At 37.7% G+C, this 72,089-nt stretch overlaps 1 long non-coding RNA gene across 1 annotated transcript; it reads left to right on the forward strand.

Annotated features, from left to right (window-relative positions):
• The first annotated feature begins 551 nt into the window (after positions 1-551).
• On the forward strand, positions 552-29,336 carry LOC140001597 (uncharacterized). The gene is made up of 3 exons (XR_011806977.1): positions 552-771; positions 4,870-5,006; positions 26,959-29,336. It is a non-coding gene; the product is annotated as an uncharacterized lncRNA (long non-coding RNA).
• The last annotated feature ends 42,753 nt before the right edge of the window (positions 29,337-72,089 follow it).

Raw genomic sequence — 72,089 nt, forward strand, 5'->3', positions numbered from 1 at the left:
TCTTGGAACTTCCAGGGTTGTTTTTTTGTTGTTGCTGTTGGTTTTGTTTTGTTTTGTTTTTGCCTTCAGTATGAAAAGCAGATCTTTGAACACATAGGAACAATGAGAAAATATGACTTCAGAAGAAAACACAGCATTTAGTTGATTACTTCTTCAGTAGATCTGTCACCGTGGCTACTTGAAGGTCATGAAGGGGTGACTTTCTGCTTTGGAAGGTGAACTTAAAGGCATTTAGGTGCCCATTTTAGCCACCAGTAAGTTTTCATAATCTTTAAATGTCAAAGCCCTGAATTCAGCTCCCTAATCTGAACAAATATACCTTTCACTCTGTGCTTCCTATTAACCTATTTTGGATTTTGGAGTCTTCATTTTCTAGAAGTATTAAAATTTTTTCCTCACATGTTTGTTGGATTATATAGCCTGAATTTATTCAGGCAACACCCTCCTAAGAAGGAAATTTGAGAGGCTCGCTGTTGCAATAAACTTTTTTTTTTTTTTTTTCCCCCCTTGCCTGGTGATCATCACATCCTAGTAACTGCCAGAGCAAGAACTTTCAAAACCTTTCAGCTGAGTCACCAGGACAATATATTTTGTTTAATATTGAATTTCTGTAGTATTTTTCATATGGAATGAGAACTGGATCCTGCATCACGAAGATCAGCTCTCAGTTTGACCTTCCAAAGGGCTTGTTGGACCTTCATCTCATGAAGCTGTATCTAGTCACCTTCCTGGAAATACTCTAAATTCAGTTTCAGTATTGGTGTTATTCGGGTAAGCAGATGACTCTTTTTTCTCAAAGTTCTCTAAATAGTAATGATTTGAAATGTTTTATCAATCTCAAAAAGACACAAAAAAAAAAAAAAAAAAAAAACACAACAAAAAAGCACTTTAAATACATAAGAGATCCAGGTGTTTTCTGTTATGCAGAGGAGCAGCAAAAAGGATCAGAGGAATATTAAATATCTTTCCTTTTCCTCCTTGCTTATGAAAAGAAACCTTCAATAAAAATTAGCTGGACTACATTATTTGGAAAACATGTCAGAGTACTAGTGCCAATAAAAGCAGTCCTTAGTAGGACGGGATTAGGTACTATGATCAGAAAATAAGCACTTTCTCAATAATATAAAACAGATTAAAAAAAAAAAATTAAAGCAAACAATAACTGTAAAGTTGTTAGAACAGAAATGGTGGAAAGAATGCTAAACATGTAGGATTGGTATGAAAAGAATAAACAGAGTTAGGGGAAAACCACAGAATCGATTAACCCTGCAAAAATTTCCTACTAAAGTAGTGTTTACCATAGTGGGATAGTCACATGTTAATACAACATTTAATTATAATACTTATAACCTCAGTGTCAGCACAAAAAGCACATTCTTAAAAAATTATATAGAAGGAACATGAATACAACATTGTCATATGCTTTCGCTTCATTTCTGATGTGTTTAGTTTTTCTTCACCAGTGGAACAATACTCATTTATCTTCCAGATAGGTACAGTTATTTATTATGATTTACTTCACAGTCAAAAAAACCTTTCAGAGATACTTGTGTTAAAAAAAAAAAAAAAAAGATGGTACCAAAAAAATAGTTCTAGTCCAGAGACTAGAACTTAAACTCCTCTAGAGCATGAACCATGATAGCATCACGATAGCAAGATACAGTCTAAACATGAGATGTGGAACAGAAGAAAAAAAGGAGTAGTTAAAAGGCAAACAATATTAATCACATCTGATTTACAGTTGTTTTGCATTCACTTTATTCCAGTAACATCAGTGTTGCTTTCCTGATTTATTGCTATGCTGAATATAAAGTCAAAATATATATCTACACCCCACACTTCATTCAAATCTGAACTCAGCCCACATCTCACCCTGCTGCTGTTGTGTCCCAGTACTGTGTCATACAGTCAGGGACATTTGCCAACAACAGGAGCTAAGCTACTGCAGCCATGATGGTATAAGGATGTAGGCAGAGAAAAATTTGAGCTGTAGTCAAGCCTGTGAGCACTTCTCATGTGTTTCAGTAATGATTGAAGTCTCCTTTCTTGTCTTTGTGCTGAACCACATTAGGGTGCTCTTGTGGTCAGTTACAGCTAAGAAACGGTTTAAAAATTCTCCCCCCACACAGCTTCTCCTCACTGAGATTCTACCCTGAAAAGAAACTTTGAACCTGGGTCTAGATAGGAAGAGTAGAGCATTAGATTTGATTTTCCCAGGTGGCTTCCAGGAATGCTCTAGATAGCTGCCAGTCAAAGTTTTGGGAGATGAGAGTGTTTGAATGGTCTGTATATGAACATAGCGGTGGTTTAAAACCTAAACAGAAAAGTGGGTCTTGAGAAAAGGAAAGCAGAAAGAAAACCTCCTGAGAAGATTTAAATTTTTTTTTCAGCACTTGAGAAGTTTTTAAAATCACAAAGAATTAGTATCAATATGACTATGCCAATTGCCAATGACACACAGGATGTAATTGGATACAAATAAGCCAAAAGGTTGGACTCGATGATCTTGAGGTCTCTTCCAACCTAGAAATTCTGTGATTCTGTGATTCAAAATAGATTTAAATCAGACAATGAAATAACAAAACATAGACCAAAAATATTTTTTTCATACCTTGATCCATATTCAAAATTCAAATAGATTGGTCTCTAAGTCAAAAGTAAAATACTATTGAAAAGGAATATCTTTGAAGAAACAAAGTTAGTAACTGAACATACGCTACAGTCTAAAGCTCATGGATTTCTTATAGCAATCATAAAGCTTTTTCCGTTCCTCTTGGCTTAACCACATGATATATGAGTTCAGTATAGTGACATATATCAGCAACATCTCTATTGTTCTTGCTTGATTTAGCATCTGATCTCCTCATATGTGTTAGGTGAAGCAGGTCTCCAAACTCAGATATTGGCATATCAAAAAAAATTTCTTGATGAGTCTTCTTCATCTTTTAATGCTAAGATTTCTGCTTTGCATGTGTAAGCATGTGTATTTCCTGTTAGGCTATGAATTTAGGCTCCCATAAGAACCCCCATGAAGCTTAATGTTTTTGATATTTTAGCTGTATGACTTTCATGAGCCTAAGAATATAGCCTCAGAATACCACCAAGGAGTGATGGAGCCTTTGTGGTGTTTTTAGCTTTAAACAAACAAACAAATAAATAAATAAACAAATAAAGGATGGTTAGAACTTTGTGAACAGTTTCTTCCAGAATTATAAGGTCTGTAGGTAAAACATCGATCTGAGAACAATGGTGGTTTTCCTGATCAGGGAAAGAAAAAATCAGTTCTAGGCATGAGGATACTGCCTAGACTTGACTAGGTTTTCCTGAGTGTGTACCCTCAGCTGCTGTGCGATGTCAGGTGACTCATTAACTACTTTAAGGTCCCATATGTAACACGAAAGTCCTAAACTTTAACATGATTCCTAAACTTTCCCATAATCTCTAGAAAAACTAAACTCCTTCCTCAAGAAGCAGTGGAAGATTATTAAAAGAGCTGTTTTATATCTCTTTCATTAGGTAAGACTACCTAATGCTGTAATTGCACTTAATGCAATTGCATGCTGCAACACTGCTGTAACTCCTGTTTTCACAGGTTCTGCCATTATAAACTCATCCATACAGCACCATTGGAGGAAGCTTGAATGAGTCCTACTGACTGTGACTATTTTTTTTTCTAGCAAAAAATGACACTTCTTTGCATGGATGCTGTGAGCAACATTTCACAGCAGTGCTGTCAGTCAATATTGATTATGAGCCTACAGTAAGTGTCCATAGAAGTCCCATGCAAATGGTAATGGAAGATTACTGTTGCACACTTCTACCACACCCTCTTTTCTATCTGTGTCTGCCTTAATTTGTGCTCACAAATTCATTCTCCAAAGCTGAAGGAAAACAAACAAACAAACAAGCAACACTAAGATGCCACATATCCACATGAGAAAAGACCCTTTACATGTAAGGCTACTGTTTAAGCTTCAGCTCCCTAGAAACACCAACACTCAAATGAAATCCTGATATTTCAAATACTGCCCATGATATATGAAGTTCTCAGAACTGAGGTCTTGAGCTGGAGATTTTTCCCAGTTGTACAGTAGGTTGGAAGGTTTTACACTGACATTTATTTTTAGCAGAGATTTGTGACGTGCATGTTTGGAGATGTCCTCAGACAGTAAGCTTTTGCTTGCCTTGGGGTGCAATCTCTACATAGCAAATTCCTTTGGAGTGAAACTAAATCAGAGGTGGCATTAGCTGAGCAGCTACTGCTCTAACTGCTAGTGGACATCTAGACCACAAGATTAGAGGAGAAAACAACAACAACAAAAATAAATAAATAAATAGATAGATTGTTTTCTGTTTGAATATTTCTTCCATCCCCTCCTCTAGCAGCTGCATAGCATCACAACAGGAGCTGAGTTAAAATACTTGGTAGTCCTACTCTTCCCACCACATCAGCTGTATCATCAATGAGTGAAAAAGGATATCACTAGCACAGTGTATCAGATGTCTTTTTTTATTATTATTTTCCTGAGAACTTTTTATTTTCCAATGTTTTGTATGCATTTAATCCTTATGCTTTTAAAAGATGAAGAGGAAAATGTGCAATTTTCCTGCAATTTAATGCAAAGAAAAAATGGGAAAGGGAAATGGACTGTAAAAAAGTACAAAGGAATATAATGCATTTTTGACCTGAAGTTTTGAAAACATTCATGTTGGTTTTTTTTGAGCTTGGGCTCAACCAATGCTCATGCGCACTAGGAAATATATGTTTGTAGGAAGAATGTCATACAAGATTACATGTAAGGACCATTCGTAACTATGGATCTGCTTTTTTATTACATGGTTAGATAAGAAATGTTTTATATTTTTCAGGAGCCATGCAGCAAAGAATTTCATATTCATTTGCACCACTTAGTAGAGATAACATGTGAAGTATCAAACAGATCATTTCAACCTTGAACTCCAAGCAGCTCACTTGTAAGAATTCCTGCAACAAAGCATGAAGACAGGTGAAACACATCTTATGCTTTTTTTTTTTTTTTTTGGTGTGTGTGTGTGTGAACTTAGAAGTCTGCCCTACACATGCGTGACTTCATCACCTTGTGTTGTGTTCCCTATTTTCCTTCTATAAATATCTCAAACTTTTATGAGTTCAGTCCTTCTGTGCATCCCCGGGAAGGGCAAGCAAGTGCTTGGTAGTTCCTTGTTGCTATTTCCTCTACCATAAATAGTTCTTCAAGACTGACAAAATAAACAAGGTTTTAAAAATGTCTTTAGATATGTAAAGAAGGTCGTAGGTACTCTCTGGAATTCATAGACGTGCCTTAATGCCACCAAAATATAGAGGAATTATATGCATAATCTACTATTTTTTTTTTTTTTTTAATCACATGTAATTTATATCTGTTTAACCATCGAAACAGCCATATATATGAACTACAGGTTGTTCTCAAGCATATGTTCTATAGCACTAGCTATGCTTACTGCACACTGCCTTTTCAAGATCATCTTGAAGAATACAGAACTAAAAACTAAGCAGCCTTTCCATTAGTAATCTTCAAGTTCATGAGACTCACTACACTCCATCATTTCAAAATCTGAGTATATATTGAGATATGCTTTCCTATCCTGTTTTTTCAAAAAGATGAGACATATCTTACATTACTTCTAATAAAATTGACTATGTCATTTTTAGACATGAAAGAATGGCTTGAAATTCCCATTGATAAGAAAATAGTTTTATAAAAAATATACTTAAGTGCAATGTAGTAATAACATATGCAGTAGTCAAGATTTCCATTACATTGTATGCTGCTTCAGAAAAACAAGCATTTAAATCATCTACCCAGAGCCAGGAAATAGGTTTATTCTTCTCAAAATTTAAGGGAAAAATAAATAAGTTTGATGGAAGAATTCATAGAAGCTGATAAGTTGTTGGTCCAGAAAAACAACAACAAAACATAAAGGACTACAACCCTGTTACCTCTGTTACCCTGTAACAACTGTTACCTCCTTTAAAAGGGAAGTAATGATGGAGTGAGTCCACAGGAAGTCCTTCCTAGCATGTGGTGAAGCCACAGCTGGAGAAAGAGCTGCAGTATTTGGCCTACACAGTTGTAGGCACCGAGGCCAGGGTCTGTGCCAGAACTGGGGACTGATGGCCAGTTCCATGTTGGTTTACACAATACCTGAATCTGCTGCCTCTGGACTTCAGTCTGCAGCTCTCTGACTGACCACAGCACACAGAGCTGGTGAGGTGGTGTGTCAGGTGGGCAGCTGAAGCTGAAAGTGCCATTTGTGAATCCTTGTGCCTGGGAAGAGCAGTCTGAAATTCCCAGGGGCCTTCAGCTTCCCAGGAGCAGCCAGCACACAACAGCAGTGAACTTCTGCCTCAAAAGTTAGCAGCACTTTCCTGTGACAAAGCTGGGGAGCAGAGTGCAGGGCAATGGCCCTCAAACCTATTTCAGACTCAGACTAAGGGTCAGCTCCTCCTCCCACATCAATCAACACCCTATATTATTCCCCATCCTCTCACCACTAAAGGGGAGCCCTACAGCTGGGATCAGAGCTTTCTTATTTAAACCACGTGAGGAGAAACAGTTTACTAAAAAGGTCATTCATTTCAAACTTTCCTGAACTAACAGCAGTGACTGAGTTATGTCACATTTGCAAGAGAGAATCCCAAGAGAAGCTGGCTTTCAATGATCACCATGAATTTTAGTCCTATCTTTGTGCTTAACCATATTGTGCCTAATTTTATACATGACTGTGTGTCAAGAGTGACTCATAGCCACATTATTTCAGCTGGGATGCCAAAGGGGAATCACATTCCAGGCAGCGATAAGATTTTCTGTAAGTTCCCTTCCTGAGCTCCTGCAAGGTGGGAGTTTCTCCTGTACCAGCCTCAGGGATGCTGCTCTTGGGTCTCAACACCTGCAGACAGGTAGCAGGGGAGAGCTGGGACCAGGAGCTGCTTTTTCTGTCTCTCATTGGTAGCAAGATAGCACTAAGCACTAATTATAGCTCCTGATTTTACCCATCTGTGCCACACAGAGATACTTACCAAACATGTAATATCAGTATTTGGAATGCTTTACATGTGTTAATGTCGCCTACTACTTTTCTGTTGCATTTATTCCTGGAGGGTCTACCTCAGTGAATCTACTCTGCATACTGTTTCTCATTTACTTGAGGTATGGTTGAATATGCTCAGTAAACTTCTGAAATGTCCCTTTACAAGGTAAGGTAAAAGAATCTTTGTAGCCATCATTAGATGTCTTCACCACAATATTTACTACTGCAATCAGGACAAAGCAAATGGATGTTTTTGGCAGCAAAAAGCAGCCTTAAAAAAGACAGTGAGTATTGTTGTTTTCCTTGCAAAGTATAAAATTCCTCAAAAATTACATGGTGTCACACAGCCTGCCATAGCTTATAAAAAAATGATGCACTGCCTTTAGTTTTATTAGGAAAATTACACTGTGTTAACTCTTTGTGTCTTTGAGGGCACATCTCTGCATTGCTCAGTAAAGCTCGTTCCAGACAGATCCATACAATGTACATGGCACAGTGTAATGCTGTATGGAGAAGCTTGCTGTGGAAAGACTGGATCAGAGCACCTCATCGGCACTGGCAAAGGCTGCAGCCCACGGTCTGGGAGCCAGAGTGCTCCTGGCTTGGGAAGAAGAAAGCTCAGGAGCACAAAGGACCTGCAGGAGAGCCTTGCTCTTGCTACTGCAAGAATGGAGGCATGGCAGCAAGGATGAAGTGTTTTAATGTTTTCCTCAGTAGCAGCAGCCACTTTGGGTTTTTGGTCCCTGGAATAAGCAAAATAGGTGGCAGAGTAGCTCAGTACCAAAAGAAACTAGAACTGTAGTTAAGCACCCAATTTTCTAAAACCTGTCATGAAGCAGACCCACTAACTCCAAACAGAGCTCCATTGATGTGGCTGTCCTGCTCCTAGTGACAGGGAAGCCTGGCAGGTGCTTACATGTTCTTGTGTAGTGCAGACCTTCCCCAACACTCTGGAGCAATGGATTTTCACCCACATGTGCAAAGGATCCACTTTGTGAGGCTGTTGTTCAAAGTAGAAAGCTACAGGCTAGTCTAAGAAATGTTTGAAAAATTGACCTTATGAAAAGTACACTACCCAAACATTGATACAGCTCCCATAAAGCAAAGTTGAGTGAGACAACAAAGCAAAACCACAAGGACTGTATGTATCAAATATGTTTCTGCCTCTCACTCTACTACAGAGGAGGTGCTCCTGCTTAGAGCAAGAAATGTAGTTGCAGAAACAGACAGCCACTTCCTGCACACAAAGGAAAGATTTTCTGCATAAAATGCTATGTAGCATAAAATATTGTTTCAAGGATGCAAATTCTTGGTGTTAGCCCTTACGGCAACCAGGAAAACATGTAGAAGATGAGTCCAGATACACTTAAAAAAGAAAAAAAACAAAACAGAACTAACAAAATTTCTTAAAAAAAAAAAAAAAAAAAAAAAAGGAGAAGCCTTTGGCCAATACCTAAACTAAACTCTAATTGTATTTAAGGGTGCTGCAGATTTAGACAGACTGTTCATTGCCAGGATGAAGACTTGGTAGGGTGAATGCATTCACCCTACCAAGTCACACACAGTTGTACACACATATAGCTTTTCAAATTGGGAGAAATCTCTTCAGAAATTCAATGCCTATGTGTTCTGGACCCTCTCCTGCTTAAAAGTCTTGCAGCCTCACAGTGTTAGTTACCTGTTCCTTTATCAAAACAAGTGCTGTAATTTCTTCTTTGTATTAAAAAAAGAGTGAAGACACATCTACACAATTCATCTGAAAGTAGAATTGACAATATTCCTTGTTGGCACAACTTCTGACATCAATGGGGCCATAATAACAGAAAAGAGAGGAAAGAAGATCTTTTTCTTTAAAAGAGCAGCATACAAGAAGATAGTGGGGAGATTCAAATGAGGGGAATCATTTTCTAACCAAGAAGAGCTGCTATGCTATCAGCACAGATTTGTGCTGTGGTTTTTGAAATGCAGCCCATTAATTATTTGCCATGCCAGTTTCGAGAGAATAGGAGGGTCTCTATAGGAGAATAGGATGTGCATATGAGCATACTTGATGGGAGTTAGGAGCATTCATCAAGACAGACTTATACTAAATTACAGAAAAGAGCTAAATTCACACAATATCGATGGGTTAGAAAATACCATGGAGTAACAAGGAAGCAGAATATTTCTAACCTTTTTGTAAGAGTCACCTTAGAGGAGACCCAGCCTGCAGTCCTTGTTCTTCTGGAGCTTTCTCCCCCAGAATCTGAAGAAGTGGAGGCATACACAGAGAGAAAGGAGCCAAGAGAGACACTATTTTGGAACAGCCATAACTTCCAAACCAGTGTTTTAGTGGGGATGGCACTCTTCCTCTAGTCTTTTACTGAACACTGTAATTGAATGGGGTATTTTGGATTTACTTCTGTTACTTTCTTTTATGAAAATCAACACTTCATAATGGAGTTTTTTGGGGTATTTTATTTATTCATTTTTAATGAAAAGACATGCTTAATATTAATGATAAGCATTAATAAATTCAGTCCACTCCTGTACAACGGACATAATGCTCTTGGCATCACTGCAAGAAACAAAGCAGAACAATTATGAGTCATCAAATGTATTTGTCAGAGGATTTTGTATTGCAAAAAAAGCCTGTTCATGTTAGCATAGAGCTGAAAGACAAGGAGTGAATTATAGCTTGGAAAGTGATGGGATAGATATAAAATCCAAGGGTCCAGAGGCCAACTGACTATATAGGCTCAGCTGGAGACAGAAAATACATGTTATGTATTTTTTCAATGGGTTCTTCCATTTATCCTGTTAAGAAGTAGTGACTCCCCAAATCAAATGTGAGTTAGGCTAGAATTTTAATCACACTGGAAACATTGCCACTGCAATTGGTATTTGAAGCTTTCCTAACTGATTGTTATGTTATTTGTTCTACTGTGAATGCAGAGAACCAGCAACACAGACACAGTGGCTGTGGAGAGCAGGACAGGCACAGCGATGTACATGAAGCGACATGAAAAGTGTATAGCTCCTGATGAAGTGGCACATATGCATCCTTCCTTCCTAGATGCTGGTATCAAAGGCAGTCCTGGCTCTGTTCTGATAACCCAGACAGTTTGCAGCAGGGGGTCACAAAAACTTTAAATCTCCTTTGTACTGTTATCATTGCTCAAAGAGAGCTCTTAAGAGGTACCTTCAGGGTATATGTAGATAAGAATCTGTCTCTTGGCATTCTAATTTGAATTACTGGGACTAATTTAGAAAAATGACATTTTCTTTTCTTTTTCTTTCTTTCTTTCTTCCTTTCTTTTTTTTTTTTTTTTTTTTTTTTTTTTTCCGACTATAGCAGAAGAGCTTTAATTACTTTTTGCACATTTTTTGAGGAAAATAAACTTCTGCTATTGGAGATTTTTATTTTTGTAAAATGAAAACATGAGATTGGTGAATAGCCTAGCATTATACTCACATTCAGGGTGTTGTTTTAGGATAGTAAATGAAGACTTCAAAAATTCATGAGAATTGAGGTGGAACTTCAGATGGAAAGGAGCTGATGCTCTCATCTTTATTTGTAGGCTTGCTGAATATCAGGAGGTTTAAATCAGTGTAGTACAGGAAGTTTCAGTGGATACAAGTTTATGTTCTGTCCTATAGGGAAAGTAATTTTAATATGAAAGCAATTCTGACTCCACAAGAATTCTTTATAGATATGTTGTAAGATAATAAGAAGCAACTTTTTTTTTTTTTTTAAAAAAAGGACTGACTGTGTGCCCCTGAAGGCAGTAACTGAGCTTTCTGCAAGGGCTTTCACTAGGTCTTGCTTGCAGGTCCCTGACATAAAGCTTTGGTAGGATCTTGTGCAATGAAACAGAGTCAGCCTGACAGAATTCTAAGAAAATGAATGAAACAACCAGTTTGGTGCAGGAATCCGTTCTTGCAATCCTTTGTGGAACTCTTTGTCTGCTTTTTGTTTTGTTTTGTTTTGTATAAAAAGCCATTTACAGTAAAGAAAATTCAAATAATTATGTTAATTGAGCTTAGTTTGAAATCAAAACTAAGTGATAGAATTTTATGTGCACTGAATTTGGAAGAAAAGTGACAATGGGAAGAACTGTGACAATTCAAGATACTTCTATCTCAGCAGTCATCTGCCCTGGGTCAGCTGCAAAACTGGGATATTGTTCAGACACTATTTTTTTGCTCTCCACATTGAAGTTCCACAGAATAGAATTTTTTATTTCAAGCACCATTTCTCTTCCTGAGAAACAAGTAATACTCCTCTGTTGATCTCTGTGAGATCTTACAGTAGTTAGACATAGAACTGTAATATTCTGGGGATTTCTTGCAGTGAGTTCTTTCTTTCCAACAGAATTATTTCTTTATTATAACATAAGTTTATTGTCATGAATGCTTTCTACCTTATCTTTTCTCCCATGAAAAAATAGGAGCAGAATCAAAAGAATATGAAAGGTTTATCTAAACTCTTTCATGTTATGAGTTTAGTAGTGTCATTCTCAAAGATGTAACACTTATTTGACATACATGAAAGAAATGTATAAATGAAGATAAATAAATGGCTACATTTTTTTTTTTGTAATGCTCCTAACCAAATGGCTTCCTGTTCAGCTGAAGAGAAGGTTTTATTTCTCTAAAATAGCTTAGTAATACAGTTTTTCAATTTCTCTCATGAGAATGGTTTAAATTTACTCTTCGGAAACAAGAGTATACTCTCAGCTCTGGTGAGGCTGCACCTTGAGTACTGTGTTCAGCTTTGGGCCCCTCACTACAAGAAGGACATTGAGGCACTGGAACATGCCCAGAGAAGGGCTACAAAGCTGGTGAAAGTCCTGGAACACAAGTCTTGTGGGGAACAGCTGAGGAAACTGGGGTTGTTCAGTCTGGAGAAGAGGAGAATCAGGGGAGATCTTATTGCTCTCTATAACTACCTGAAAGGGTCAGCCTCTTCTCACAGGTAACTAGTGATAGGACTAGAGGGAATGGCCTCAAGTTGCACCAGGGAAGGTTTTGGTTGGAAATGAGGAGACATTTCTTCTCAGAAAGAGTAGTCAGATATTGGAACAGGTTGCCCAGGGAGGTAGTGGCATCGTGGTCCCTGGGGATGTTTAAGAAAAGGTTGGACATGGTGCTTAGGGACATGGTTTAGTGGGTGATATTGTTTGTAGGGTGATGGTTGGACCAGATGATCTTGGAAGTCTTTTCCAACCTTAATGATTCTATGATTCTATAATTGCAGACGTTGGTGGAGCTTTTCTTGATTTCAGCAGGCATGCTGTTAGGAATCTCATCCCACAGATATTCACCCACTGACACTGGGATTCATCTTACCTAATTTGGTTGTCTAAAAATTGGGTTATGGCTCTGGCCTCTTATTTATGCTCTTTCTACAGACAAGGGAAAGATACAAGTACCTCCAGAGGGCATTTAATTTTACCAGTCTTTGATATATGCTACAGCATGGGATAAATCTTCTCTCTAAGTGCCTGTCTCTCTGTTCAGAGGGAACCTAAGAAGTTAGGTGCAAATGGGGCACTTAACTTTGGGATGGCTTAATACCCTGAATATATGAAATGACTTCCATGTGGTGACTCTGTTAGATAAGCTGGCAGGCACATTGGCAGCACTTGGAAAAGTTATGTGTCAACCCTCTACCGAACATGCAGGTTAGAGGTAGATACTGTTGCAGCATGGATGTTAGAAAGCCACATGTACCTGAAACTCAGTCATCAGAGTTTGGTGCAGTGTGTTACCTCAAACCCATGATGCAATGGAGTTTGTGTTAATATGTGAGGCTGTGAACTGTGACAGTGAGGGTCAGGCTGTTTGCTGCTTGTGCTTCTAGAGAGAAACCTCTAGCGGAAGTGTGGGGTAGAGGACAATTCACACAGATAACATCCTGAACTGGTTAATTTGTAAAAGATTCTGCCAATCCTATTAGAAGATTAATTTAAGCATCCTGGTGATTCTTAAAGGCATAAAGTTTGAGCCTAATTTTCACTCATTGCCCAACCTTCCCTTTTGTGTACTGAAAAATCAACCACAACTAAAACTTGAAATAAATCATGACATCTTCTATTATTCGATCTTCCTCAGATCACGGGTAATGTTTTAATTGTGAAAACTGTAGCTGTACTGCAAGGATGATAATTGTAAGGATTTTTAAAACAGTACCATATATTACATGTTAACAGACAAAGGTATTTTTGATCAGAAAGGAAAGAGGTGAACCCCCCTCACTACTTTTAACACTATTGAAGAAAGACAAGCAAAAGCAGGAGACCAGGAAGAGCCCTGTGAGTCTGTGAGCCCAGTTCTCTGGGGGCAGGCAGTTATGTGGACATCAGGAACTGGGGCTCTCATTTCAGCTCTAAAGTCATGGCACACAGTCAAAGTTATTCCACAGTCTGAAACAGCCGTGATAATCCTGGCCAAGATTTATGTTGCCCATGGAGACTAGCTATGGGAAAATGCAATTAGTATGAACACAATGTAGTGAGTAGTGCAACTGTACTGTTCTCTATTACAGATATGCCATTTACACATATTAAACCAAAGATACATAAAGGTATGTTATTAGCTAGGCATTCACACCAACTATGTTCTCAATGCATGATACATACATTAATAAAAATTATCCATAGCTAGTTCCACTGTTCAGTAGTAAGATTCCCTGCAGACTTGAATACAAAATTGTTTTTTATGTTGTATAAAAGGGATTCCTATGGCATTTCTTAGTTTGATCCTTTCTCCAACAGTTTCACTTTAAGATGACTGAGAATGTGCAAATATATGAAAAAGGTAATTTTAGGCTTATAGTTAAGTAATTAAAGAAGCCTAATAACACATTGGCTTATAATATGATTTCCTTCATTATACAAATTTCTCTGTTTTGAATTCCCTGGTTTGATATACCACTGTGTTTAGTCACCAAGTTACAAGAGAAATACATGTTTCTACTAGGCCTTTAAATCACACTACAGTGATTTAAAGTCATTTAATAAGAAAACCTACACATAGATGTGATGCTTTACAAAAACTCTTTAAAGAGGCAGTCATCTGAAAGTCTCTGTGTTAGTTATTTCAAATGTTAAAATATTATACTTTTCTCTACATCTACTCTGGCCATTTTCACCTATGCAAATAGACAACAAATTGAAAAATAATGGCCTGGGGCCACCCAGCTGGAAAGCAGCTCAGCAGAAAAGGACATAGGAGACCTGGCTGACAACAAGTTGAACATGAGCGAGCAACATGCCCTTGCCATTAAGAAGGTTAACAGTATTCTTGGCTGTGTGAGGCAAAGTATTACCAGCAGGTCAAGCGAGGTGATCCTTCTGCTCTACCCAGTGTTGGTGATGTTTCACCTGGAGTAACACATTCAGTTCTGGAGCTGCCAGTACAGAAGAGATATAGACATACTGGAAAGAGTCCAGTGGTAGGCACAATTATGATCAAAAGACTGGAGCAACTCTCCTATGAGGAGAAGTGAAGAAAATTGGGACTGTTCAGCCTGAAGAAGATGAGGCTCTGGGGGCATCTATACGTACCTGAAGGGAAGTTGTAAAGAACATGGAGACAGGTTCTTTTCAGCTATGCCCAGTGCCAGGACAAGAGGCAATGGGCACAAATCAGAACACAGGAGGTTCTGTCTAAAAGTGAGGAAGGACTTTACTGTGATGGTGACAGAGCACTGGTACAAGTTGCCCAGAGAGGCTGTGGAGTCTCCCACCTTGGAGAATTTCAAAATCCACCTGGACATGGTCTTTGGCACGTTGTTCTGGGTGGCCCTTCTTGAGCAGTAAGGTTGGACAAGATGATATCCAGAGGACCCTTCCAACCTCAACAATTCTGTGATTCTATGCCAATCTTGTTATGATTTAACTGTGATAATGCCCATTAGTTACTGTTCTGTAAAATGCATAGTTGTCATTATTCTTCATTTCCAACCACTTCTGCTTCCAAATGTGTAAGCTATGTGAAAGTGCTGACAAACTTGAATTCTCCCACTGGGATGCAGGCTGCATATAACTGGACAATGCTGATGAATGGCTGAACTGACCATCAGCTAGTGACTGCTGCATCCAACTGAGGGAAGCTGGTGAGGCCTCACCTCGAGTACTGTGTGCAGTTCTGGGCACCACAGTATAAAAAGGACATGAAACTGTTGGAGAGTGTCCAGAGGAGGGCTACGAAGATGGTGAAAGGCCTGGAGGGGAAGACGTACGAGGAACGGCTGAGGGCACTGGGCCTGTTCAACCTGGAGAAGAGGAGGCTGAGGGGAGACCTCATCGCAGTCTACAACTTCCTCGTAAGGGGGTGTTGAGAGGCAGGAGACCTTTTCTCCATTAACACCAGTGACAGGACCCGCGGGAACGGGGTTAAGCTGAGGCAGGGGAAATTTAGGCTTGACATCAGGAGGGGGTTCTTCACAGAGAGGGTGGTTGCACACTGGAACAGGCTCCCCAGGGAAGTGGTCACTGCACCGAGCCTGTCTGAGTTTAAGAAGAGATTGGACTGTGCACTTAGTCACATGGTCTGAACTTTTGGGTAGACCTGTGCGGTGTCAAGAGTTGGACTTGATGATCCTTAAGGGTCCCTTCCAACTCAGGATATTCTATGATTCTATGATTCTAAGCTGGAGTACTTTCACAATAGGGTTTATGGAAGAGCTCATGAAACAAGTGTAAATCATTGCTATTTTCAGACCTATGTATGTATGAAAATAAACTGACCTGAATTTCATCTTTCCTTTTGTAAATCTGTATGAATTCTGGACCTTTTTCATACCCTTTCACTTGAGTTGTAGGACAGATGAGTGGTATGGTAGTTGCATCAGCCAAAATTCACAAGTGTTGTGCTAATACTACACTTTCATTTGCAGATTTAAATGCCTTCACAGGAAAAGACAGGATATGCCACAAAGTCTCATTCTGATTTTGCTTCTGTTTATAGCAGTGTAAATTTACAGACCTAGTGGAAATCCTTGTTTAAAATAGTATGAGAAGAATCTGCCTTTGATTCTGCAGGCATAAAACAAAATAAATGAAGCCCTAAACTTTTTAATAACATAATCTAAAAGTTAAAGCAAACCCCACTAATAGTCTAAATGTAAGCAGGGTAGCAAATTTAAATCCCTGTAAATAATAAAGCGTTTCAATAACACCTTTAAAGTTAAAAATATAAATGTTTATTACACTAGCTAAGATACTTTACAGTACTTAAATTTCAAAATTTTTGGCTCAAATAAGTAAATATGGACAAATAAGATACGTCAACACTGATAATGTTAGGCAGAATACTGAAATTTTCAGTGCAAACGTTTTACCTTAATGTAATACAAAGGGAAACGAGGTCAATAATACCTAACTATTTTTTCAAAGCCATAATACATAAAAATATATTGGACAATTCTACAGTAGTAGCAGATGTGGTGTTATCAGAGTTTGACAGTATTTTCACGTAAATTATTGTGTAAGCACAGTTAATCATTATGTACAGGTGGTTTGCCACCTGTTTAATTCAGTTTCAAGCTGATTTACACAGCTTTTAAGGCAAACGCCTTCCCCCCCCCCCCCCCCCCCCCACACACACACACAATTACAGTTTTGCTCGTGTATCAACTAATGTGGATGATTATATTTCCCTTCACTTCCCACCACCCCCCAAAGACATGAAGTGGAAGCAACAGCTTCCTTCCCCCTTTAGATCCTCATTTCAGTTAGTAAGGAATATTTGCCATCTATATGAACACTTCTGTTATCATTGCTCGTGTTTCACCATTGTGTCTCTAACTCTTTATTTCTGTTTGTATACTGTTGTCCATGGGAAAGACCAACCCCTCTTTTGCAGGCTGAACAACCTCCTCTGTAGAAGTTATATAGACCAATTGGTTATGACATAGAAATCCTTGGTTTTGGCTGTGTATGCAGGACCCAGAGAATGGAGCATCACCATCTTTCCATGATGAACCAGTTTCTTCATTCCTTCATTCTTCATCCGAACAGCATTACTGATCCACTAGTGAAAGCAGGAGAGAACATCAGCAGAGAAGGTCATGGCTATGCACCTTATCTTTGGTCTGCAAAAAGAATTTGCCAAAGAGCAGACACAGCAGATCCCTTTTACTGGGTCTGGCTGGGATATTAACTTTCCCTGCAGCAGCCCATACAGTCCTGTGCTTTGCACTTGTAGCTAGAACAGCAGTGGTATCACACCAGTGTCGTGTCTGCTGCTGAGCAGTGCTGGCACAGCAACAGGACTCTCTCTAACCCTTCTAGGTGGTGGGCAAAAAAGTGAGAAAACAAACATCACAAGGGCAGCTGACCTAAACCAACCAAAGGGTTGCCATATGATGCCACACTCAGAAATAAAACGTGGAAAAAGGAAGAAGAGGGGAGGGTGCAGGTTCCAGCTACAGATCCTGCAGCGTCTTGACAAGGTGCAGGGAGTGCAGTCCCTCCATGCCTTGACAGCAACAGCTTGTCCAGAGCTTTTCTTGGCACTGGGAGCAGGATGCGCACAGATGGCCCAGATCCCCACTGGACACCAGCCCTGGGGACACATCATAGCTACACAGGGCCCAGGAGGAGCCGGGGGCTGGTGACCACACAAGCCACCAGGCCGGGCACCGCATCTGAGAAGGTGGGGCCAGGCTGATGGTGGCAGTCACAATTACCATGTCATTAATTTATTATATAATTTTTCAAAGCCTCTGCCTGCACTCATTGGTTTGGCGCCACATGGAGGGGACTGAACACAGCCCAATCCCGCTGCCTGTGCCCATCTCACAAATTGGTTTGGGGATGTTGACTGCAGATGGGAGAGGACGGAGAGATGGGGAATGGCTGCGGGGAGTGGGTGCCCAAAGGAGACTCGGGAATAGGAAGTCATTGTGGGGGTGGAAAATCATCATGGGAATGGCAAACTTTGTTAGGGGGAGCAGCCATGAAGTTGACCATGCTGTAGTGGGAAAAAGGCTGACAGAAGGTCTCCTGAACATGTGGCTGAAGAAAATGCCTGCCGGCCTGAGAACACTCTTTCCATTCGGAAGAGTGTTGCCAGCAGGTCAAGGGAGATGATCCTCCCCATCTAGTCAGACTTGGTGAGGCAAAACCTGGAGTATTGTCTTCACTGCTGCTCCTCACAGCCCACTTACTGGTGAGGACTCCAAAGGGCCAGAGTATTCCTTTCTTTCCATCCCAGGTCTGAGATCTTCTCAGATGCTTTTATTTCTAAATATGATATATCCAAGATGATGCGAAATTATCAAGTTAGGTTTGATCTTTATTTCATTCTGCACTCTGTGTCTACTCAAAAGCAGAAGCTCTACCTATTGAGGGAGACAGTTTTGTCTCAGTTTACATTGGAATCATGGTCTTGTAGGAGTTACAGTAACACCTGAGTACAGACGTACCTTTGCACACATAACTGTTAACCATGTTAAAAGAATATTTTCTGTCTGCTGAGATCAAGCTTTATCAAGCTGGTAATGCCAAGGTTTTACAAAACTTCTTAATCCTGTCTCCCTCGGTGTCCATCCAGTGCAATGAATGGCACCCCAAAGTTGAATATCTTTTTCCAATCATTTAATTAATGAGGGTGCCATAGCATACAGACAGAAGATCACATTCAAGTTTATGTGTAATTTAATGTTTCAAGAGCTGATTTTTCTTTCTAAATACATGCATATTTTGCATCAAACATCTCAGCAAGGCATAAACTAGGCAGCTCTGCAGGAGGCTGCTGCTACCTCCCATAAGTCAACTACATATGCAGGAGATGGGAGGAGGAAAGAATGCCTGTATACACCAAAGAAATGCTTTGCTAAGTGCACCACTACTCCCAGCCCAGGAAGAAAATGTAGCATTTGGTAGGTGCAGTGTCTCAGGATGACATGTTCAGATCTGCTTATCTTCATAGCTCTTAGGTATCATATATGCCTATCAAAATAGCTGCCAATAATAATGACTATCATTTGAATAGATTCAATCTATAAATTTTTAAGTGATCAGGGTTTTTACAAATATTTTTGGCATTCTGCCAAAGGTTTTCTGAAGAATGTAAATGCTTGAAGAGAAGCAGTTGATTTTCAGCACTTTATCTTACCAAATGCTGAGATAAATGTCATGAAATTAAAAGCATAAAAACAAATGAAGGAGGGTCAAGGTGTATTTTCCATGGTCCCTTGTCAAATTTCAAAAACCTGCTGAGGTAGGCAAGGCATAAGTGAAACATCTTAATGGTTGCAAAAGCAACTTCTAATACAGAAGTTTGCATTTCCAGCTGGTCTCTAACAAGGTAAAATAGAAGCTGTGTCCTTCCTTTTTTGCACTGCTGACCTAGACTTAGAGAGGGAAAAAAGAGCCCATTTGTTGATTTAATTCACCTGGGGAAAAAAAAAAAAGTTTTTTTTCTGTTCAGTTCTATAGGACTGACCCACATGTACAAGGTGTTGGGATGGATCTTTGGGGAATGGAACTTCTCAGGACAAAGCTGTGGCTGTTTGTAATTTAATTTTACTGGGACAAAAGCTTTATTTATTTGCCCACCATTCAAACTACCTATATGGCTAGGAGCTGACAGAGAAGGCAGGTATGTTGCACAGCAGGGGAAAATCATGGGAGAGGCATTTGATAGGGTATTGGACAGAATCACATGAATTACAGAATTACAGAATTTTTATTATTCCTACTTCAGGTAATAGAGTAAGAATGACCTAACTATAGGGACAACATGTGATTATGGAAGTCCAATATCTGGAAAGCAGATGGGCTGATCTGAATGGCCTTTGCTGCTGAGAAGTGGGAAATGAGTGGCAGTAGGAGTACTTGTCTTCAGTTTGCTTGTCTAATTTACTGAAGGGTCCCTAAGGTTTAAGTCTGCCTGAGAGTTTCAGAGTTCATCCAGAACATTTTCATCTTGGTGCATCTGAAAGCAGACACTGGGTATCACCTACATTTCTATAGCTAGTATCCAGGGAAATGGTGCTAGAATTAATTCTCTTGCATGAGATTGAAAACAGGTAGAATTTTACTTGTGCATTTACTTGTGCTTTTTTTTTTTTTTTTTTTTTTTTTAAGTAAAGAGTCTGAAATTGATTTTCCCAGTTAGAACTGTGTGTAAGCATTGTAGTTTAGTGTATAGGTAACATAGGTGGCCTATTTTATTGCAAGCTGTTACCCTGTTGCGAGGGTGCAAGATTCATTTGATTGTACCTGACTATCATCTTAATGTGTCATTTACCTGACTGCTTTTCTGTCACTGCTTCCCGTCCAAATATTAGCATGTGTGTTTACATGACTATAAATAAAGGACCGGAAAAAGCATTCATGGCAGCGGTCACTTAATGAGGGGACGTATTTAATTGAAATCATGAATCTGACTAAGTTCCTACTCTGATGTGATCTGACAAAAATGATCATAGGATAAAATTGCTGCTTGCTGATCCCCACCTATCTTACATCTCAACTTGCTGCAAGATTGAGGCAAACTGCACCAATTTACTGCTCCCAACTGCCTGATAATGGACACTTTGCTGTGCACTCTCCCTTCATTACAGCACAGGTCAGGGCTGTTAACAGGGGCTCTTGCCACTTTTGACAGATAGTCACTACCAAGATGAATGGCACTAGCCACATGACCACTTAGTACTATGCTTTTCCTTTCTAGCACCTTTAAAGCACTTATATTTTTTAAAAACTTACTTCATCCTTTAACTCTTTATTAACTAGGAGAATCAATAGGAATCTGCTAGAACTGACCTCATGCAATTCTTCTAAACTTAATTGGACACATCACTGTGAATATATCTTGGCATTTGTTGCACGCCAGTAATGAGAGATTTATTTAAGCATTTATTTTAAATCCCTTAAGGGCTTTCAGACAATTTACTCTGATTTTCTGTATGTACCTAATGCTAGGTTTCAGAATAATTAAAGTCATAAAGGCTGCAAGGACTGAGTCAAATCACTAATTATTACATTTTTTGCCTTTCTAATGAAATTTTTTGAGCTTGAATTTATGGCTTGTTGAAATATAAACTCTTTATCTTTTCCAAATTTCCTATCTCTGCTTTTGACAATGTTGGGCTAACGATTGCCAATTTTCTCTTCAACAATTTTTTGTTTTACTAACAGACTTGGGAAAACATATCTTAAGCATGCAAATGCAAAACATTTCATAACTAAGTTGCTTAGGTGTATTCAGTTAGCTAAGATAAATTGTTCCTGAGACAGTGCTAGGCATAGTTTGAATGGTTTTTAGTTACCTCACTGCTTTACATGACAGACCAGCAAATAGTAGTTTCAAAAACAGTAGAGATGATTAGACAGACATTCTTTGTGTGTGCTTGTTTGTTTAACAATGTATATTCCTTTATTTTTCTTATATTTTTTAAAGTTTATTTATTTATTTATTTTTATTTAAGTGTGTCTGAATTCCTATGTATGGAAATAGAAAATTAGCTTTTTGCATAAGATAAAATACTCTGTTCTTGGTATGCAGCAGACCAGTTTTAGAAGCTGATCAAAACATGATTAGCCAAAACAGGACCTTGGCGCCAGAGGTTTTCATGTTCTGAAAGTCTTCCTGGCTGTTGTCACTTAGTGAAGGGACTTTCATGAACTAAAAGCATCAGTTGGATGATAAGCATAAGTTGGGCAATGAGAGTGCCAGGAACAACAAGCTGATTTTTGGGACCCACATATGAAATTTATGGTGCAACTGATGTTTCATTAGGAAACCACCACAGAAATCCTTCTGGCCAGCTTTGAGTTACTTCACTGATGTGTACTGTTTTAAACGGTAGCATGCAAGAAACTGCACCAAGTCTGCAGCACACATGTTGATGAGCTTTTGAGCGTCATTCAGAAGCTCTCATTTCTCCTATGCTTTTGGCAGATAGAAAACAAGACAGGTCTGCTCAAGAACACCAGTGCACTCTCCAGTCTGCTGAAGATCTGCTTTCCACTTGTGATGTCCATTTACATCTTCATTGTTACTCAGACTATGCGTGTATTGCTTTCCTATTCCATCTTTGGGCTGTGCTTCCTCCTGTATGACTGAAATAGGGTTGACACCCCCAAAGGGCATACTGTGGGCCACGTGCAAGCCAGGAAGTTCCCGTTTTGTTTCTTCTCTAAAACCATGGGAACCAGCAGAAGACCTGGGAACTTAAAGTTTTTTTTCTTCTCTTAATTTAATGAGCAGAAGGAAGGTTTTGTGGCAGTGCATGACTCCCAGGAGGCAATTACTATGCAAATGTCTCTCCAGCACAGGCAGTAGACAGTGCTGCAGGGACACGAAGAGTGAGTATAGACCAGGAGCAGGGGAATCACAACAGGTGATATCTTGTCCTGTAAGGGAACCATGATGAAGCCCTTTCATCCCTGGATGTGAACATTATTCTCTCCCGTCTGGATTTGCAATTTCAGGGTAGTGTCCAGACCATGCTTCTTCCATTTTTCTGCCCAATGTACGAAAACTACAATGTCAAGGTGAGGTTTTTCACCGTTCTGGGTAGATTATGGAGAGAATCAACACCTTCCAGACCTCTGGCATAGGTGGTTGCTTGATTTCCACATCCTGGCCTGCTGCTGCATTATCTCTTGTGTTGGCCTGTGTGCTTCAAATTCCAGCTGCTGCTAAAAGTAAGAGGGATTAGGGAAGGCATGTTATGTATGTCATGCTACGTCTTCTGGCTGTAATTGCACTAACAAGACATTTTCTAGAGACTTTAAAGAATAATTACCTTCAAAATTAAGATTCCTCTCTGCTGTAGAAAGAGAAGCACTTTGGGTCTTTCCAACATCATTTATTTTTTATTTTTCTATATTAACAAACAGAAACATGATGCTCCTTGATTCTATAGGTTACTACGGTGCCATTAGAAGGTAGGCAGAGACCAGTGCTCTAAAGAGAGACCTGTATCCATGGCAACGTGTATTTCATCATGTATATTTTCAAACATATACAAGGGCAAACCCTTTATCTAATGTTTGAGCTTTAACATGGTCACGTGGTCCAGAATGGCCACAAACCTGCTGCCTGTGCTCAACAGAACATTTGTAGGAGACCACTGCCTGCAGCTGCCATTTTGCTGGACAAGGCTGATGCCATGAAAGATGCCCTTTGCCCAGCCCCATGTGACTTTACTTTTGTTCTTTCCCGTTTTGTTGCTTTCCTTAATCTGAAATAAATGCCGTTCAGATGGAGAGCACATGCCCGCTCTCTGAGCATGGAAAAACATAACAATTATCATGGCTTCGATTAGCAGCAACAGTGACCTGGGGTCGGGCATTTCCCCAGCGTTAATGACCACCCGGGTGAAGGGCCCCCTGCTCTACGTCAGGTCCTCGACTCTTCCAGCTGGTCATTAACAGGCAGAAAATGCTTGCTTTCGGGGTCATTATTGTTTAATTAATGCAGACTATAAAACAATTTTCACATAGTTTTACTCTGTAAAATCTCCAGCAATTGAGTAGTATCTCTACATTGAAAGCACAGGAAAGTTATTTTGTATTATTTATTAATTTGTCTGCTTGATTCGAATACATAATTAATGATACAGGACCATTTTAGGGAAAGATCTAATAGAAATAATTACACTGAACGCACAGGCTTTTAGGGTTACAAGAAACTGTCACTCAGTTTACACACAATTAATGTTTTTCTCTCTGTGTAATTCTTGATCATTTCACTATGCTTTGCTCTTGACAAACAGTCAAATTATGTGGTTACAACTGCTATTAGATTTACATTGCATTGTCTAATTCACTTTGCCTCATGAAATTAGATGAATTATTAAACACATAATCTGTTATTCCCTATTAAAATTAATTGATTTTCATGTCAGTTTAAAACTAATGAATCGTCTAGGGATACTCTCATAAACCTCATCACATAGTAGAAAAAATTATTTTATTTCTCATAATTTCTGGTAATGATCTTTAGATTATGATACCTCCATGCCTTCACACAGTAGCAAAAATGTAATTATTCCAGCACAAGCTTTTCAAGTGGTTTACACAAAATACTTTCAACTGTTTTGTGTCAGAAAAAAATGTAAAAGTTATAAATGACCTGAACAACAGAACAACTGTTGTAAGTGAAGTTCCTTTAGACAGACATGCACACAACAAAGATCACAGGCTGATTCAAGATTATAAATTTTCTGAAGATACTTTGCATAACAAGTTGATATTTTGAAGACACTTGACATAAAAGAGAGAAGAGAAGAGAAGGAAGGAAGGAAGGAAGGAAGGAAGGAAGGAAGGAAGGAAGGAAGGAAGGAAGGAAGGAAGGAAGGAAGGAAGGAAGGAAGGAAGGAAGGAAGGAAGGAAGGAAGGAAGGAAGGAAGGAAGGAAAGAAGAAAGGAAGGAAGGAAGGAAGGAAGGAAGGAAGGAAGGAAGGAAGGAAGGAAGGAAGGAAGGAAGGAAGGAAGGAAGGAAGGAAGGAAGGAAGGAAGGAAGGAAGGAAGGAAGGAAGGAAAATGAGGAAAGGGAGAGAGAGAGAAAGAGAGAGAGGTGACCACACTGTGTAAATTGCCACTTATCTTCCTGCTGGTTAAAACAACAAGTGGTGAGATAATCTCCTCCCCAGTTTCAAACAATATTTGACAGATTAAAAACCAAACAGTGTATCATGTTAAAGTTGAGAAAACTATGAGTATTAACTCTGAGCATTTGAGAGACTTCTTTAATATGTTGTACTTCAGAATATTAATATTTCAGGGGGCCATCCAACATTGTCTGGATTTTACCATTTTATTAACCATTTTATTATTTAATATTTGATTCAGATGCTCTCTCCCCACTCTCCCCAACCTGGTTACTTTAATTTTCCTGAATTCAGCTGCATCATTTAGTATATTTGACATTGTTATATTCCTATAGACATTATAAAACCCCATTCAGTTCTTTTGTCTGTAAGCAGCTCAATTGCTTCAAACAACACAATTCATGAACTGACTTTTAATACTCTTGATTGCAGTGCTCATCTAAACCAGTGGCACTGGAATCAAACAGTGGTCTGCAGCGTGTGGCATTGACACAATAGCTTCCCAGGGCTTTCAGAAAGCTGCTAATTTCACCTTTCAGCCGAGATAAAGCATTTGCAAAACTGAAGCAGTCCAACAGTGTTCCACAACATTAAAGTTCCCAGGATTTCAGCTGAATAGACTTTCTCTTTATTTATTTATTTTACAGCTCATTCCCATTTTATCCATATGATTGCTATTTACCAGGAAACAAATAATATTTATACATCAAATTTTAAAATCATGAAAGTATGTGTGTTTGCTGATTTCCTTGTAACTCTGACTTCAAGTGTGTTCTTTGACTTTTCTTGCTTTCAGAGAACTAATTTCAAACAAGCCAAATAATGCTTCCTTTAAACATGTCTCTTTGTTTCAGTTCAGTGCAAAAATGGCAGAATGAAAATTAAAAATGGTTAAAGGAACAAAATAGTATTTTATAATTGTTTTCATGCATTTATCCTAGAAATATTTATAGTATAATTTTAAGCACTATATAATGCTTATGAAATTTGACTTATTATTAGCTTTCTGAATGTTCAGGAATTTTAATTAAAACAAGGAGGAGTCACAACCTTTTTGGAAATGATTGGCTGAATCATAGTGAACAAAGACATGCAAAGACAGCATGAAAAACCTGTAGTTAATCTGTATGCTGATATCCAAACTAAGATTTTTTTTTTGTAGTTTTCTTTTAGACTGATGAACAGGTATGATGGGTTAAGGGGTTGGCTGTTCCTCCCAAAGCCAATTTGTCTGTTCTGATGACTGGTTTGTGTTTTATGGTTATTCTTTACAACTACCGTCACCATAGGATCCATAAACTTTCCACATAAACTCCATCATCAAATAAGTGACAGTAGAGGACTTCATGGAGCCCCTGTAAATTTTTCCCAAAGGTCATTACCACCCAGTTCTGCTGATGGGAAAATCTGAATAAGGCAATTTTTATTTTTATTTTTTTTATTATTTGTATTAATTTTCCTATCCTATGGTGACAAGTCTCCCTAGACTCATCTTCCCCAAAAGTTATACTGTATCATCAATGTTTTTTCTTCTAGTCTTGAAAACATGGTTCATGACTTGTGCTCTGAACTGTGTTGTCCCAAATAAGCACAGCTGGAGACTGACCCAATAAAGGTCTTAAACATTAGGGCCAAGAACCTGACATAACATGGTAGTTGTCCAGAGAAGAAACAGCTTGCCACATTCTCTGCCTTCTATTTTTTCATTGTCAGCTACAACCTGCTGACGTGTTTCCTACTACACACAGGTGCTGACTCCTCATAAGCAATGTGTCACGTAACCACACTCCTGTAAGATGTAATTGGCAGATTGCTTTCAGCAGGGTCTATCATCTCTCAATACAATGGTGTGAGGTCTCCCGTGTTCACTGGAGCAAAGCAGGGTCAAGATACATCCCTATGGGAGGGATCTGTGAGGGCTTTTCATGGTTTTTTTTTTTTTTTCTTCTTTCTTTTTTTTTTTTCCGCACATCACAGCTTTTCTCTACAGTTGAATATGGTGACACTGATACAGTGTGTCAACTACTCCAATGGTCTACAAGACAGAAAACAGTATTATCTTGCAAACAAAATCTGAGATGAGGAAAGATAAGGCTGTGGCTTCTGTTCATTGCTGCAATAACGTGATTTGCATCACCAAAGCTACTTCCACTGTGTCCTTTCTGGCAGGTGGAGGCTGTCTGGAGTTTGGTTGACCCCTAAATATTGTCCCAAAAATGGGATAAGAATCTCTCCACAGAAGAGGTGAACTTCTGGAGGGTGGTGTATGTCAGTGAAGGTACTTGGTGCTTGCTGAATCCATTTTCTGTGGATTTCTTCTTCCTGCAGGTGCTGGGACAGGCTCCAATGCTGGGAGGAGAACACAATTGTAGTCAGTCCCTGTTAGGCATTTAGCGCTGCTTGGAGTCCCTTCCCCTTGTATTTGCGTTGCCACTGCCATGGTGGGAGAACAGAAAATGGGGATCATGGGAGATCTTTCTCCAGTTCCATAACAGGAAGCAGTCGCTGGACGTGACCACATGGCCAGGGTGGAGTAGGACTCTCTCCAGGCAAGTAAGATATGAGGAGTGTTACTTAAAAGGCTGTTGTCCCTTCCCAGGGAATAATGTGACGGAGGGAAGGAGCCCAAGAAGTGTCCTGTAGCCTTCCTCTGTGTGAGAAGAGGACTGTCTCTACCATGCCAGTGGAGCATTCCTTAATCCAAATCTAGCGATAGTAATGCAATCACTATTCCCCTATTAAAAAAACTGTCTCCTGTGGGATGAGATATTTTTATAACCCCACAACAGGGAGGATATACCCACCTAATAAAACCATTAAAAGAATTTACCACAGGACAACACAGTAAAATGTTGCTTATGTGTTATCAAGACCCAAATAATTTTTTTGGTATTGTCAGTAAAAATTAAGATTCCACCTACCTAATGGTATTGCAGCAGCAGCAGCAAAGCTCCAGGGAAATGCTTCTCTATGAAAGACACCATGGCAAAATGAATTTATTATTATACTCCTGTATTTATTTAAAACACTACAAAAAGCTAACTTCATATTAACAATTCACACCTTTATTTGTCGTTAATAAAGCATAGCTTTCTAATCTTTATGATTAAAAGTAAAGGGATAATTTCAATTACTTATTATTTATTCAGTAAATATGTTTATAATAAATTCAGGAAGGTGTTTACTATGATGATTACTGTTATTATTTATTATTTGCATTGCCTTAACTCTTAGTACAAAATTATTTTCTGAACTGTAAATGAGAAATGAATTCCCCTTTCAGTTTCAACAATTCCATCACCACTGTAAGTACAATCTCTTCTTTCATTATACTGGAAAATATTAGGAAAAGCTGTAGCCATAACCTGAGTTCCTCCATTTAATCAAATATTCAGTATAAGTTCTGTAAACGTGGTCTAAACAACAACAGGTTGTTGTTTATGAAGAACAGAATACAAAATTCAATGTACAATTTCAAAAGCCAGAATAGAGATATTCAAAAGCAGAGCCCTGTTTGGAGCCATTTTCTTCTATGTAAGTTGTATCAAAGGTTTTAGGATCATTTTGCGTCCAAAATGTAATGTAAAAATAAGTCATCATTATGGTTTCTGTGGCTGTTGAGCTGATTCCTGCAAGAATTCCAATATACTGTTTTAATGTGAGATTTTTCTACCAAAGTCTTGAAGTGGAAATTTAAGCCATTCCTTTAGAAACTAAGCAAATTATTTGCTTTGTTAGCATGGAGCCAAATATCAAGACATCTCAGTGTGCAAAGTGTAACCAGTTTATCAGGAAGAAGTAGCATGGTGGCAAATCAAGCTCTGTGTCAGGCAACTTAGAACAAAAATTCTCCAGCAGTGAATATTCAAGTGCTAAACAATGTCAAGCAGGATGAATGTTGGCTTCAGTGCCAATAATAATACAGAGAGGAAAACAAATATAAAACTTTTAAGTCTTACAGATGTAAAAATATGTGTACTTCACTATAATACCCAATTGCAAAAAAAAAAAATAAAAAAATAAAAAAAAAGAAAAATCTCCATACACACCCAGATGCATAAGCTTGCAAAGAGAACAAAGACTGCTATAAATATTCCAAGAAGCCAATAAAAAAACTAGGAGTGGTTAGTTCTCGGGTGTAATGGTCTACCATAAAAGCTTTTATTGTTAAGGGAGTTACTTTACTAAGAGCTGTATGAAGAAAAACTGAATGAATGTGAAAAATTGCATGCAATAACCTGAACTGAAAGATGATTATCAACCTCTGAGTTCTGTGCTTTTGAGTGGGTGCTGCTGTTAGAAGATTGCCGTTGTGGTTAAAGAAAAGCTTGTTTTGTACTACTATTCCTCCTCCAGGTGTACAGAGAGTCAGTGTGTTCTTCTCTCATGCCTTTGTCTGTCCATATTAAATGTCATTTTTAAAATTGAAGGGCCTGATCCTGCAGTTTTGCTTTCAGGAGTCATTTCTCCTGTGCACTGGAACATTTCCATCGAAGGCTTCAAGGGATGGATGCCCTCATCCTGGAAGGAGAAGCACTTGTGGCTCACTATGACAGCTATGTTACACAGCACCAAGGAGAGTGGTAGCCTGCAGGCCAGAGTTTGTAAGCAGAGCGTGCTCTGCTTTGACCTAAAACCACAGAACTCACTCCCTTGAGTGACTCAAATGACTGCTGAATTCACCACTTCCCAGGAATAAAAGCTAAATTTCTTACTGCAACTGTTTTTTGCCTAGAAGTTATTTACAAATACACCAAACACACACTGACAAAAAATACAAAACTGTTTCTCATACAGCTGTGAGGGAAGGAAGTAGAAGACATGATTATTTCTATACCTCACCGTAAGGGAGGTGCTCTGAGTGCTGTGCTAATTAGGACCTTATCAGTAGCTAAATGAATAGTCAGGTATCATACGCATTCCATGTCACTTCAAAGGGAGCGCCAAACTCTGAACATTTACAACATCAGGCCACTTAGATATTGCCACTTTACAGAAAATCTTTCTGCCTTTGATTCTCCGGCTATTTTTTTTTTTTTTTCCTTTCCAGCAAACACAACAAGGCCAGAGGATGGTTGCAAATCAGAAGTAACCCATTAGATACATCTGCTCATGGTTTCCCATGGAAAAAGCTAAGCAACTGTGTTTGGTGGCTCTCTCTCAAAGTTTCATATGCGTTCACAATGGTTTAACATTCTCCCTGACATTCACAGAGATCAAGTCAAAGAGAGAAAAGCACTAACATCAGTTTTACCACATTCCTTTCTGTACTGCTTCCAAGTAATAAAGGTATTTGGAAAGAAAATTTGAAAGGAAGGTATTGTTTGATTTTAGCAAAATCCTCACAATGAAAATTGAAAACATAGGAATTGGACCTGCTTTCATAAATGTGAACCAGAGTGCCTCTAGATTTGCAGAAGTGTGCCAGTTTTTTGTTTGTTTGTTTGTTTGTTTCCCTACAAAACTCCAGGGAAAGCAGTACTTTGTTTTAATACAGTTTTTACTAATATTGGTGTTAATGACTTTAACATATCATAATGGAAATGCCCATTCCCAAGCTCTGAAGCACTAGCTCATTTTCAACTTTAGCAAAGATCATACAAATCTTAGCTAATTCTCCCTAATGGGCGATATTCTGAACACAAACAAGGTTTGCCCTGGATTGGCCATTAGGCAAATATCCTCACAGGTTAACAAATCAACGCTGCCCACAGTGGACCTGGAACACAAGAGAGGAAGTGCTGTGCCACAGCAGGAGTCTATTCAGTGGTGTGAGGCTCTGCTGAAGAGCCTCTAGGCAGAAATCATCTCTCCCCGAGCAGGAAGCATCTCTTGGACTGCATAAAAGCCCCTTGGGGAGAGAGAACTCTCAGGTAGGCTGCTTTCAGACTGCTTGATTCACTAAATATAGTTTCCACTAAACAGCCATAAATTGTATAAACCTCAGCCTCCCTGAAAACAAAGCAAAACAAAACAAAACAAAACTCCCACACAATACACACTTCTCTGTACTTGTAGCTGCTTTTTGGAGGAGGCTCAGTGTCTGTAATTACTTGCCCCAAGCCATTTTAACACCTCTACTTAGGAGTGGCAGGAGTGGCACTTCATTGTTTTCAGGTAGTTTATGCAACTGGGAGATTAAGGGGACGATGGGCTCTGCTTTTTGTCTATAAAATTTACCAGACTGGGAGAACACGTTGCACTCATGAGTTTGAAATGTATCCATTTTTGCTTTTTACCATTAGGAAATTCTCAGAGCCCACATCTCTAAGAGAGGTTCCAAAGAGAGAGTGCCTGGTCAGGTCTGCAAGACTCAGTCCAATTTTCCACTTCCACCTGCTGTCTCAGATGCAGGCCACATTTGATGGGGAAGTCAGTCACATGTGGCTCCTTCAGCTCTGGGTATTCAAACAGTGGAACCATTAGGGTGGGATGTGAAAACTGTGAGGGGGTTCCATGCTGATAGGTTTCACATTCTCATAGAATCACAGAATCAGTCAGGTTGGAAAAGACCCTTAAGATCATTAGTTCCAAACATCAACTTAACACTAACAAGTCAAAAAAAAAAAAAAAAAAAAAAAAAAAAGTCAAAAAGATTCTCAGCAAAACATGTGGCTGCGGGGTGGGGGGTGTCTCAGGCTAAAATGTCTCGGTGTCTCGGTGCTGGGGCCGGTCCTCTTTAACATCTTCATCAATGATCTGGATGACGGCACTGAGTGCACCCTCAGTAAGTTTGCAGATGACACCAAGCTAGGTGCGTGTGTCGATCTGCTTGAGGGTAGGAAGGCTCTGCAGGAGGATCTGGATAGGCTGCACCGATGGGCTGAGGTCAACTGTATGAAGTTCAACAAGGCCAAGTGCCGGGTCCTGCACCTGGGGCGCAATAACCCCAAGCAGAGCTACAGGATGGGAGAGGAATGGTTGGAGAGCTGCCAGGCAGAGAAGGACCTGGGAGTGATGGTGGACAGTCGGCTGAATATGAGCCAGCAGTGTGCTCAGGTGGCCAAGAAGGCCAACGGCATCCTGGCTTGTATCAGAAACACTGTGACCAGCAGGGCTAGGGAGGTGATCGTCCCCCTGTACTCGGCTCTGGTGAGGCCACACCTCGAGTACTGTGTTCAGTTTTGGGCCCCTCGCTACAAGAAGGACATCGAGGTGCTTGAGCGGGTCTAAAGAAGGGCGACGAAGCTGGTGAGGGGCCTGGAGAGCAAGTCCTATGAGGAGCGGCTGAAGGAGCTGGGCTTGTTCAGCCTAGAGAAGAGGAGGCTCAGGGGTGACCTTATTGCTCTGTATAAGTACATTAAAGGAGGCTGTAGTGAGGTGGGGGTTGGCCTGTTCTCCCATGTGCCTGGTGACAGGACGAGGGGGAATGGGCTAAAGTTACGCCAGGGGAGTTTTAGGTTAGATGTTAGGAAGAATTTCTTTACTGAAAGGGTTGTTAGGCACTGGAACGGGCTGCCCAGGGAGTTGGTGGAGTCACCATCCCTGGAAGTCTTCAAAAGACGTTTAGATGTAGAGCTTAGGGATATGGTTTAGTGGGGACTGTTAGTGTTAGGTTAGAGGTTGGACTCGATGATCTTGAGGTCTCTTCCAACCTAGAAATTCTGTGAAAATCACTCCCCAGCAACATGGAATGGAAGGCACATTTTGACATGACACTTCTTCCCATCCCACCGCTGCAGATCCAGCCAAAGCTGCTTTCTATTGCTTGCACAGTGCACCTGCTACAAACCCCAGCTAACCTTAGTAAAGACATAAATTGTTTGCAGCATTTCCGGGTGAAATTAAGTTCTCTTTCTCTCACTGTCATTTCTCTGGCTGGGATAATAGGTTGCTGCAGACCAGCTGCAAGAACCTGGGAGTATTCCAACCAGATGAAGACTTCTGAGCATCACAGCAAACTGCAAATAGTAGAAGGTTATTCTGAGTTGTGGTTAGAGGAGCAGCTGGGGAGTGGTGTTTGCATAGCTTTCTCAGGAGAAAAGATCATCCTTTGAAACCTCCCTGCAGTTTACTTTGCAATATAAAAGTTTTGTTATATCATGATTTTTCTAAAAGTTGGTGTGCAAATGGATCCACCCGTAGCACTGCCAATACTACTCCAACTGTTCTTGGGAAGTCTCATTGTGCTGGCTTGGGTCTCCAAGCATGCCAGAATTACTTAATCGTAAGGTATCATCCCATCCCCATCGTCCCACTCCTGAGTGTTTACTTCCTGCTATTCCCTGAATTACTTAAGCTGTTTGTAAGTCAACAGCTTTAACTAAAGAGGTGCTCGCTTATCATTTCCCCAGGAAATAAAGTGTATTCTTGAAAGCCATCAGAACCAAAAAATTTAATACAACAAGCATTTAGAGAACAATTGTGGCTAAACAAGCCAATACTGTAGCATTACTCAGGCAAAACTTGCAATTAATGAAGGCTTTGTTTGAGAAATGACTTAATATTGGATCTTTGGAGACATAATTGGGGAAAAATGCGTTATCATGTTGGGCTACATATGGTCACTTGTTGAGCAACAGTAGAATATTTTGTTCATAATGAGAGCTTATTGAGTTTGGTTGCCTTAAGTTTTCAGCTTCTAATTATGGTCTTTAGAAGACAATGGAGTCAGCTAAAAATAATAAGAATGCTGTAAAATTGCTATGGCTGCTGCGGTGTTACAAAGACAAATGTTGGCTCCCTGTGTATAGTATACATTTAACCTGTCACCAAACACAGAGCATTGTACAGGTAAAATGTAAAGGGATGCATTTAGTAGCTATCAAATGAACATTTTTTGTTGTATTTGAAAGTAACTACTTAACTTAAAATACTACTTTATTAAATTATAAATTAAAGTATGCTACATCAAAAATGCTTGCAATTTCCTTCTGTTATTGCATGAGTCATTATAATGCAAAGTTACAGGTTTCTGGAACATAATGAAATTCAAACTTGCATTCTTAGTGCAGTTGCCATGGCCAATTCAGCTGAAAATGAGAATTATAGTGAGAGCATTTCCTGGTCTTTGACCCCTCTTATAGGGTTTTAAAAAGCAGTTTTTTTTTGTAGAGCATTAACCTCATTCTCAAGCAATCCATTCCTCTGAGTAATATGAGAGGTGTTAAAACACTTCAATAAATGGAAAAGTATTTAAACATCTTTTATTCCAAGTTTCAAAAGACTGGACATTTAACTTCAAGGATTTCTAGCTGTGTAATGCAAAAGACTTTGACTATAGAACCAACTGTAATAAAATACAGTCTCTGGTATATATATACATATTCATCAAGATAATGCCTCATGACAGGTAGGCAGTAAGAGACAGGCATTTTTGGCAAGTTATAGTTACATTTATTTTATATTTGTGTATTTTTCTCAATTTTCCTGTTAATTGCACACAATAAGGAAAAAAAAAGTGCTGTTGATCCTGAACAACGAAGGGAATTTCATGGGTCCTAATTGTATTCTGTGAACCTTTCTAGAATGTCATTGTATGTGTCCTATAATCCTATAGCACCAACTGGCTCGTCCTGATCTAAAACAAAATGCATACTCTGAATGTCTTAAAAGTTCATACTATATATACACTTGCACTAAATTATGCCCATGTGTTCTTGCAAAAAATGATTTCTGATGAAGTCAATGCCAGTTGAATTTTATACACCAGAGAAGAATCTTATCCTCTCTGGCATAAATAAAAAACTTGCCTGACTAATACAACCTAAATACTCAAAACTAAATATTAAATACTAAATAATAAGACTGTTCAGTTCCAAAATTTTATCTGCTGTATGACAGTGGTAAGAATGAATCATTGCAAATACCATGTTATTAGCCAAAAGGACTAAATTGTTTACTGCATAGTTGGATTATATCTGCTTTTTTTTTGTTAGTATAAACTGTATTGGCATTTTATGAGTTTTGATTTCTTATTTTTAAGCTTTGATAAACAAGCATCCACTTATCACTGAGGTGGGCTTGTCAGAGTTGTTATTTTCTAAAGACTTGGAAATCATAGTGAACGTTGTACACAAAGTACTAGAGCAAATTAAATAAATTATTCAACATACAGAAATAGCATTATTTCATTATCCCAGATGAGAATTGTAAAATACAGGTGTAAAAATATAATGCTGAGGGAGGGAAGACTTAAAAAGAAGATTTTTTTTTTTTCAAGTCAGGGTGTAAAGATGTGAGAAGTGTCATCTAATGCCATGGCATTAAGCACCTAATCTGCTGACCGCAGGCTGTAGTGTTGCAGGCTTTTGAAGAAAAACAATGGCAGAATGTTATATTATAGGGCACGTCCTTTCAGGTACTGTTGTGCATACATAAAGGTATGTGTCTAGGAGGAATTGATGGAATTTCTCAAAAGGGAGCCAGTCTGGCTCTGATTGTACATTTGAGATTGGCCCTGCATTTGGGAAGATTATCTTTTTTTTTTTTTTTTTTTTTTTTTTTTTTTTTTTTTTTTAATCTCGGCATACTTGATTTCCCCGAAACTCTCCTTTGAGTTACTGCTAGACATCCACCAGCCCAATCTGATGTAAGGGTGCATCAGCTCCAACACATGAGACCAGCATTGCAGCTCTCAACATTTTGTTTCTACAGGTGTCCAGGACATCACAAAAGGGTAAGTGTGGTGGAAACAGTGCAGCTGCAGTTGCAGACCCAGCTGCAGGTGGTTACTCTGGGGAGGTATATGGATCCAGTGAAGCAGCTGCTCCAAAGGTAACAAAAGTAACTGAGCACAAGGATGCTGTGAGCTTCTCAGAAGAGAAGACCTCTTGCTAAAGGGGAGGACTTGAGTCATTTAGTGAAATAGGTGTAAGCAGTACCTTTATAATAGCAACATTTCTGTATACAGAGGTGCCAATCCCAATTAAGGAAGAGAGGGCACGTAACACAGGTACCAAAGGGTTGCTGTTATTGAAGATACAAAGCATATTAGCTCCTGGAAGCTGAAGAACCAAAAGCTCTTAGATTCACAGCCCAATCCAACCCTAACATAAACTGATACATGCTGTCTCTGCTTTGTGTAAGTTGCAACTGAACCCCTGCATTCCCAATGATGTGTTCTTGAGCCACTCAGGTGCATCCATCCAATGTATCGCTGCACCTTATTGGAGATAAAAGCACAATCAATTCATCCATCGAAGGCATACTGAAAGTGCTTACAAAGAAATTGCTATGTAAATACATTATTACTTGCTTTATGTTACTAGAGAATAAGAACATCAGCTGGAGAACTGGTTTACGACAGAATGACAACTACTCAGTAACGTGTATTTTGTGAGACACATATCTCTTTTGGAAAAGAGGAGAATGTAACTTAATTGACACTTTTGCATGCAATGGTTGCTTCCTTTTCAAGTGTTCACCTAGCTGAGGAAAAAATTGAAATGCAGCCCAAGATGTAAAATATTGATGTTGCATTATTCAAACGAGAAAGCTTTGGTATGTGTCTCTTTTGTTTAATCATGCTAAAAGCAGAAGTGCACAGGGCATAAATGACAGAACAATAGAGCTCTTATGTATTTAAATGACATCAGATTCACAATGCAGAGCAGAAAATAAAACGCCTCTAAACCTAACATTTCCTAAAAACATCACAGACATGTAGAAAGATTAGAGTTTATTAATATGATCCTGGATTTATTATTATTATTAATGGTAGTCTTTTTAAGAATGCTGTTCTATTTACATATGCTAATGTAAGCAGAATAAATATTACTGCGTATGTTAAGATTGCCAAACTAAATATTCAAAGTTAGGAGATTCCTGTATAATCCTTGTTTGGGCCACTTTAGTTTATATGTTAAAACACAATCATTAATGATACAGTCATACCCTGTGTTTGCCATCAGCCTTCTCCCTCATTCAGGGCGCAGAATGGACAATTATCACTTAAGCTACTGTTCAACATTACTTTTTGTCTGTATTCAGCACGGAGCCTTATGACATGTTTATTGGACTCCTTGCTCTGAATACCAAATTGTTAATATTCTCTTGCTTTTCATGTTTATTATAGTTATCACCACAACATTTGACTTTATCTCACTGTTTCTATGAGGCAAGTTGACTTTTCTTTCTGTTTTACAAATGAGGGATTGAACTACAGAGATATTAATTCAGGAAATGGTCTCTGATTTTGTGTCGAGTTTGATATCCCTATAGTCTAGTTTACCATAGTTATTTTATAGTGATAAACAGCTCTGCATTATTTAAGTGTATATATCTCCTTGTTAATATTTGGGTTTTGACATTATTTTGTAAAATTAATTGGTTTCTTTCCCTTTTATAAAAGAAGAGCTACTTGTCATGTGGCTGCCTCACTAGGACAGGTAGCACGGTCTATATATCTTTGTTACCAGACTGAAAAATGAATTGATACAAACAGCAGCCATGATAATCTACACAGAATAAAGCTAAAAACAAATATTTTCCCTTTTGCTGAGAGCAGAGTCGGGAGTCTTGGGTTCCTCTCAGGTAGGTCAGGTTCTGGTGACCTATCTGCCAGGTCTTCATCAATCCCTCCTTCAACTACCTCTCGTTCCAACCCAAGTGCTGATTAAATAAGTGGACAGTGAGGGGATCAAAAAACTAGTTATACAGCTGGTCTCAAAGGATTGTGACCAAAGGATTGTGAGCGAAGTTCAACCAGAAACCAGTCTCCAGTGGTGGACACCAAGCTGAACAAGAGGCAACAGTGTACCCTTGCAGCAAAGCAGGCTGCACTGGGCCTTGTGTTGCCAGAACAAGTGAAGTGATCCTTCCACTGTGCATGGCACTAGTGGGACACATCCAGAGTGATGTGTCCAGTGCTGGGATCCCCGATGCAAGAGAGACAAGGACATACTGGAGAGACTCCAGTGACAGCCTTGAAGGTCATGAAGGGACCAGATTGTATGTCAAACAGAGAGAGGCTGAGAGAGGTGGGACTGATCGCAGAATCACAGAATTGTAGGGGTTGGAAGGGACCTAAAGAGATCATCAGGTCCAACCCCCCTGGCAAAGCAGGTTCCTTAGAGAAGTTTGCCCTGGTAGGCTTCCAGATGGGCCTTGAATATCTCCAGAGAAGGAGACTCCGCAACCTCCCTGGGCAGCCAGGAGAGAAAGAGGTCTCAGGAGGATATCAACAATGTACCTAAATACCTCATTGGGTAATCTCCCTTAGTGGAGATATTCAAACCAAAACTGCACATGGTCCTTGGCAGCCTGGTTTGGCTGATCCTGCTCTGAGCAGGGGGTGGACTAGGCAATCTCCAGAGGTGCCTTCCTACCATGTCCACTCAATGATTCTGGGATATTTTAGCTGTGTTAGAGGCAAACAATTTTGAGAGAAGGAACTGGTATGTTCCTTCTTACACAATTTGTGCTTAGTTCAAATTGATAAACTAAAACTGCTTTATTAAAATTGTTTGTATTTAGGCTGATGCTTCAGTTCAATCAAAATATTACCGGCATAAATTTAAATTCATGAAGAAATGTATAGTTGTGTTTAATCAAACATGATTAATATTCCATATCTATTTCTCTTAGATTTAGTACAAAGATTGTGAAATGAAGCTAAATATTTTCATATTTAAAAAGGTGCCTTCAATCAAGGAAAGATGACTAGTTTAAGATCACAGAATTTAGCAGCTTAAAAATAAAAAGATAAGCATTTCCAATGCAAATTAAGGAAAATTTATGGAAATAGTATTAATTGCATGATTTAATTTCATAAAGCAAATTACTAGAACTTGGAAAACAGAATTATATTTGTCTATGCCTACTTCCCTTGTTTTTCCTTAAATGACCTATTTTGCAACAGAATGAAAAATACAAATAAGAATGATTATTTTTTATACTATCTAAATTATAGTAAGTATGAGTTGGAGCATAATATGTAGCATTTATAGCTTCTGTGATTCAAAGTAGATGCCTAAACTAGCCTGTGAAGCAGAATCCATGATGCTACTTAGCCATTTTTCAGAAGCTGGGATTACTGCATGAAACAAAAGGACTTTCCTACTCCTTCACTGACCAGGTAATAAGAGCTCTGGTGGGAACTTCCTGGGAACTGCACCACCTCTTGCTTATCCAGGGACAGAGGCCACTTTTCCATATAAGATCAGGGGACAGGGAGCACCTTCCTGCTTGGTGTTACCAGAGGGGATTGGATACCTATGTGTGTTGGGGTTGGGACTCTATGTGATTATGTTGGGACTCTGTGTGGTGGGTCTCTACATGCCAGGGATGGGTGTCTATGAGTTACAGGGCCAGCAGAAGAAAGCCAGCACTCCCCAGCTGCAGCAGTCCCACTGCAGTTGCAGACCCTGCACAATGGATAAAGCTGGCTGGTGGGCTGTCTAGATCCCTACAGAACCATGGAGCTGAAGAATACAGTGTATTGTAAGTAGGAGAGAATAAAAACAGAGGAGCTAACATCGCCTTAGCACCTTCCTCCTTCTGGCTAATGCACAAACAAACATCTCTTACTATACAAGTGACTTGCCATAAAATGGTTTTCTGAAAGGTTTTGGTTGGTAGACTTTTAGCCCCTATGTCTTAACTATTGGAGTGCTATATATCTCAGCTCTCAAAATCTTGTATAGATTCCTCCATAGATGCTCAGTTGGAGAACAGTTTGGGATGAATCATTTTCAAAATGTTATTATAAGCTGTGAATGTTGGTATTTTTATTTAATTTATTTTATTTTAATTTAATTTAATTTTATTTTATTTTATTTTATTATTTTATTTTATTTTATTTTATTTTACTTTATTTATTTATTTATTTATTTATTTTTGTCACAGAGCCCAGGTGAAATCAAGCTGGAGCTTGCACATACCAGGGAAGACTGTAAAATTCTCTTTGCCCACAAGAGGGTACATCCCACACTGCTCAGCTTCTTAGGGTCAGTACAAAAATTCAAATTATAAAGTCGTAAGGAACATGATGCAAAATTGGCAACACTTTAGATTCTCAATCTCTTACACTAACAAGATAGAAGAGAATTTGGTGTGTGGAGTCCTAGAGAGTAACAAAGGATAGGAAGATGTAAAAAGTACTGAACTAGACAAAATCAGCCTGACATGGGCTTGAATCAAATCATGAGGCAGAGAAGAAAACAGAACAGCATCATCAGTATGTTCTGCAGGTCAAGCCTCTTATTATGCCCAGCAGAGTCCAGCCACAAACCCTCAAATCAGAGAATATTTGCCTTATGAATCTGTGAAGCATTCATTTAACCAAACAAAAATATCTTTAATAACACTTTTTTTTTTTATATATAAAAAAAAACAAAACTGAGCAATCAAATCCAGAAGTGACTAACTCCCTGGGAGACAATCGGCAAACATAAATAAGCCTGAATTAAAAAACATACAGTAAGTCACACTACACAGAATCCTTATCATGTTTTGAAAGACCTTAATGACAGAAAGAGGCAGTCTTCTGTGATTTCTAATAATCCTCATCTTTCCTTGATAAAATCTGCAAACATGCCTTGAATTTTATTGATGAAACTTTCATGCGTCTGGTGACTTTCAGAATTATACTTTGTGCTTGGCCAAGCACCATGAAAATATTGTACACTGATACTGAAAAAAAATGTATGCATATGAAAATAGAGATGGAGACAAACCAAAGGTCAAGGATCACTACATTTGCATGGCTGAGAAGATCTATGAAGTGAACTGTCAGCGCTGTATTTCAGTTAAACTGTTTAGGAGTTTAGAAATTCATGTACATTGTTTGCATCTCCTGGGATAGCGGGCTGAGCCCAACCTGGGACAGGCATTCCCAGAGCTGCAGGGAAGCTGTGGGGTGGCCTGGGGTGGCCAGATAGTTTGATGACCTCCTCCTCCTTTTTCATCCTGCTCCCCTTTTCTTCTGCCTTTTCCCGTGGCTTGAATGCATGGATGCTGTCTGCCGTGCTGCCCCTGTCCTGAGTGTGTGCAAACCCTCTTTGTATTATGGTTAAGTGGCACTTGACACCTACATCTGCATCAGAGTAGGAAGGACTTATTTTGTCTTGAACCTGGCACTAAAGTACCAGTTCATTAAGGCTGAGGAGCATTTGTTGACCAAAGAGTTCCCTAACTCTGTGATGCTTTGTTCAAGCCCTTGAAATCCCCGATAAAGCAAAGCAGGGATGTAGCAGCGATTGGGCGCAGAAATGTAATCTGCTGTCTGCAAAGACTTTTATTTACAACCTATTCTCGTTGCTACATTACACATAGCAGCTACGGATGCATAATTCTACATATGCATTGTTAATAATGTTACTTTTACGTAGCACTGTCTTACTCTGTATTATATTCCTGTACATCTATATGCATAGACTTAGCTCACACAAATAAACTTGTAGGGTGAAGAAAAGGTTTAAATGGCAATTAATAATTTTTTGCACATTCCAAGCTTTTCTTTCAGATTAGCCAAATATTTATTTCTTTACTTTCGAGACTCCCACTTTTTTTTTAATTTTCACCATTGCCCCTTTAACTGTAATGGATATAGGGGGAACTTCAGAAATCTTTCCATGACTGCTAAACTCCCTGGGTGAGACTACAATATCCCTCACTTTTAGCCTCTCAACTACCAGAGCTTTATGTCACATTGTAGATAAGAAAAGGCTTTCCAAAAATAATGGTCATATTTAGGATTTTGGTTCTGTATTCTCTTGGACACACGTAACAATTTTACCCCAAAATATATGGGTTTACAGCACTGGAGAAGCTCAAATGAAAAGGAAATAGACTTAAGTACACGTTCCCCAGTATCTGATGAGAATAAACATAAGATATAAAGGAATGAGGGAAAAAAATAATATATATATATATATATATTCATGGGTTTTATTTTTCTGTTTGTGCATGTCTGCAGTAAATACCTTTAATTTAAATTCAAAACATACAGGTATCTATATATCTGCATATCTTCAGCTTTCATACAGAGTCTATTGCACTGATATGATAAAGCAGATATACAGAAACGGAAGAACATTGATCTCAAATAAGACAGAACTACATCTCATTCACTTGTCATGTTCAAAGAAAATGGTTGGAAGGATTTGTGGCCTTCCAATACATGTGGGAAAAAATAGAAATGACAGACTGTAATTAAAGACTGCATTATAATGTATGTGGAAAAGGAGACAACATGAAAATATTAGGAGTAAATTTAATTCTCCCATTTCCTATCATTAAAGTGTTTGGCTTTGTAATTTCAATATTTTAACATCATTTTTGTTGTGTTGTGTATATTTGTAGGACCCCACTTTTTAGTTTATACCTCCTGAGGGACTGAATGCTTCAGAGTTAATGAACTTTCTCATCAGTTGGCCATTAGTTTGAACTGAAGCCAACTCATCAGGATGAAAAGCATCTTGCATCTAATGGATGTTTGGGGTTCCGTATAGAATGAGTTTGGCAGGTCTCTTTCTCTAGCTGCCACAACACAAACATGCCATAATGCTCTGCACTAATTGGCAGATTCAGTGAAGAGGCCAAATGGTGGCTGATCTATTGAGTCTGATCTACCCTTTCTACCCCTGGAGGAAATCTTCCACCCCAGGTATACTGTTGGGGTTTGTTAGTGTTTGTTAAGCTTACCAGACTGCCCTCTTTAAAGATCCAGAGGATATCAATCGTGAAGGCTGTCTAGTGATGCCTCTCATTATTGCTAAAACCACACAACTATTTAAAGAGGCAGTTTACCATGAATACATTTTTTTGCACATAGGCAAACATCTCATTAGCTAAACTGAATAAAATATCGCCCAGCTCCATACAAAGCCTGGCAGCTACGTGTAAGTTTGCAAAACTCCTACTTGCTTCAAGGAGAGTTTATCAGTTTCTTCACATCTGACTTTGTATCCCAGTCTCATATCGATAAATGTTTGTGCTTACCTGGAATTCCCTTATATTGTACTCCTTCAGCCTTTAAATCGTACGTTCCAGGTGTGTGTGTGTGTATAAGTATATAAGTGTTTAAGTATATATAAAAGTATATATAGTATATATAGTATATATATATAAAAGTATATAAAAGTATATAAGTACGTATTTACTTGTGTAAGTATATATATAAGTGTATATATATAAATATATATAATGTGTATTTTATATATATAGAGAGAGAAGTAATGGAAGTACATTCAATATTCTTCCTTGGAGGAGAAAATCAAAGAGTCTCGTCTTGATTTCCCATATTAACAGGAAGTCCTTGGAATGCCAATGAATGTACACATTAAAAAACATACTCTAAAAGCATATTTTTGATTCTGTTCCTTTTCATCATTTTCCCCCCATTAAATACATAAACTAATCAATCACCTGCAGGTGACCTGTGCCGGCTCTGAGGGGTGGAGATAGTATTTGTGCTGCATTATTCAATCTTCTCAGCAGTTGGCCAACATCCTTCTCTACTACCTTTACTCCTGCTCCCTCCTGCTTTGGCCAGTTTACCCCATTTGCTTTCTTCTTTATGTTCCTCTTCTGCTTTTACTTCTGGTGATGAAAGTACATATATGGTTGATGTTCATGACTTTATGGTCATGTCACAGCACCACTGAGCAGTGATACTTCTATCTGTTTCCAAACAATATAAATTCTAACAATTCTTATGACACCATATAAGGGAGTATTATTTTTTTCTTGGATCATTCATTTTGTTTAAGTTCTAGATCCGTGTTTTCTGCCTAGCAAGTGTTTAGTTCAACTCAAGACACCTACCGATTACCACTCTAAAAGCATCATAAACACTTATTTAAGCATCATAATCACTTATTTAGCTCACTTAGCAGGGAAAAGTTTGAAAGCCTAACTGGGATAGTGGGCCAAGGTAATAATCCTATGTATTAGAGTAGCTTAAGAAATTTAACTTAACACTGTATATAATTTGAGTACTTCACAAACGTCTAGTTGAATTAAAAAATTACATGTTCACACTTGCTTATGAACTTATAACTTTCTCAATCTCACAATTCCAGTTTTGGGACAATTCATTAGCACTAATACATTAAATATTACTTTAAATTAATTGTTAATTGTAGATTATTTTTTGTCCCTAGCTTGGATTCTGTCTTACAATAAATGTGTTGAATGAAATAGGAGACCATAAAATTGATCTGTTTAGACTATCAGCTGAGTCTGCAACTAAAAAACCTATCATACTTAAATATTACATATTTTTCAGTGTCCATGACCGAAGTCAACAGTCTACAAAATGTTTCCACCAATGCTGTAATTTTGCTTCTAAAAGGAACAAATACTATTTTTCCTCACTTAATCAGCTGTCACACCAACTCTAGTATTTCCTTCTTTTCCTCCAAACTCACCTGAAAAGTGCCCAGTTTCAGGCAGGACTGTGCTGACAGACCTGCTTAAGGACCTCTTCCAGATCCTGTATTATCACTGTTGTTGAAGTCTGCCCAACTCTACTAACCTCTTCGTCAGGCTGTTCTTCATCAAAAATTTGACAAAAATGAATGATCAACCAACAAGTCAATCAGAACATCCATAAAGTCAAATCTCTCATGGCAGAAGCATGACAGGAAAGCATGACAGGAAGTCATAACAGGAAGTATCAGGCTTTCCTTGGCATTTAAAGCTTTGAGGATTTAACTTATTTATTTATTTATTTATTTTTGTTTTCCCAATAACAAGCTCCCAGCATTACTGCTGGAAGAACCCAATTTTAATTAAATGATAGTAAGGGCTCAGCTTAAACCTGCAGTGAAGGCATATTCCCATGAATTGTGTCATACAATTGTGCACATGCGTTATTATTTTTATTCGAACTTTTTCATATAGTTTTTTTCCAAAAAAAAAAAAAATAAAAAATGTTAGTCTTCTGTCTCCACTCCCTGTTTGAGTTTAACTTCTTAGCTAGTGAGCCTGCTCTAAGGAACCTGCTTTGGCAAAGGGGTTGGACCCAATGATCTTTCGAGGTCCTTTCCAACTCCTTAAATTCTGTGATTCTGTGATAAAACATTTTCTATCTGTTAAAAACATTTCCATCCTTCCTAAACTGTCATTTCTTTAAAATATTTATGAAAGACTTCAGGGAATATTTTTCCTCTTTCAGCCCTCCTTATAAGTTAACTTTCTTCAGTTTAGTCTACTGTGAATCAATGAGCCCATCCCATTTCTGTTTTCAGTGTTGGGTTTGGAATAGGAAGCAGAGGACTGAAAAAAAGGGAAGAACTGAAAGCATGGAAACTTTGAAGAAATGAAGTCAGGCACTGGATCAGTTTAATGATAAAGGAAATGTTACAGTCACATACAAAACCAAACAAATAAGAGACATTGTCATTTGCTTACTGATTCAGGGCCAGAAACTGCTCATCTTTTAAGAACTTTATAAAGAGCTATTCATATGTACAGAGCAGATAAGACTGTTGCCCTTTTTATTTGCATTTGTATAGACAATTTACTTGTATTTATATAGACATTTTTGAATAGTTCCCCTTAGTTATACACAATTGAGAGGTTTAGAAACTGCTTGATGAGTAGGTATGTCTCAAACTCTCTAATGCTTTTGGTTTCACATAAAGATATCTATCTACAAAGGCAGATGTTAAATGATTGTACAGTGATCTATATTAAAAAATCTCAGATCTTTCATAGGCCTAATTAACTCTTCTTCTGTATTTTTAGTATTCCCTATGCAAATGAATGAAATACCACAGAAAAGCAAGAATTGTTATCTGTAAGTAATTAAAGGGTGCATTGGTGACTACCGATGCAGGATACTGTAGAATATCCCAAATTCCATATCCACAAAAAGCAGCATAGTTTTCACGTGCAATTACAAAGTGAGCTAATAATTTATACTTTACAGCAATATTTACTGAGTAAAAGGGGTCATGCTACACTTTTCCCATTCACAAGCTTCAGCCCCAGACTTTCCAACCCTTTATTTTTCAAAAATGAAATATTATGTTAACCATGACCTTTTAACAACAGTCTGTTCACAATGGCCAAAGGTTTCTATTGCTGACCTATTAATCTATTATAAAACAATAATTTCCCTGTGTTGTCTTTCTTTTTTTTTTTTTTTTTCTTTTAAGAGAAGCAAAATAAAAACACAAAGATTAAAAGAGTACGGATTAAAATTGCCTGAAACATTCACAAAATACAGAATTTTTTCTTGTTTCCTTTGCCAGAATACTTGAAGCACATACTATAATTTATAGCTCTCCCCCCTTATATAAATCACAAATCTACACAGAAAAGGAAAAACAACAACAACAACAACAAAAAACAGTTCTGTACATACCTCTCTTCTAGTAATTTTAAGTTTTCCCATGTCCATTAGGCCCTTACAACCTAATCTTGCTCTGCCAATTGCTCCCATGGTGAGATCATTAAGTAAATTATTTAAAGATCAAACAGCCTACAGTGACAATGGAGTTCCATGTAAGGTAAATGCTTCAAAGCCACCCTCCCCCCTTCTCAAATTATAGCTCTACAGGCTATTCATCACCTCTGGATGGGGCATGCCCCACCATTACTTGGCTTTTTGCTGCAGGCTAAGGTAGCACCACTAATTGGCCTTTGTAACAAAACTGACCTGTGGACAGGATAAAACTTGTTTGGAGCTTTAGAGACAACAATTATTCAAGGTTAAAAACACATCAATGCCACAGCTACGTCACTATAATAAGGGTGAATGAATTTCTTCCTCTTGATTCTTAATGCGAAAGAATGCGTTCATGTTGTGCCCATGCCAAACAAAAGCTCCTTCAGGTAGTTGAACCAGTCCACTTTTCTTTCTTTCCCCCACCCCTTCTTTTTTAGCTCAAGGACAAGTAGGTCTATCATTTGCTTTATTTCTCCAGAGCCCCTCACAGTGAGAGCTCTTTGATCTCTGAGAAGAATGGTAGATGGAACAATTTAACCGCTTCGTACAGGTGCAGGAGTTTATTTGACAGGTTGCAGCTTTTATTTCTAGCACATTAGCTGTGTGCATACAAATGGGCCCTTGACAGATTCAAGCAGGTAGATCAGAAATTTTTTTAAGAAGACTCAACAAAAGCCTGGTCACACCTGCGAGGATGGCACGATTTAAAGTGCTGCATAAATGAAAGGCAGGTAAGGCCACCGAGCTTCCTGCTGTGAGGGAATTTTTACAACCCAGGAAGAGAGCGTGTAAGAGGAAAAGATGCTCAATCAAGTAAACAAAATAGGATCCAGACACTTGTCTCTCAGATTAAAGGACCCCTACTTGATCTGAGTTATTTTAAAATAAATAACTGCTAGACGCACAGTGTGCTGTAGCACTTGCATTGTATTTCCCGTAACAGAACAGAATGCAGGATGGAAGGGAAGCAAAGTGAAGGGAAACCATTTTCAAATCATGTTTACTCAAACCAGCACTTTTTTCCTAAAGAATGATTATCTGTATGACTTATCTTACATTTGCGGTTTCTCATGATTATGACTACTGCAGTGAAATTCTGCCCTTAGAAGATTTGTAAACTGATTTTTTTTTTTCCCTTCTTTTTGGTTTTTCACTTAGTTTAAGTGTAGTTAAAATGGCTTGTGTAAGAAGATGTTTTTCAATAGCCTAACAGCTAATAATATGTCTGCTAAAGCTTGCTTCTTCAGATAGATACCACTTATGGAAGTCACACATACATTTTCTGTTTGTCTCCCCCTTCCTGTTTTAAGCTTGATGTTGTTTTTTCGGTACATTGTTGTTCTTCAGAGAATGTCCTGCCCTCAAAGCCACTGCATGCATTTAAGAGAAATGACACAGATCTTGGATGTGTTATATTGAGTCTCGTAGTATAGATGTAGTTATGCAGGCATCAAGATATTTAATACTGGTATGGCTTATTTGTGATAATATTCATTCTAGGCTAAATATTTTTTTCCATACATTGACATTGGTCTTCATTTCTATTGAAACAGATGTGACAGAGTGGGGTGTGAAGAAGTAAGACAAGTGAGCACTGCTGAAAATAACCCCAGGTAGCCCCTCAAGGACCAGCAGAGCACCAGTTGTGGGTCATCCTTTCCAGTTCAAACCACTCCATGCTTACTAAGTGCTTTGTTGCTACAGCATGCTGATAATGTGCTGCTTCATAGCTAATGCGCTCCTGGAGGACACATTTATCACCTGTGTGGTAACTATAGTAGCTGTTAAACAGATTTGGTGAAAATTACACCCCAGTTTTCTAGGGAAAATAATTTTCTCAGATATGTAGCAGAAGTAAAAACTGCACTGAGGAATGAATGCTGAGGACAACTGTTAGTCAATTTAACTGTTTTAAATCGTGCACAGTGAGTCACATTCAGATTTACATGAAACGTGGTGTATTTATTCAGTTAAGCTGGTGCCTTCACATAAACAACTTACTCCAGAAGAGAGCTTTAGCCACCCTTAAATGTTTTAGAGGGAAAGTCCTAACATGATAGACAAGTTCCTAGAGTGAACTTTCCACTGATAATGTACAGAATACTGAAGTCTGAATTAGACATAAACACATTTTTGCTGCAATAGTATAATGTCCCTAGAGGATATCACTACCTGAGAAATTTCTGCTATGGACACACCTCTAGAGGGCTTTTAGGATCACCTGTAGGGAAAGGTAGTTCAACTATGCTGTTGCATGCTCCTTTTGGTTGTTGCATCTCCCCTGGAGGCTCTACATTACTGTAATGTTGAAAGATAAGTAAAAAGCTTGTGAGGTTGATGTAACTCCCACAGAATTGCATCGAAGATGTTCCGCTGCTCACGAGTGGGGCTGTGAATGGTTGCTGTAGATCATGCTAATGGCAATACAGCTCCTGGTGTAGTCACTTTACTGTTGGGAGAAGCATCTTAGAAGCAGAGCAAAAGGTAGGTGACCTAAGCTACAGAGCAGCAGATCGCTGGGGAGATCAGTTTCCACCTCATTGCAGGAAATGCTGCAAAAAGCCCATAACACAAAGGCAGGCAGCTCCTCCAGACCAGCCTGCAGGCTCTGCCCTGGCAGATTGTCACATGTAAGGACTCAATGGGAGATAAATATCTGAAAAAAAACTCAATTCCATATTAAGTTCTTTCTTCCCTACCCCATACCAGCTGTCCTAGGATGCTGACCAACAGGCACTCCTTGTTCTAGAACAAACAGCCCCCTTCTTTTTTTGTTTGCCTATTAATTAAAAGCAAATTCTCATTTGGAAAAAGCCAAACATCAGGATGTGGGAAAGACTGGCTCAGAGACACACCTATTAGTCCTGTCGGCAGTCTGCTGCTCTAGCTCCCATAGTCAGAGTCCAAAAAATAAATGTGACATGCCCCAGCTGCCAAAAGAGTTTCAATAAAAAAGGGGATGTGAAGCACATTAATGGTCAGATCTTTCAGCAAGATCTTAAGAAAAAAAAAAAAAAAAAAAGAATTAAGACTTACCCTACTCTGCCTGTTTTGTCTTTTCTATTTTAGCATTGAAGATAAAATATGATTCTGCAGAGTGTATTTCTGTTTCAGCTATTACAGGTTTATGAGAGTGCTAAAATGGTGCAACAAATGTGGAAATTAGTGTCACGGTCTTTTAGGGTTCTTTATTGCTCTTATTTAGCCAGATATATAACAGCTATACAGCACTTAAATTTAAGTAACTAGATTTCTTTTACAAAAATTTGAATTTGTGTCTGGTAACTAATCAATCAAACTTCATTTCCAAGCATTATTTTTTAAATATGAATCTGAAAGAATTCTGGAGCACCAGATTCCCAATATCCAGTGGATTAGAAGATGGACTACAAAAAACACAGCTTCCAGAAAAAGTTGGTACATAGTCATAGGCTGCACCAGTCACAGTAGGGGTCTGTAATAAATACTTTCTCATTTGGTTGGCTTTGTTTGTTTCTTTGTTTGTTTTTGAGGAAGTTAGTAAATTTTATCCAGTGCTAGTGCAGGATGGCAGTCAGAAAAGACATCAAATAGTTTTTTTAATTCTTCTGGATTTCTTTGCTATGGATTTTCAAAACAGGTTGGTGCCTCAGAGGGCAGTATTCTGGAGAATTGAATGGCACTCCTCTTCACACAGTTGAACTGCCCATAGAAACATCTGTGACGTGTCCCTGTGGTCCTAATGTTCTGTACATCACTGACTATGACAAATATGTGCAGGGACTTTCTCTTGAACCATTTTGAGTGAGCAATGTCGGCTGGATTAATATTTTTCCACAACCATTTTCACGTATGTTGGAGATACTGTATTTCCAGGCAGAAACCGATTAGGAAATATGGATAGAGCAAATAATCACAATCGTTATTCCTAGCAGAATTCATATCTCAGAACATATAGATGCTATATGCAGCCATCTCCACACTGTTCAGCCACTGCTAAGGGTCATGTTGCACCTACCTGTGGTTGCCAGAAAGTATAACAGCTCCATGATACCGCTGACTGTACAGCTTTTTTTTTTTTTCCCTGTAATTTTTGAACATCATTTGACTATGGATCTTAGCTAGATAGAGCATTTGATTCATTTCTAGAGAGCTCTGCTTTCAGGACACAAAATGAGTGGTTCAGCATATCTTTTTCACTCTAAATTCTCTATCTCTGCCACTTGATTCCCCATAGGGAACTTGGGAAATAGTTCAGCGATCAAATATTCAGTTTCACTATTGAAAGTTGAAAAAATTATCTACCTTCTATGTTTTATATAGACCTGGGTTTATTCTGCTATGTAGATGATAATTTAAATTTAAGCTTATATTAGTTCTACCAATTAAGTTCCATAATATTTGTTTTCTATATCCAACTGAGGATGTAATCACCTTAACTCAGAGAAAACACAGCTATGTTTGAAGTTAGAGAGAGAAAGCTTGTTACTTCTCAAATGACCAGTGGAGACTTGTCATGATTGTCTGTTTATCATAAGATCCTACTCCTAACTCAGATGATTTCAGGGATGAAATGCCTGAACTTCTTTGATGCCCAAAGAAGCTGTGGATGTCCCAACCCTGGAAGTGTTCAAGGCCAGGCTGGATGGGGCTTTGGGCAACCTGGTCTAGTAGAAGGTGTCCCCACCCATGGCAGGAGTGTTGGAACTAGGTGAACTTTAAAGGTCCCTTCTGACCCAAGCCATTCTATGATTCTATGAAGGACCAAAACTGAATTTGACACAAATTGTTCACCTGATACAATTTGCTAAAACAACAAAGATTTTAGCTTTCTAAGATCAGTATAGCTATAGTAAAAAGAATTATTAGGGTTATTAATAACTAATTTTCAATATATAACTCCCAACAATTATATGCTCTATTCAATTTCTGATGACAGGTTTGTATATCTAGATTTTTTAAGTTATGTTTTTGTCATAAAAATTAATTAAATTATTATGCATTGCTTTAGACTAAATACATATAGTACAGAAACATGATCTTTTTCTTAGCTATAGTGAATAGCAGAGATTCTTTGGTTTAACAGGTATTTACTTGTTTATTTACAGCATTAAAGACAATGTGTCTTCAGGACACAACCTTCTTCATAATATTGCAGATGACAATCATAAACTTTTTCTATAAATATCAGGAAAAAAAAAAAGTGAATGAATTGCTCACAATTAAGGTATAATCAGCTAGTCCCATAGCTCATCATATACATGCATGTCTAGCACAATGTTTTGCCATACTGTCATCACAAATACAATTGCAGTTTGAGTAGTGTTGACTGAGGCAATGCTCATTTTACTCTCTTGCAAAGCAATGATAAAAAATATTTAATTATGTATACACCTACAGACATTAATGATAGTTTAAAAAGTATATAAAGCCCAGGTGTTTTGCATAACTCTTTATGAAAAGTCATCAGTTTTAAGAATGGGCACAGGGTACAACAGGTGTTTGCAAAAGAATGTTAAAAGATACCCAAGATGTTGGATCCAGTGGTTCCTATTTAATGTCACAGTACTTTTCTTTTAATGACCGTTCTTTTGAGATTGAATTCAAAGTCAATGTAATCAATGAGGATATTTTCAGTGACCTGAAGGTCTTCAAATCTGAATCTCAACTGAGCTATTTTCAGGATGTTTGGCCTCTCATACATATTCAGCTAATTTGCATAATCTTGCAATCTTCATGTCTCAAAATGCTTACCTCTTTTGAATATACTTTTGTGTGTGAAAAAGCTTTTGTATTGAAATTTCTTTTTTTTTTTTTTTTTTTTTTTTTTTTTCCTATTTCACAACCCTCTTCTAGGGACTTTTGTATTAGTTTAGCTGCACTGTCACTCTGCTCCTGAAGTTTGTTCATCTACTTTCAGTAAATTTTGTCTTTCAGAGCCAGCTGCTATTGCTATTACTAGAGGAACATTTTATTTGAGGATTGCTAAGGACAGAAATTTTAGATTTCAAAATAATTTCTACTGGCTATGTTATGTCCTTAAGTGTGCAATTACGTCTTGTTATTTACTCTAGCTTTACATGAGTAGTCTTGAGTGCTCTTCAAAATCTCCCATCAAAATTGTAACATTTGGACATGATGATCTTTTCAGGTCCCTTCCAACTGAACTATTCTACTTTCAAATCATAATGATGAAGTCCATTTTGGCCACTGCTCTCAGGTATGTAGTGTGCATGCATACAGTGATAACTGCTGGTTAACTGGCTTTACATTGCAGGTGGGGTGCTTTGCATGGTTCCTCTGTATGTGATTTCAACCTTGTAACTACCAAGTAGGAAATGCTCTGGGTTGCATTAGTGGTAAATTTAAACATGTATCACCAAACACCTACGGATACAAGGCAAATTTCCACTAAAAGAACCCTGCCAGCTCACTAAATCACTGATATCACTGTACCCAACAGGTCCAGGAGTAAAAATCTGGAGCCAAGTTTTAGGGTTTTTGATTGATTTCTTCAGGTGAAACTTGTCTTTGCAGATGTTAGTAAAATTTTTGTTGGCCTAAATCAGTCAGGATGTTACCTTCTGTGTAGTTTAGAATTATTTCTTTTCTAACAGTTATTTGCAAGAACTGGCTGGCCACAGAGGTGTTACTGTTCTCAACTCCACTTGATAAGCAGCACTAGAGAGCAGTAAAGTCCTGATGTGTGCCTCAAATTAAAATAAGATGGGTAAGGGAAAGGAAACAAAGTAAAAGGAAATAGAAAAAGAAATGGAAAAGGAAAAAGAAAAGGAAAAGGAAAGGAAAGGGAAAAGGACAAACTAAATAGACTATTCTTGGCTAGCCTTGTCGGGGTGATAGCCATTTCTCAGCGCTTTTAAGAAACTTTGATATTGAGTCTTTCACTGCAAATAAACGTCAACTTAGGGTAGGTATTCTAACTATTAAAATGACAGAGTTTCAACATCTACAGTGGGAAAATAATAGAAGATTTATTTAAAACAAACAAACAAAAACAGGTGTATTCTTAATTTGTTGTTTTGACACAGTTAGTTTGGCTAGCACTGTTCACTTGCTGTAGTGACCACAGACTGAGTCTTCTATTGCTAGCTAATTTCATTAATAAAGGGAATGCTGTATTATTTATCAGTGGTACAGAATTATTATGTTTCCTATTACAATTAATAAGAAGAGTCTTTGCCTGAAAATGTGAACTTTTCTCTTGGCCTATGAATACTATGGAGAATTATCACTTTCAACCCTTTAGACTGAACCACAGAACTGCATAATACTACTTCAGTCCATTTTGAGATGACTGCAAATTGTCATATTTTTCTTTTTTTTTGTTAGAGTAATGATCAAATATTGATATTTCTTCAGTTCATACAAATGGATACAACATTTTTACATGCAACTTAGTCAATATATTCTGATGTTCACATTAGGGATTTGGAAATCAATGTAGTTTTCCTGTTATTCTTTTATGATTAAATCAATTGGAGTTATTTACTCATAGCAGAAAATATGGGTGATTGCCAACCCTACAGCTCGTTGAATTGCTTTCTCACTACTGCTGCCCTGTAATGAGAAGGTACAGGTTCTCTTCAGGGGTTGACTAAACTTGCTCATGTATAGCAGCAATTTGAGGTGCAGAAATTGTTTATTATTAAGGGCTAGCAATGTTTCCTGCCAAAGGGCATCTTCATCATTTGCCATTACATTAACATTGACAAAGCATGGTAATACTAAAACCCAGCAGTGCTGATCATATGGAGGAAAATAGCAGATACTTGGCAATTCAGTTTAAACCGGCACACTTCATGCTCCTGGGGTAGAGAGACCAGTTAAAAGACAATGGAATAATCAAATAGATGCACAACAGGACTTTTGGAAATAATAATCCTGAGACTTGAAGTTACAAAAGATAGAAGACTGTTCATTAAAAAAAATTGTATTAAAGCTTCACAAAAAAGCTGCATAGGCATAATCTGGTTTTCTAGAGCTTGCAAACAGATTTTGTCTATCTTCTACAGGCAGGAATAAATATTATTTTGCATAGCAGCTTTAAGAAGAGCTACAGTTAATGCATTGGAATACAAAGTTTACATTGCTGGAGTTTCCATGTTAATTTTCTTTCCTTATGCATAGTGGATACCTTTGTTTTGGAGTGTTTTGTGTATGTATGTAATGTACAAATCTAGCAGTTCTCTTAGTGCATTTAGAGAAGAGTACCTTTCATTTAAATGACATGAGTCTCAGCCTATTTGATTAACCTAAAACTTGATTAAGTATGAAATTCCACTATTCTTAATTTGTGCAGCCCATTCTGGAACCTTACATTTGGAAACACTATGATCTAACACAAACTGCTAAGGGGAAAAATTCACCTAGAAATGCTTGGTTTTGCTTTAGTGTCCACTGCTTGAAATTAAGGCAAAGAAAATGATACAATGATTGTGGTCATGAGCTTCCCATGTCTTAAGCAAACCACCATTTTAAAAATCACCGTGATATGTACTACTTTATCACAGTTACCAATGTTTTAAAATGTGTGATTATATAAGATGGCTGCATATCACTGATGAAAATTGTTTAAGTTCTTGTTTTAAAAAGAAATCTTGTAAGTTGGTATATGCTTGCTATGTACTATGTATACATTTCCATCTCACCAGCTTTAGCAGTATTTAAGAATATGCTTATGGGATACTCCCATACTGCTGACACCATGGAAATATCTATTGACTTAGCACTCATTTCTCACTTTTCCTCCTCACCAAACATGTACAGTTCTACATGTGTACACTTGTGGCCTTGTTCTGTACATCTCAAGCTTGCTGTAACAGTCCCATTATCCTAAAGATAATAAAATCCTCCAGCATTTTTTGGCTGAGCAGAGGTGGTGATAATAGTAGCCTAAGAAGTTTAACTTTAACTTTTTATGTGGGAGGGAATAGAAAGTCTTATAACTGATGGAAAAACAGATTTTCACATGAAAAGAAAATTAAAAAAAAAAAAAGGAAAAAGCCCTCTATTTTCCTACCAAAACTTAAAATATACTTTTCCAGATGTTTCGTCTTTCCACAGAACTTTGATTGTGTTATATAAAAGCGTTGAATGAAAAGGAAAGTAGACCAAATTATTTTGCATTATTTGGTGCCTCTGTCTATTTTTTACAACAACATTTGATATTATTCATAATTGGTAAGTCCTGGACCACCTGAACAATACTTTAGCATTTAAACCACAGAGTAGGTATTGATTCACAGAGAGTTTATCAGAATTTAAAAACCCAAAGCTTCAGATTCTCTCCTGAAGCAAAATACTTTCCATAAGGGAAAGATGAACACAAACAGGTGAGTCGTGGTGCTTTGATTCACCGAACCTCCTGTAAATTAGAGCAGCTCAAGTCTTCTCTAGACTTCATCAACTGGAAATGGCCCTTACCTACTTCTGTATGTATTTAGATGACTTTTACTGGATATGGGATATATCTCAAAAAACAGAATTCTGGCTTTGGGAGAATAAAGGAAAACATGAGGGCCTTAAGGCTAAAACGTGGTCTTGTTTTGGGTAAAGGCAGAAGGAAGAGAATTTCTGTTATGTCTTCCTGGATGACCATTAATAAACATACAATTCTGCTGTGAAACAGTCATAGTTATTCCAAATTCTCAGAAAATCTGGATATTTATCATTGCAAGATGACCAAGTAAACAAGTAGAGAGAAGGGAATTCCTAAAATAAATAAATAAATAAATAAAAGTAAGATTTAAAAAGTTAAGCCCTGGAAAGAGATTGTGTCTGCTGAGCCTTAATCAAAAGTGATTTTTATGAATGAATTTTAAACTTCTTAAACCTGAGTCTGTAATGGAAGCACTGACAGGCCCTTAATTATATCAATAAGCCTGAGTGCCTCTATAATGAAAGTCAGGAGCCAATTCATACATGTGTTAAGTTTAAGATGTAGTAATACGTGGACAAGGATATGAAAAAAATGGCAAACTTTGTAAGGCAGCAATGTATTTAGATCTCACTTGAAAACCAGAGGTGATTTCTATTGCATGGCAGCAGTGATACCATTAATCGAGCTCATTGGTGAATGTTTTAAAATATTCTCATCTTTTCTCAGCTTTTGACCCAAACGGTCTTCCATGCATACAGCTGCCAAAGCCAAGCCTCCCCAAAGCAGCATTCAAAAGCTATCATTTCTCTAGAACCAACCACCCAAGTTGTCCTTGTATATCTCCAAAGTAATTTTGAGAAATTCTAATATCCAAGAAAGCAGAGATGAGGAGGGGCAATGAGACAACAAAGGTGTGTGTATTTTCATGCAGTTTATATGTCTGGATTCAACAGCACTTTAAAGTTAAGACCCAGATCTCAAAGTCAATATCATCATGAATTTAGGCATTGAAAGAATAACTTAAAAATGTGGGCATTATGGCCAAAATATTTGAAATGGCCACAACGAGTGACAGGCAACATGGAGTGAAGTCTGCTAATAGGGGCTGCCAGGGACCGTATTAGCAGGAACAATAATTCAGGCTGGAGGTAATGAGGGTACCTACAGGTGTCAAATATCTGAATGCTAAAGGAGCACTGCAAGTATTTATTAACAATGGTAGAAAAGTGACTGTGTAATATACTGAGCTGATTCCTATCTTGACTTGTACAACTGCAAATCTAGTGTAATTCCCCTGATTTCACCATTTTAACAGAAAAGAAGAATGTGTCTCTGGATCCTTAAAAAAATGATGTCAAAATTGAACACACTGCTGGAATGGGAGAACACTGCAAAATTCGTATATTTAATAAAATGACTTTGCACTCATTCAGATGACTCCTTAATATCCTTCTCTCCCTCCCCACTGTGAAATGACCTTGCCTACCCTTTACATCTTGTCAGACAGAGAAGGGAGGCTTCCCTTATGGCTCATGGCAGGGTGTGTTCACAGCCCTATCCATGTCAGTGGCATGCTGCTTCCCTCATTCCCCAGAACTGTCAGCAAATCATCAGCATCCTCCTTCTTCATGCACTCAGACCTGGCCAGGAATTCCAAGATCATTTCCAAACCTGGCTGTCCTTCAAGCCATCATCTTGGTAAACGTTGCCAATAAAATGCTGGCGGTCAGCTCTCTCTGGGTAAGCAATCTTCCTAATGAAAATAGGTCTGAAGTCATTATCAAAAATATCATTTTGCATATAAGCAACACAGTTAAATACCTGGATGGAACCTACTAAATTTTAAGTACATTTTTTTTAGAGTATGAGTGACAGGCTCTTTGAGAAGAGTTAGGAGACAGTGTTCTGTGACTGCAAGCTCAATTTGCTAATAAAGACAATACCTTACCCTGAAGGTTTTTTCCAGCTGCAGCCCCTGAAGCACGAGCATTGAGCATGTATCACACAGAACTGTCAGTTACTACTGGAGCCAGAAAATTGTTGTTTCAAATGTTACAGTACAGGAAAATCGCCTCTCTGCACTTGCTGCCAAAAAAATGACAACTTAATTTATGCCATGCTGAAGCTACATTACAGAGCCATTCAGCCTGGCAGTTAAGTACACTCCATGTTCACATCTTCCCCCTGTGCAAGTGCACTGGGGAGAAATACACAGGGACTGTAATAAGGACAATTGGGTGCAGTGTTTTCCATGTCACTAGAACTAAATACAGGTGAAACTGTATCAGCAATAAAATACATCATCCCAACCTCATATGCAAAACACAATTCAGTATGTGGATTCCCGAACAATCAGGAAGGATGTGTGACAGAATTGTTATGCATGAAGTGGATTATAGAGGTTTGCTTGTGTCAGACCCCTGGGTTTTATGTTGAAGGGAGGTGCTGAGGTATTACCCATGCCTTTGAAAATTATGTCAGTATCCTTGGTACAGACCTTCAAAACTTGGCAATGTTTACACTTTCTGAAATTAAAAATCTGACAGTATTAAAGCACAGCCTAGTGTCGATATTTGTCATCAAGGTTTTCACAAGATATTAAAGATGCACATGACATTACTTAAAAATGAACCACCAGCCAAACAAACCCCATAAAATTATCATCCTAAATGCATCCTGAGATTGCTATGTAGTTTTTTAAGGCCAAAGCTTAATTTTGTTTGACATTGAAACAATGATCTTCCATGTAATAGAATGAAAGGAAATTATCATGTCTGTTCTTCTGCTTAGTTTATTCATATTAATCACATGGTAATTATGTCCAGAAAGATTGATCTTAAATAATCTTGCAAATGAAGAATTGTAATTCATTTCATAAACTCATCAAGATCAAAACTAGTTGATCTGGATGTCAGTTAATTTATTTCCTCTCTTCTTCCTTTTCTACTCAATGTTTGTACGAATTTTAATGTGTGCAATATTAATTCTTACTACTTACCTTTTACTAAGAATGAACTCATTCACAGCCAATGAATTTCACAGCCATGTTGTGATGTGGGGGTCAATAAAACAAAAGACTTTATAAAATAAATCAAATTCATTCACTGATGTTTTTAAAGGGCAAGAAAAAAATCTATTCTACCCGTTCTATATTTTGCCATGAAAGTTACGCAGGGTGAGTAGGACTGTATATAAAGTTACTGTGGGTGGTTTGAAGAAAACATTTCTTACTAACCGGTAAAGACATTCTTTGAAATTCTGTGGTTGACTAAATAATGTTAAAATTCATCAACAGATGATGTCAGAACAATATCAGGCTCAGAACAACCATAGTTTCTCCAGGAACACTTCCCAGGTCTTGTGTCCACGTTTGTTTTGGCCTGAATTAAATATTTCCCATTCCTGTTTTCACGAAGTTTTATTTTCATTGAACCCCAAATAAGAAAACAAACAAACAAACAAAAAAAAAACTCACATGAAATGAGAGAAATGTGTCTGTTAAATTAGAAATAGCCAACAATTTTCAGGGTTTATAAGCTGAATTATAAATCTTGTTCTGGTCCACTCAAAGGAATCAAACAATAGTCTTTCAGCAAAGTAAGATGAAGTCTGTCATTTAGTAAGGGAAACCAAATGAAAATGTCTGAATTCTGTAATTTCACTTAAATTTCAACTGCAATTTAATACATTAACAGTAAAATATATTTTAGTCTTTTCCTGAAATCTCTTAGAAACGTCTAAATGCAAGTCTTTTCAAACTCGTGTCATGTGAAATCCCATTCTCTCCAAATTGGGCATATAACAAAGTTCTCTTTTACAGAGCTTTTTTTTTTTTTTTTTTTTTTTTTTTTCTCTTTCTCTGTGTATGTGTGTGTGTAAAGTCCCTGAATTGAATCCCTGTATTTGTGTGCCTATTGATAGATTGACACCATCAAATCCATAATCTCTTAACACATACAGGGTGTTTAACAGAAGGCATTTTCTGTGTGAATTAGGAACACTGTAATTTATCAATTTTCATTTCATGAGAAATAGGTTCCTCTGCTACAAAGGTCTGTGTCAATGCTATTCTTTGGAGAAAGAAACACAATGTGCTGTTTCTTAGGAGTAATAATTAATCACTAGCTCTACCACATAAGCAACAGACTCATCTTTAGCATGTATATCTCTACTTATCTGATGTGTAAAAACTGTCTATACTTCAGCTCTGTTGGGACTTGGAATATTACTATCAGAAACAAAGAAGGGGAGGCAATACACTACTGTAAGAACGAGTTTCGTGCTCCTCGATGATTAATGATCAGTTATCAGACATGGAATATGTTTCATCATAAAATTAACCAACACAGATACAGAAAGGGAAGAAATGTCATAGGTGACAACTACGAAACCCTAGTAATTTTGTGTATTAACAAGAAGAACAGAGCTTTACAAATATAACACAGTCATGTTTTACAAAACTCTCAAACTGTTTTTTCTCCTAAGAAGAAGGACAGTGGTGTTGCAACCCAAATATATCTGCAGCTCTTACTTTTACAGTGTTAGTTAAACTTTCATGGTTTAGGCAAAGGATTCCACTTTGTCTTAAGAACTCCCCCAAATCAATGCAAACAAGTCACAGCTGGTTATCAGGAAGAGTCATTAGATGACATTTAATAATGTAAGAGTGTTTTGAGCTTTCAAATCTTTAACTAATGAATTTGAAGTGCACTCCGATCCAGTATGATATGGAGTAAGATTTCCTAGATTGGGAAAGACACTTTTTCCAGATGCTAAGATACTTTAGATAACAAACTAATATATATTTTCTGTGTCTATCTTACACTCTGAGGGTATTCTGAAGGATAAGAATGGGGATTCATATGAAATACAGAAATGTGTATGTATAACATCACATCCTTTGTTGGAATTTATGAACATTTTAAAAATTACACCTGCATCAAGCATGCAATTTTGGTTCAGTATAATATGTGCCAATACAGAACAAAACTGCTTTCTTTGAATATTTATTTTTTTTCTGTAGGAGAGAGAACTGGAGTGATTGTGGATGAGGCTGAGCCATTATTTAATTCCTCTGTGCCTTAGTTTACCCATCTGCGAAGGAAGATAATTGCTTATCTCACAGCTTGGTTTAAAAACTGATTGTCATTTTAAAAGCATTTCAGACTGTTATTATGATTTCATAGTGTCAGAGATATTCCTAGTTCTTCATGGAAGAATAATAAAATAAAGAGACTTCTGAGCCCATGGAACTTCAGTTTCTGGATAAAAGAATACAATTGTTCAGACAATTTCTTTCATTTACACTTATTGTTTGTCATTATTTGCCAGAGAGTTTATGGTAATACAGTTGAGTACACTGGGTGAATTATTCACTAATCTTGTCTATTATCCTAATGGACATGCGTGATTCATTGGCCACATATCATATTTCTTTTTCTAAGGCTCTTTAGAATAGATAGGGGCTAGCAAGTTCTGAATAACAATAGATTTTCAAGAGAATGGCTGCTTGTGTTAGTGACTTGATTGTGCATTCAACAGTTTAATTGAGTAAATAATGCTGAACAGTGGATGGCTACCCCTGAGATTCACAGTTTGTTCAGTGCTGCCTTTGATTCATCTGGCATTTGTCTGAAAGGTGTAAGAGAATCGGCTTCATCATGTTATAAGATAGTTATATGAGTCACCTAAAATTTCAGCAACATGAGTGCTACCCACAGAGCTTTTGTACCACTTCAGTCATTTGTGCTACATCAGCCATATGTACTCCTGCAAAGATAAACAGTTTAGCAGGGAACTTTATGTAGTATAGGTGAAATCTTGGCCCATTTACCTCAGTCAGATTGCAAAGGCCAGAATTTCTCCCATTTGGTTGATTTTTATTTTTATTTTTTATTTGGATGAGAGTACATTTTGCATCATCTGTAAACAAATGTAAAAAGGAACCAGTTAATCTCTAACAGTTTATATGGATGTGTAATGTGGATGAAAAACAGTATGCATAGAAGAAATATATATGCTGTTCCTTTAACCAATATTTTGTCATATATTAATGTAATTAACTCACTGGAGTACCAACAGCAGACTTCAAGTGAGTGCAAACACCCAACAGATCAGAAAACCAGTAATACCATTTTCACAAATAAAATATATGGTGGAAAGTAGTAAGATGAGGCTTAATTGTGAATATAACTTATTTAAATTATGAAATGAAGAGTCTGAAGTTAAATACTTAAAAAAAAAAAAAAAGTAGAACTTTGTAACCATGCATGACAGCCATTTTCATCATGTTGATAAAGCCAAAGAAGATGCCTAGTTCCTACTTCAACATGCCAGAAATCCAGGTTTACAAGAAATAGTAGAAAAACAATTTCTAGAGCAGAATTAAATCCTAAATCTTTCAACAGGAGGTAAGAAGATGGTGTAACTGAGTTTGGTTTAATTGTGTATACAATATAACTTGCATTTCTAATCGAGCTCTGCCTATGAAAACTGTATGCCTACGCTGGACCCCTAGCATGGCTGGGAGATGAAAGTCACCAAGTGACTTAAAGTTTGCAATCTACATTTTTCACTTCTGTGTAAAACTGGCGGGTATCAGCATTGTCACATAGACTTTGATAGGCACCACAGTTTTCTTTTTGCCTGTGTTTCAATAACAGCAACCTAGATCAAGTTCTCCTAGAGGTTATTAATGAAGAGACTGAGAACTGCATAAACTAATTAATTGCACATATATATGAATAAGTTAATTGCAGATTAGATTGAACTGATGTAGGTGTACCTGAGGATAAAATTACTGAAAAGATAAAATTCTTTGCTTTCATTAGTCAGAAGCACTATTGCATCTTTAATTTACAATTTGGAGTGATATAATTAACAAAGATCTTTTCGGAACTGGAAACAGATTTCACCATTTTTCTTCCTTTTCCTGAATGTGAAATGTAGATGGAATAGGTTTTGTTTAATGTCAACAACCAAAAGCTATTCTGTACTATGGACTCTAAAACAGCCCTTAAATAAGCACTAGCTTCTGTGATGTGAATAACAGCATGTGATTTTTGGGAGCCTGTTCAGGACTCAAAGCTGAAATGCTCATATGTGTGGTGCAGGACAGACCAGTGCCACTTTGGCTGGCCCATGACACCTTCCAGTCCTACTGAGGCAACGTGCCATTGGCTAGAAATAGGCCAGTAGGTTAACAGGGCACAGCACTGGCCAAAACAGTTTTAAATCTGGTCACAGGGAGCAGATGGCTGGAGGCATTTGTCACATGCCTCTGACATTTTTGTTGCAGCAGAGTTCACTCTTTGCTTTATTGATGTTCACTGGATAATTTTTAATTCCTTTTGTATCACATGCTCTCCCAAACTAATAGCATTTAAAAAGGAAACTTTTCTAGAGCACCAGAGTAGGTTGCCAGGTAGAGAATGTGCCAAGCAAACTTCCTGATTGGGTTAATTATTTAGGAGCGATGAGTGTAACACTTAATCAGGCATTCATTGGGAAAGCCAGATTTTGCTTTTTCCCTTGGAGTAGTCTAATCCTTACCATACAAGAAAAGTTAGGATTCAGTTGCAAAGGAAATACAACCAGCTCTGCGTGTTGACAGCCTCAGGCTGACTTTTACAACTGGACATATCTCCAAAGTACCACAGGATCCCACAGGATTTCAACTGGAGCAGAAAATAGTGGGACATGTGAAATACCATTTCCCCTTTTTATTAGGTGGAATTGCAGCCTTTTCTGCATCTTTCAAAATCAACTCACATATCTTTGATCTCATTCAGGCAAATCATTAGGAAAATAAGGTACCAGAAGATGTTTCAAATGATCTGTTTCTAATAAAAAAGGGTAATATTCTTTAACAACAACAACAAAAAAGAACAAATAATGAAATAATAAAATCCCTAGTAACATATCCACATATTTCTTATTTTTAATGGTTTATATTTCTGAACTACAAATCAGTTACCTACATATCTTAAAAACACACAGTAGAGAGTAGACCCAGTCCACAAAACTTGTGTGAATTTTCCATCTTCAGGCGTATGAGAGTAATGGACTAATGGGACTAATTAGGATTTCTCATGTAACTATTTGCTTGGTCATACACGCTATACAGTTTCTGTAAATGACCAATGGCTATTACACATTGTTTACATTTTCTATCTTAAGTGTTAGAATGTAATATTTTCAGTATTACAATACAAAACCAGTTTTATTGTATTCAGATATTTGACTTGATAATTCAAAAAAATGCCATGTAGTTGGCTGAAACCTTCCTTCCATATCACCAGTTCAGCAAAATGAAAAATATAAAAATAAGTCATGGATCTCACCACCTCTACTTCTGGCTGAAGTCTCCTTCTTCTGGTTAGGCTGCAGCACCATAATTTTCCTTTAACCCCAGAGAAAAAAACTGATAGATCTTACTCCTTTACTCAAATACAGGCTCATAGTCTAGCTGCTTAAAGCCCCAAAGAGCAGATACCCAGCCATGCTTCTCCATATCATCGATACCACATGATAACCCTGTCACAAACAGTGCAATGAACACTTAAACCTGCTCTTCCTTTCCTCAGCTTTTCCACCACCTCAGTGCCCTTGGGAATGTTTTTTTTTGCCAGAGTGCAGTATTCTCCCTGCCCCTATCTTCAGTTAAGCCCTCTGGTCTTATCTGGGTCCTCAGATAAGCACTGATGAAACAATGTATTTTTGGCTTCTTATATTTTGTTCCTCTTTTACACTAGATTATTCTTCATTTCCTTCAGCCAAAACAATGATCACGCTATCTTATCTCAATGGAAGGAAGTAAAAGCTATATTCTTATTTTTATTAGTCAATAGTCTAATAGTGTATGATTTTAATGCAAAAGGAAATGTAAGTTTCTATCAAAATGCTAGTTTCAAACACAAAGGCAGTCTTTTCTGGAACAGGAATTCATATTAGTTAACACACAGGGTTCAGTTTAGAACAAAATTACAAGTGCTTAAACATACCACTACAATAACCTGTTAGAAAGCAATGTAATTTATTGTCTTAATTGAATAATTTTATGCACTAAGATACTTTGCTTTTGTTAATGTTATCAATCAAGCTTTAAAGTAGCAGCTTATATTAAATCTAAACCACCACAGAACATACATTGCAAAATTTCTTTGGCAACAAAAATTACGTTTTCCTTTTCTGAAAGTGCTAGACATTGAATGAACTGATATTTTAAACAATAATTAACAAAAATATCTTCATAGTAAGTATTAAGATTTTCTCGTTGCTCGAAAATATTGTAACTAATATTTGGAAAGAACTTTTTTTGCTTTTTTTTTGGCTCTATCAAGGCAGATGGAGAGGAAGACAAGGAGAGCAACTAAAATGAGAAATGTAAATTCTTTCCTTCAAAATTGAAGTGTTTTATAATAAACAAAGAGCTAAATTTCTAGTTGCTAAGAGACCTACGTCAAAACAACTACCTTTTCCTTCTAAATAAGGACCCAGAATAGGCTACTATTTAACTCTTTGTGGTCTTCAGCTTTCTACATCATAATGTCAGGAGTAAGCAAGAAAAAAAAACCAACAGATTCATACAACTGCAACAAAGACAGTCAATAAAACATAATTTACTTGAGTATTTTATTCAATTATATTTTGAATGCTGTTGAAGCTTCCTTTTTTCCTCAGGGAAAAAAAGGAAAAAAAAGAAAAAAAAAAAAAAGGGATATGTCTGAGTACATAAAATTACTGTGTTTCATTTAAGTAATAAGATGAACTGTCTCCAGAACATGACCCTTTTAAAATCAAAAAGGAATGTTTTGAGCAATATGTTTAAGTAGTGCTTGTATTGTATTGACTGGTTCTCACAGTGTTGGTGTCTTTGATCCACCATGTAAGAGAATGTGTGGCTGCAGGCCAGCAATAACAACTACAGAAACCTTTAAAGAGTCAGGACACCCTCCCCCCCCCCACACACACAATTTTTTTTTTTTTTTTTATGTCAAGGAAATCAAACACACAGCTAAAGGGCATCATAAATATATCTGATAACTGTTCTGGGGGTTTCCAAAATGAGCCACTATAGAGACTGTCTTTATTGCAAGACCAATCCCAGATTTAATCAAAGCAAATGTGCTTTAAAACCTAGTTGATTAAACTGGAGTAAATGTCAAAACAAAGACTAGAGAACAGTATTTAAACAGAAGACATGTCCCTCATGTTTGTGCAATGCCAAGGACAAGTTTCTGCACCATTTTGAAAGCTGTCTTATTTAGCAGGAAATTTGTCCAACTACTCTCTTGTAGGCTTCTGGGAAGCATGGACAGGAGGAACTGTACAATCAGCATTTCAACTGATTCTATCCATAGATACTTCTTGTGCCTTTCTCATTCAGCTTTCATTGACTTCCTCAGCCACAGGACTATGAACAATAATCATTTATATTTTGGGGGGGTCCAACTCTTTAAACAGTCCTGCCTGTGAAGCCAAGCTGCCTCACCCAGGATACATATTGCTCCAACTCACCTTGTCTTCTTGCAGGACTAGTGGAAGAGAAAAATGCCAACTCTCAATCTGATTTAAACTGAGCTCTATAGCCAACACACCATCTAGATGATAATTTCTGCTACTGAACAGGTTGAAATTGACACCTGCTTCCAGATTCTTGCTGACTGTGTTTGAGACTTTTTTTCTGGCAGAGAAAGGAATATCAAAAGACAGAAGATCTAAATTGGGAAGCACATAGGAAGTTTGATTGTTGCCTGCTTGAGCCATGTTAGGGGAAGTACCACACTTTGCTCATAATGAACATAAAAATGTATACAAAGAAAACATAACTGGAAAGAAAGGACAAAATATGCTGAGTAATTGTGTGATAGCTCAGAAAACACTAAAAGGCAGGAAAGAATTTTGTGTATTGCAGTTCTCCCTCCAGGAAGTGACTTTGATTCTTCCAGCTTTGTAATGCATCTGAAATCCTTTAGAATAGCACTGTTTATCAATCCCTCCTAAGTAGTTTGAGTATCTTGACTCCCTCAGACAAATGGTCTGTCCATCACTCTGAACAGTGTGGTGAACCTTCATTGGGACCAATACGTGTCATTTCAGCATTCTGGAGCAGAGCATGGAACTGCGAGTTAGCAGAGTCACACAAGATGTGTACCAGCCAGCATGGGACAGCTTGCTCTCTAGTTTGGATGTTTTCACCATATGGGCTACCTTCTAGGTATGCATGGAGGTATTCTTGTTCTTGGAATCAGCTCTCTTACAAGATACATTCCTGATATAACCTATTAGTTAATGAACCGTGAGATATTTGGTAAGATAATGGCTCTAGAGGCCATTAAATATGGCCTCTAGAGAACAGCACTGCATATTTCAGAACACTGCGAATATTGTAGTAATAATCAGTCACCATTTTCAGTCTTGATACTTTAGTCTTCATTTTCTTAGATGATAATTCTGTGATCCATATAAAATATGTTATTTGTTACTCAAAAAGGACTTACTTATTCTTCAGGTTACATGCTCTCCCATGATGGTTATATTCATCTCCTGCCAAAATCATTACTTTGTTACCATGCAAAAGTTTTGTTGTTGTTGTTTGTTTGTTTTATTTTGTTTGTTTGTTTTTCTTCTGTTTCTGAATTACTACAGAAGCAAGGCCAAAACAGGTCATGAAATCACGTTGTGTGTCCTGATTGATTAATTTGTTTGTTTTTTAGATTTTTTTTAAAGCATTTGCTTTAAGTCAGAATTTTCTTTTTTTAAGCTTAAGAATAAAGCTTGCTCTCGGTACTGAATATTATACCAAAAGAAAAATTAGATGTTTCCTACTTCTGAGGGGAGCTGACTGTCTCTTGTACCAGTCACATAACCATTTCTGCCTACCATTGAAGGAAGTGACTTCTGAGGGTTGGTGCTGTTATTTTCAAATACAATTTTACACGAAAAAGAGATGAGTTCCTAGCACTGCTGGTCAATAACCACTATCTGTTACAGCAGTAGGAGTGGAGACACTTCAGCTCTTACACTGGAAATTCACAAAGAAATGAATGAGATTGGTATCTAACCTTATGACTGCAGGTGATGGAAGGATAAGGTGACAGAACAACCTTGAATCTTCGGCCTTCTTTCCTTCTTCAAACCAGACAGATAGCTATGGGAAATATTTATTATAAAAAGATGCCTTCTAGAAAAATAGCAAATGCTTAATATTTGTTCTTCCCTGTGACAGTCTGGAAATTTATGCATAACTTACGAATTCTGACTTTATGAACTCTTCATGTAACTATAACCCTCAATGTTAAGAGTTTCTGGCAGGGTCTGTGTCACATATCACATACTTTATTGAGAGGCAACTAGAGGACAACTGAAAAAGTCACTAACATGGGATAAGTGCCTTGGAAAACAATGAATATGCTGAAAGACTGAGGAAGTCATGGAGCCTGAAGAGATCACTGTGGATATCAACTGGCCACTTGAGACCAACAGCATAGCTGGCTGATCAGATAGATACAACCGTCATTGCAGAGCAAGAAAGGAGAAGAACCCATTGTGTTAAAAAACGCTGTTTACAATTAAAGCGATCTCTTAGCTCTCTAGGCCAGGCGATCAAAACTAAAGAAGAAGGGGAAAGAAGAGAGAACCTAAAGATGATAAGAAGATGAGACTTTGGGGATCAAAAGGATTCAGTGATAAAAGAAGGGCCGGAAAGTCAGAAGACTTCCACAGAGGAGAGGAAATTAAACCACATGTTTTAATGTGCAGATTTTGCTACTTTTGTATGGACCTGTAAATAGCTCTTTTTGCATATGAACAGAGGGAATGTGCTTTAAAAAGTTAGTTTAGAAAGCTTGTGTTCTTTGTTGTAAATGAACCGAAAGACTTGGGGAAAAAAAAAAAAAAAAAAAAAAGGAAGAAAACAGCCCTAGTGAGAAGGTAGCAAAATACAGACTGGGGAAAGGGACTGTACCAACACTTGTTTACTTATCCGGGGGGGCTGATGACACTCAAGCACTTCCTGAGAGGAACTTGAAAGGGGAGTAACTAGACCTGCAATGAGTCAGGGAGATAGGCCATGGGGCTGGAGTGCTGTGAGGCTCAACAGGCCTAGAAGAACCAGCCCAAACATACATTTTCTGAAACAAGATGGTGTTCTGAAGCTTGCCATGGTCCATTTAAGAAGATCCATTTATTGGAAGTACAACCTGCTTCTTTTATTCTCTCTTGAGAAACAGTCAGCTGAAGACAATTCTCTTCTGGTAATTCTGTTTGGAAATTCTGCCCAGTAATGCGCTGAGAAGAAAGGACAGGGTGCACCTTACTTGAAAATTAGCACATCCATTCAGAACTGTATAGGAGTCTGTTCATACAAAGCAAAGTAGTCAGTATTGTTTATAATTAAACAAACGGCATTAACTTTGTTCTGTTATAGTCGGAAGTCTAATTGCTTGCTCTAAAATATTAGTTTCAGTACTGTATATATTAAGTATGTCAGATATTCATAGGAGAGGCTCACAGAAAGCTTTAAAATATTAGGTTGGGGTGTGTGGCCTTATTTTATTTTCCAGGTTTTGTTCCTTATTTTTAAATGCATGCTTTGACTTTAGCATGTCACAGCACTTCAGACACATGACCCATTCAATGGTGTGGTTCAGTGTTAGTCTAATCAAAACATGTTAGTCACATGAATATTTGTGAAACACATAGATGACAGCTTCACTATATGCATCCAGGATGAACTATCTCTTCCAATGAATGACATCAATGTAATCTCTCTGAATTCAGCAAACTATAAGTCATGTCAGCTGTGTTCTACCAACTTTACAAGACTGTAGGACCCTAATCAATCTCACAGTCATGTTTTTAATCCAAAATGTTTAACCTTGCCCATTTACAATGTCATGCCTTGAAACTCGCATAGCAAACCAGACTCATTTCCTTTCTTAGAAATTGTCTTTAATAATTTCTGTACTTGCTGACTCATAAACAATATGATTGTCAGGGAAGTGTAACTACTTTTTGCAAATGACTTCTATGAAATATTATTTAGGGTGCTATTTTAAGTTGACTGAAAACAAACATAAAATGAAACATTAAACATTAGAAAGACATATTATTCTATAGAGTATAAAAATATTTTTCCTATACACTCACATTTCAGGAGGAAAATTTAATCTTGTAGCCACAATAATTATATAGCTCATAATCCTTATATACTAAAGCCGCCTTGTGTGATGGAAGCATAATCCTGTCAAAAGAATTTGCATATGGCATGCTGGCTTATTAAGTTCTCCATCATAATTAACTGATTAATTTTAAATTGTGTAATTTCAAAAGAAGCTAGAAAAAAAGACCCAATAAAATACTCAAAATTCAAAATAGCAAATTTTACAGTATAAGACATGATCAAACATAGAATCACACAAATATATCACATCAATAAAGCCATTAAGTATATTTTTGCATTAATTTTAAGGGCTATGCTATTAAGGGATTACAGTATAGGCAATATTTTCCAAGACTAAAGAATGTTCCGCTGTATGGTAGGTGCTGAAGAGAAGGCTAATGAGAAAAAGAGTGATTGTGACAAGCAATTATGTCACCTATGTGAATGGCTTAATTTTCTAAATTAGCCACTTTGATAATTATGACATCTCATTTGTCTTTTAATTCCATGAGCTGTGAAGTTTACCTTTGATTTTTTTTCCAATCAGATAAGAGGCTTTGATAAGCCAAGGGTCCATTATGTGCCTGAAAAACTCACATTTCAGTCTGATTGTCTGCTCATCTGCTTGAACCAGAGCAAATAGCACTCTTCATGAGAGCTCTCCAGACAAGGCTGTCACTCCTTCTATTTGCACTAGCTATTAAAAAATATTTGCTAAGCAAATTAATAATGTAAATAAGGCTGCAAGTAGGAATTTAGCCAGCTTAAGAGTGAAGGCAAACAAACTGTTTTCAAGCACTTTTCAAACCACTTGAACAGACTGTTTGCATACAAGCAATTAGCATGTTAATTACATAGTTCTTATTCTTATCTTATTAGAAGATTTCTAAGATTCATTGACAAACATGGGTCTTTATTTATCTTGACTTGTAGGAGATACATAGAAGCATGCATGTAATTAAATTAAAAGCAGAAAGTAGTATTTTAAGAAATTAAAAGCAAATAGTATTTTAAAGTATTATCTTTGATTTACGATTTAAGTGCAGTAATTTTTATAACTTCTTTGTTCAAGTGTAAAACAAATGCTTACAATGATGTGGATGATTTATATATAACATGGAAAATAATTATTTCAAGTGATTTTTGAATATTTGTTTTACTTAGTTTTCATTTTCCTTCACTAAATAGGTATGTGTTTTATTTTGCAGGATCTGGGTTGACAATTATGAGGGAGAACACAATAGTTAAAGATTTATGGAGGAATCTGACAGAGTAAAATGTCATTTAACACATAAGCTTGTTTAACGCCATCTTCCCCTCTCTCTTTGAATGCACTGGTTACTACTCCACAACAGGGGAAACAAGAATGGACATACTGTTCTTCTCAAAATAAAAGCTGCATAAAACACTGCATTGTAATTGTTTCTATATCATGCCTTATTGGCATAAAACCAGCAGATGTCGATGAAAAGTATGCTTTACTCTCTAATAACAACCACAACTGGGCAGAATATAGTTCATTTGCTTTGATCAGAATGTCAACATTTGTGATACTGAGGTGCAAACCATACCAGCTTTGTAGTGGGCAAAAGTTATGATGTTCAGTTGAAATACAATAGTACGTATGCCTCCTCGTGTAAAATGCTTGTATGGTTCTTAGTCAAGGAGCCTTTTCTGTTTATTTATTATATAGCAAGGGAGGCTTTTTATTGCTTGTTTTTTTTTTTCCAAAAACATTTTCCACTTTTATTCTTAAGACTATACAAACGTAGGAAAGACATTAGAAACTCTCTTGGCCGATGCTAACTGACATGTGTAAGAGTTATTGCTGTTTCAAACTGTCTTTTAAATGGTATTGAAGCCCTCTGATCTCCAATAAGTACCTAGGTGAAACAGCAGTTAACCATGATGATAGATTAAATCATAGCTTCATGAAAGTAACCAATTCATTCGAAATGTCATGTGAGTTTTTGCACTGTATTCTTTTCCTGACAAGTTCAAGTGATGATAATGCTTTTGGAAGAGTGTTAAAAACAAAGTTGTTTGTTTGTTTGTTTGTTTGTTTGTTTTTAATCCATATGCATTTCATTTGGTTTATCGTACTTACTCAAAAAAAAAAAAAAAAAAAAAAAAGACTCAACTTGTAACTTCCAGTATTCGTCTTTAGCTTTGTTTTGAGAACTCAGGTGACCACCTGCTACCCCACCTGCTACCCTCACCTGTAAAATCTCCTTTGGCACGAGATAAAGATTGATCTTCTCAATGTATTCAGACTTCTGAATATTCTATGAAAGTCTGCAAAAGAGGTGCTGTGACTTGCTATGATATGGCTACCTGAGAACCTGAGAAGGCAGGTCACTGGGGCCCTGGGTCTTTTCCACCCACTTTTCCTATGCATCTCTTTTGCCATTTCTCATGGCTCTTCTTAGTCTGAGTCTTCTGAAATATCTGAGCATCTACTTTCTGCTAGATGGAGTGAGGCATTTAGGACTGAGGTCTGTATCACTCATGTAAAGGGTTTTGATAACTTTCATGGTTTTGTTGTTGTTGCCTTTATTTTATTTTATTTTATTTTA

The sequence above is a fragment of the Anas platyrhynchos genome, chromosome 2 (genome assembly GCF_047663525.1).
Source record: "Anas platyrhynchos isolate ZD024472 breed Pekin duck chromosome 2, IASCAAS_PekinDuck_T2T, whole genome shotgun sequence".
NCBI classification, from domain to species: Eukaryota; Metazoa; Chordata; class Aves; order Anseriformes; family Anatidae; genus Anas; species Anas platyrhynchos.